Here is a 72,089-nt window from a genome sequence, read left to right as displayed (position 1 = left end):
ATGGCAACAAAAAGGCGTGGCTGTACTGTGTAAGTTCATAGCTAACTGTCCTATACGGGAAGAGCGGACATTTCCCGAGAGAGCTGCCTGTGTGCCAAACCTGTAGAAGGGAGTTTCAGCCCTCCCTTTATTGCGACAGTGATGAAAATATATATTTTTGCTTGTGTGACAAGTGCAGAAGATTGGAAAAAAAAAACTGACTGCAATACATCAAACTTAATCATCTCAGTCAGACATTTTCCCCCCTCCGAGTTGACTTTGGTGTGGGTGTCGCGCGAATATTGAGGTGGGGGCAAAGTCCGTGTTTGAGGTTTGGATCTCTCCGGTATATATTGGTTGTCTACCATTTTTGGTTGGAGGAGAAAAATAGAAAGAAAAACCAAACATTATTTTTGATTAATGTATCGAGGAAGCAGATGTAGGACTTCAAACAAAATGATGGGAGGAGGGGATGGACAAGACGAGGAGAATTATGAGAGGGAATTTTTCGGAGATGAACAGGTGAAAATAACGAAAAATGGATATAGGGAGAGGAAATAAACATATATAAAGATAGATAAGTATAGTGAGAGGGGGGGGGGGAGAGAAGTAGAGAGTGATTGAAACATATTGATTTCAGCAAGCCAAGGCAAATGTACAATCTAAATGGTACCGTTACAATGTATTGAAAGAGTAATCTTCATGTGCCAATCACGATAGGGTATACCATACATGACTGAGCGAATTCTCTCAGCCGTTAGATACGGATATCAGCAACTGGAGCATCTAAAACCAGTCGCCCATAGCACCCCATAGAAGAGATTGATAATCAGTGTAATGTAGAAAGTGATGTCTATATGTTTTTATCGAGAAAAAAAAAGTGAAATGAAAAAATTATGAATTGAATTGAATTGAATTGAATATTATGTAACATATACTAAAAAGGGAATTTAAAAGGAAACATTTATTCTTTCAAGTGATATTATATACCACGCTTTGCATAAGCTGTACTTGAACAGTACACGTTATCTTTATAATGTTTTTATATCAAAATTATGTTGCACAGGAAAGTAGTGATCATCATCCAATTTGCAAACGTGGTTGCGACCAATATCATAATTTTATAAAAGAAAAAGCAAACGGAACTTGAAGATCTTGTTCCGGGTCCGAACTTGATATTATCCCACATCATTATGTTCTAAACTAATTACTCTTTATCCCCAACTCTAGCAATCTTTAAATCAAGACACAAAACAAATTTATTATATTATTATTGTCAAGCACATCAGAAGCTTTAAAAGAGCAGAAGAATATTTTGTAGATAGGCCCTATATAGGTTTGGCAATTTATAATTTGATATTATCATTAGTGTAATTATTATCTTAATAATTTATTAATATTGATATCATTTTATCATTATTATCATGATTATTATCATTATCATTATCATCGTTACCATCATTATTATCATCATCATCATTGTTATAATCATCATAATCATCATCATCATTATCAGTTGTAGTATTATTATCATTAATATCCGGGAACATATTAAACGTAGAGTGGTGCTTTAATATAATGACTCTCTTAAACCTCCTCTTTCTTTCACTTGACTGATTAAGTCGTTTTCTATTGGGTTGACAGTCAAACGTGCGAAAGATATTGTATTCATGTAACTATGTAGCTATCATCTTCAACGAGCTTGTACATGGTTGGAATGTCAGATGAGGTAATTGGACGTCAACCAGAGCAAACCTTCGGCGAAACATCTTGAGAGAATATTGTGAAAGCAGCATCGTTTATGTTTTGTTTTGGTTTGCTTGGTTTGGGGTTTTTGGCGGGGCGGGGGGGGGGGGGGGGTAAACATTGCATACAACTCAGGGTCATCAAACTCATAGGGTGAGGGTTAAGGTATTGCTAGCACGCAGCACGCACTGCTCGTTTGCAGTCCGCTCATGCAGACGACGTTTCCGTGCCCAAAGACATTTCAGTCTTTTTTCTCTATTTCTTTTTTTGTTTGTTTCAAACGAAACGTGACTACAAATGACTTGAGTTTGCCAACAACCACTGCTTCATTGGTGATGCGGCACACGGCCGTTTCGCTACAAGTCATGAATACTGAAGCGAGGTGTCTCTGCCCACGGTTCCCACCGCTAAAGCCCGGAAAACTACAACCCCCACCACCCCCGTGACTGCCAACGAATATTTCATTCCCTGACGCGCCGAAATGCCATCAAATGGAAAGCGATTGCTCCAAATCCATCCCCGCGGTATTTTTCCAAAATCCCGCACTTCATCATTTATTTGCTAAAAGCAAAATTCCTCAATGCATTCCGCCGATCATGCCATGGAGGCCCCTTGCAGTTGCTACTTCGTCTTTCCTTTCTAAAATGGCGGAAAAGATGATAGTGTACTCATATATAACAACATGTTTCTGCTGTTTCTCTGTTGTCTTGTGATATGGATAACGGCCACAGGAAATGAAAACAAAAAATGTTTGTTTTTGTGTCTACCCATGTACACATGTTTGAAATGCCGAATAAATAGTAGTAGTGATAATGATGATACTGATAATAAAAAGAAATCAATGGTAATGCTAGACAATGAGAGCATGAATGAGGACGATGCCAATGTTACAAGTCAGAGATATTTTTAAATTATCCACATTTTCCCTTTTTGTTGGACATGTTAGACATGTTAGAGAGAGGAGGTGCTGTGGTGCGGTGGAAAAGACACCAGTTTCTGAGATCCCGAGTTCAAATCCTTACAACTGCATCCATCACTCTGATTCAAGATGTCCTCTTGGACCAAAGTGCAAAAAATAAATAAATAGAAAGAGATGGATGTCAGGCACATTGGTTTAATTATCAGAGTAGGGTATTTTAGATTAGCAGTACTACCAAACAAAAGGAGACCCCTACGTTAGAAAATACCACATGCTTGTTATCATCAATATCTTGACTATGGTTCTTATTATCAACATCATTATCATTATTGTTATAAAATCATCATCATTATCATTATTGTTACAAAATCATCATCCTCATTACTGCAGTATTCTTACCAGATGAAGCACTTTTTGCAACTGTTTGAGACAATAACTGTGATTAGTATTATCATCATTTCATCATTTAGATAAAAAGAAACAATCTTTACGATACAATACAAAACAATACAAGCAGCTAAACATTGATTGCATAAACCGTAAACTTAACGTGGCAGTAATATATATCTAAATTTGGAGATTGATATGTCAAAGTGAACAGTTTTTTCATAAAATCAATAATATTCTTAAAGGGGATGGCTAGTAACCGATCAGTGGGAATCAGTGCGAATGCTGAGGGATGATTGTTCCAATCCTTGTGTGAAATTCATTTGCTTCAGAACGGTCTCATATTCAAGTAATGTGCAAATTAATGCCCCCTCACTGACTAGGCACGCTAACCTGGAAACATTAAACTGCACATTACTTGAATATGAGACCATTCTGAAGCAAATCATTTTCACACAACAATAGATATATGATGTACTCTTAAATGAATCCCACAAGGATTGGAACAATCATCCTCCAGCATTCCCACTGATTCCCACTGATCAGTTACTAGCCATCCCCTTTAAGAAAGAAAATTCAATGATTGGCGATGTACTCTGCACTACGAAATATTTTATAGCATCCGTTCCGTCAGGCCATTTATCTTGGGGACCTATTCTATCATCACTTTGTTTGTAATCATGAAATCTATATGCAGTGTAGTTGTCATAAGTATACAACGATATTCATCGATAAAGTTTTGATCATAAACTTTCAAAACCTTAATCACATCTAAACCACTTGATTTTCCATGTAAATATTTGTTTTGGGGCAGAGGTAGATATTCAATGTATTTTTTCCAGAATTTTTATCGCTTTAAACGAAACGGTTTTATGAAGGCTAGACAGCAACATATTTAGTTTTAACTTATGCAATTTTAGCTCATTTCATGATAAAACAGCCTTCCTGATTCGCAATGTTAGGTCTTTTCGCGCGTGCCAATTTTAAACGAAATACTAAGTAGACTTCGACACCTTGCGCGCGATGGCGAAATATTTCAAGCTTAATCGCTTATGATGGTGGTCTCCTGCATTCAGTGATCTCTGTTGTTTACTGAAAAATACTGTATATCTTATTTTATGTTTCTGTGTATCTACATTGCTCAATGCAATCACCTATGTGTATCTATTTATATACTGTTATCGATTCATTTCACTGCACGTGTTATTCTTTGTCTTGTACTTTTTGAAGTTTGTATTCAAATTGCATCTGATTGAATGCAGAAATAAAAGCAAACAAACAAAACAAACAAATATCGCATGCGCGCTCGCAGAGCATATTGCCGCATTGCTGCATATTCAGTGATTTGTCCGCGCAGTTTGCTGGTGAAATGCTGCGCAAGCGTGTTCCTTTATGGGAGAGCTGGAAAAGGTTATGCGACCTGTAACTGATTGCCTCCAAAGGTAACGGTTAAGGACTCCCTAAAGGTGCTGGTGCGTCGTTAACGAATAATCGATAATACCAACATTCACTGGACAGCGGAACGACTATGCTTGATTTCTGCACCAAGGTGGGGACGGACAAGTTGAGTGTACTATACAGCAGCTGCCTGCTGAAGCTCAGATTCCGCCGTATAAATCTTTGTATGGCTTTATCTATTTTCCTTTTTAAAGGCTTATCTATTCTTTTTAAAGATAACAATAATCGTAATCACATTGAAGTCTAATTCTAAACTACCGAAACAAATCATTTATATTTCTTTTACTTTTTCAGAGAGCATGCACTTCTTAAATTGTGAAAGACACATTTTGAGATAAATATGGAAGCCAAGTCAAAACTGATAGCCTGACATTTTCTGTTCTCTCTCTCTCTCTCTCTCTCTCTCTCTCTCTGTTTGGGATTTGTTTACGTCTGTATAGAATAGTGCATATATTGCAAGGGTATTTCAGTTTTTCTCTTTGTTCGACGAAAAATTGTGCCCATTCAATATGTACGGCGCTATGATAACAAAGAACTAATAATCCAAAAGTTAATTTTAGATATTAAGTTGTTAAAACATTTGATGGTAAGCGAAAAGTGGGAATCACGTATTACTGCAAAACAAATTAACTGAAAAAGGGCTTGACGCGTCTTGCAAATACACACTCAGACGGATATATTGCGTATTGGTGTACAGGATTGGGCATAACGAAAGAAGAGATTATAGGTAGGTAGAAATATATATATAGGCCTATATATAGTTGAAAGAAATTGAACTGAGGCGGGACGTTGCTCTCGATCTTAGTCTCCCTTTTATTTGTCAAGCTTTCGGCCCGTCATTGGGCCTTCGTCAGGACCTACCAACAGAACGATTATTATATGAATAACCTGATGTGTCATATAATATATAATGCAATTTCACGTATTACCAATCTTTTAAATCATTTCCTTTATATACACAAATCAATCATTCAATTCAATACAAATATCCAATCTAACCTCAAATCATCATCAGAATAACATCATATGTCCATCGAGAGCAACGTCCCGCCTCAGTTCAATTTCTTTCAACTATATGCATCCAACAATGCGGCACCGCGTACGTTCGGGACCCAGGGAACTATTTCTCACATTATAGGCCTATATATATATATATATATATATATATATATACATATATGTATTATATATATATATATATATATATATATATATATATATATATATGGATAATATAAACAGCAGGATTAATAGATGATAGATAGATAGATAGATAGACGGATTGATAGATAAGTAGATAGGTAGATGGACGAATATATAGTATAGATAACTAGATAGACAGATAGATAGATGGTAGACGGAAAGATAGATAGACGAATAGATAGGTGGGTGGACATGAGAGATGAATGTATATACGCCGTGAGTGAGACACCAGTACACGTGAACACCAGCACATTCTCATAAGCGCTCGCGTCTGATCATGCTAGGGGAGAAGGAAGTGGTGATTTAGGTCTGCTGCCCTCCTCGTCATTAATATAATGAATGACCCGTGAAAAAATAATACCTCCCTGTGGTGGCATCAAGGAGTAATTGCACCAAGCACCCAGCAAACAAACAACACCGACTAAAACGAGAAAAGATAGAAAGATAAAGCGAGAAAAGGGTGACGAAGATATAACTATTACATGCACGCATGAATAGTGAGAGAAAGATAGAAAGAAAGGGAGGAGATAAGATTTAAAGAGGTAGATATATGTATACACACACACACACACACACACACACACACATATATATATATATATATATATATATATATATATATATTCTCTTTTTTGGTAGTGGAATTCTTGGACAAACTTAGTTCTTCGAATATAGAATTTTATTATGTCTTGATGAGCATAATCATCAGGCAATATATATATATATGCCTGTATAATTCGGTTGCTTTTCTCTCAATATTTGTCATCCGCGATCCTTATATTCCCTTGTTATAACAAGGGAGAATTAAGAAGAAACTTTGATGAACTGTTTGCTCTTACATCTCCATGGCAACGAGCCATTAATGACATGTTTACAAAGTTCTTACTTGTTAAGATGGCATTATTCTTTTATACTTGCGCAGTCCATTACGTAACAAGGTGTATGCGATCTCTATCATCAATTACGTGTTTCAGGAGCTGTTGACGCCACTGCTATATTGCAACTTTTTTATTTCGTGCGTTGTGTTCTCCCGCTACACTATACAGCTATAGCTATAAATTACATTGAACATTAATATAGGCACTTGCACGTAAATGCACTCAGACATAATGATTACACTCACACGGAAATACATTCAGACCTTTTTAGAGCTTTTGGAGGAAAACGCTCTCAAAAATCTTTGCAGGTTTTATATGAAATGTTTGTATATGTGTGTGTGTGTGTGTGTGTGTGTGTGTGTGTGTGTGTGTGTATGTGTATGTTTTGTTAGTGAGTATGTCGGTCTTTTTTCAATTTTGTTTTCTTCTCTCTGTCCCTGTCCCTGTCTCTGTCTGTCTGTCTGTCTATCTGAAATATGCCTGTTTGTCTCTCTCTCTCTTCTTTTTCTCTCTCTGCATTTTTTTCTGAGTCTATTTCTCCAAATGTATTCCCTATTAGACGAAAAGCGCAAAATGTGACAAAAATATCACATTCTCGAGAAGGGACTAGCTTACAGCCAGAAATAAAATGCATTAATCTAACACCTTATTCCTAGTGCCCAAGAGGCCATATCTTTACAGGTGGCATTTCGACATTCATGACCACTCGTCAATTTTCTCATCCAAGCTTCAACCAGAGGGGGGGGGGGGGGGGAATTAAAAAAAATCTTTTCACAGTAATAATTAGATTCGTTTGACATTATACGTGTGAGGCAAGAAGGATTCTTTATGTGGTTATCGCTGATTTCAAATTTGTGTGTTCGACGGAGTGATATAGATGCAATAATTATATTCCCCTGTAATGGAATGGTTAGGATTGAAGCAATGATAGATGTTGGTATATACATTCTAGACTATTATTGTTGTTACTATTATTATTCTTGTTATTATTATTATGATTATGATTATTAATATTATTATTATTATTATTATTATTATCATTATTATTATTATTGTTGTTGTTGTTGTTGTTGTTGTTGTTGTTGTTGTTGTTGTTGTTGTTATCAGTAGTAGTAGCAATATATAATTCTTTTTATATTTTGCCGAATGCTTGACTTCTTATTTTGGTATAACTATATAGAAATGGCATGATTTATGATATAATACGGTTTTATTCGAAATGACAATAAAAAGTGTTATGCGTAGTAACATCGTTTAAGTAGCACTCATTTCCTGCCATCCTCGTCGAGTTGTTGCTTAAAGATTGTGAAGATCTTCTGCATTTTGCTTCAAATCGATGAGTCACAAGTATAAGTATACAAAAAAATAATAGTAACAAAATCTTGCACTTTGAAGTATGGATGTGATATATACCGTGTTAATGTCGATGTTGATTAAGAATTGTATTCCATTGCAGTTTTATGTCATGTATTATGCTGTACAATTCCTTTGAATTATGCTCCATATCAAATTTCAAGATGCAGTCATAAAGTCTTTCCCCAGTAAACGATAAACCATTTACGCCGGATGTTTGTATGTGGAGGTCTATTTTTTTTTACGGTCATCACCTGACTAGACAACTTTAAGGATACAAGGATACAGGGTATTTTATTGTCTATTAAAATGATAAGAGAAATTCACCCTCCACTGACATAACAAGCAAACAAACAAACAAACAAAACAAAACAAATACAAACAAACAAAAAACAGCAAGGCTTGAACGGATTATTATAGCGCGTGCATTGACATTCTAACATACAAGAGCATGGGAAAGGATAATGACTATATGATATTATGGTGATTTTATGAAAAAAAAAAGCAAAATGGCATCGTACAGAGATCTTCCATACAGTGAATTGATATCGTCCAAAAAATGCGATAATCACTCTAACATCACAAGGTTGTATCTCTTCATTAAGCTGAGAGTTCACGGGGTAAACTTTGCATATTTATCACTTCATTGTCAGATTGTGCAATTACTTTTCAGGGATGAAGATGGTGATATTAATGATGGTGTTGATGATTAGAGTGATGAAAAGAATAATGATGATAATTGCTACTGCTGCTATAATCATGAAGGAATGAACCTGACGTTTTCGGTATTTGTTTTTCCTTTGCGCTTCGTTATTTCATCTGACTTGACGAAGAAGGACGAGGTCACTTATGCAAAGAAAAAGAGAGAGAAACAGGATATATGCATGCGCAAAGTGTCGAGTTTTTTTTTCTCCCCCACGATGCTGCCTAGATTAAATCAACCAAGTAAACTAAGGGTAATTCGCGTGTAATAACTGACCGAGAAATTTGCCTAAACCCTTATTGCCTGACCGTTCCGACCTCGGCTAGCTGAAAGGGTTTTGCCGACACAACGAGATTTTAGCTATTACGACGTCCCCCAATATAATATACCCAGCGTCAGCAGGAAACCTGTCTCCACACGACAGTTATATTCCTCTTTTTAACTTCAAGTGACAACACTGGGATGTAAACATTGTGCAATAAACCGTCAGTTTCACGGGCTTTGCTGGCATGACTTATTCCGATAATACCTTCTCCTGAAGGGGAGCCATTATCATTTGATAAAACTGATAAAGAGGGAGGAGTATGCAGTATGGTTGCACTTATTTCGGGCAATATTTCTTATGTTCTCCGACAATAAAGGCAACTATTTTTCAGAACATCATTCCTTTTATCTCGTATTGAATCAATCAGACAATTCCAACCCCCCACCAAAAAAAAGGCCAACAAGAAAAAAAAAAGAACAACAAAGAAGAAAAATTAGTAAAGATGTTAGGCACTAATAACATAGCTATTAATATATCTTCACAGTTCATAGATTCTCACAGTTTGTTTTGGAAAAGAAGGAATTTCTGTCTGCGCCAACATGATGCTTTATTCGAGAAAGAATATTAGAGTATAACGCTTTTCCTCCATTTTTCTTTTGAATTCCCCTCTCCTCTCTCGCCCCACCCCGCCTCCTTTTCAAAAGCTCTCTAGCCAGAGCTGATCTGTACTGCATGCGAAGCCTCTTCGCCTTCTTTCTTTCCACTTTCTCATTCATATCTTTAAAGCAATCTCAGACTTCGACTATGTTTATACCAGGATTATCCTGATTGATAGATATAAGACGGGGATGGTTCTTTGTATATATATATATACGTATATAGCCATTGACATTGTTTATCTTTATTCGGATATTTTCTCACGACCATCATCTTTACTCATCGTGTAATCATAGTGCAACTTCAATCTCTCTTAATAAGACAGGGGGGAAATTGAGCTCGATACTGCATGTTGTTTGCTGTTATCTCGTGTTTTTGTTTCCATTAAATTTTTTTTTTGGCCTGTATTCCATATTGGGAATGGCAATGCTCTTATGGTCATACAGCCCCCCCCCCCCCCCCCGCCCGACAAAGCTGCTGATATTGCATTTCCGAGAGAAAAGCTTTCAAGTGGTTTTGCAGTCTCTTTGCTTCGGCGTAGAATGGATCCCTCACATGGGGTCAACGAACGACTCATCATTTTAATCAAAACGCCCGACATACTACATTGATATGAAATAAAACCATGAAACCACAACTTAGAAGTGTGTCAAAGAATCGATATGCGTTCACCTTGAGCATTAGGAAAAAAAAGACCGGCAGACAATTATGAATAATAAATCGATCCGGGCTGGCTGGCACCAAGGACAAATGAAGCAATCAAATTGTTCACTAATTAAGTAAGAAAATGTTCACGATGTAGGGAAAACATGAAAACAGGTGCAGGTAACATGCATGTTATACGATACTTACATCCTTGTTTTATATTAGAATTTTTCCATGTAATCATTGTAATACTATAGCTACACACATACTAAGATGTCCCAATATATAAAGGTAAAACGTCACAGATATGCCACCATTGATAATAACGTCGTGTAAAATATTTTCTTCTGAACGTAGAATTCAAATTTTCAGCTGAATATAATCAAATTTGCCAAGAATGTTATATCTGTACACCACGCTTTACAAAGCTGCAAGAGGTACCAGTAATTACCATATTACCAAGCGAAGTACGTGGTGATGTATTAATAGCCAAAGTCAACAGATTGATAAGATACATATGATATTATTGTCGCTCCTGTACAGTGGACCGCAGACAGCAGCACTATGTGGCGCCAACTATGTGATGACGTCAGCTCCACGTCATCACGGATTGCGGCCTCGCTTGCGTGCCCACCAAAAAGACATGACCGTCTGCTGAAGCGATAAATGAGTCCATTGTGTCCACTTCCTTTGCTTTCCCTTCATCTTAACCCAAACTAGGGTCATAAGGGTAACTCCCATTTTTTTTTTTTTTTTTTGGATTATGTATGCGTCGCATGAATTCGAGAAGACCTACATGTTCCTCACAGGGAGAGGTGTATTCACCTGTCAATATGTGATATAACTCAACATACTGTAGTAAGTTACACACACAAACACACACACACACACACACACACACACACACACACACACACACACACACACACAGAGATCTTTTTCATCGCATTAAATGCAGACATTTTCCTTGGTGAAATTATCTTTGCTACTTGTTTAAGGAAACTCTGATTGGCACTTTTCTGTTAAAAAAGTGATGAAAAATAAAAATGATGAGACAGTCTACACATGCTATATCATTAGGTTGAAATGGGGATGTGGCTAAAGGACATTGTGTCATTGCATACTCAGGCTAGTATGACGAAGGTGTGTTTTTAATTGGTAAATGTGGCACGCAGGGAAATGGCTGTCAAGGCAATTGTCGTTTGAAGAACTCGGCCATGGACATATTTCTGAACGTCACGTTTTCTTCTGGCGCGCTTTTGGAAATGGCGCACGCTACTCGAGATCGACACATCATTCATGACGTGAATTCTGTCTTCAGGAAATTCTGGCCCTTTTGTTGGTGTTGTTTCGTCTCATGTTAACCTCTTGTTTTTCGAATATTTCCTTGGAGATATCCTAGTTAATCTTTTTTTTTTTCAGAGCGTTACTGCACTGCGGCAAACCACCTCCTTTGTACTGATAGCATATTGAAAAAGATGTGCGCAGGGATCTCTTAAATTTAGCTCTTTTTCAACTGTCAAGAATAAGCAGCATCGTTAAGATTGAAGTCATGATAAAAAAGGCACGAATGATATTTCTTTCTGTAGGCCCTACAGAAGGCAACGATTGTTTTTTCCTGTGGTGCTGTGAAAGGTTTTGTTTTGGGTTACTCTCCGACGATGCCATCATGCAAGCGCTGTCAAAATAGTAATGTGTACTGATGTCCTGCGTGCATGTATTAGCCAATACAAATGGCACGGTTGTTGTGTAGAAACAAAAACAAGAAAAGATCGAAAGCGTAAAATCAATGGGACAGGCAATGGCCATTGTTTTCGTTTTCAGATTCAGTTGTTAACAGCTGTTAAATAGAACACACAATGTACACTTTAAAAAAATGCAGCTAGGCCCGCGAAAGTGTGTGTGTGTGTGTGTGTGTGTGTGTGTGTGTGTGTGTGTGTGTGTTTGTGTGTGTTTTAATGTGTGTGTAGGGCAGGGGGCGGGGTCTGCGGGCCAATGGAAGAGCACAGTTTCCCTCAGGCCCCCTCGACCCCACTAACCCCAATCCCAACCCCAACCCCACCCCAACTCCACCTCAAGGTCAAACGGGAAGAATATCCATGCGGGACGCTCGGGGAGTCGTAAGTTTTGTTGTCATTTTTTTTATCATTATTTAGTTTTTACTTCTCCTTTTTTTAAAGCCAAAAGTGAGATGTGTGTGTGTGTGGGGGGGGGGGGGGGGGTGGCACCACACCGCCCGTACCCGTGGTTCCGTCCCCCTTAGTATTGTAGTAAACTGCGTTTACCAAACGTCGCAGTGTGGACGCAGCGATACATCACAACACGGCGGGAGTGTAAGAACAGTGCTTAGATTCTGATACGTTAGCACCAAGCCAATGTATGTCACGTGCGTACTGTATGCAGCAGGCCTTGCATCTTGATAAGGGAGATATAACCCCAAGACAGTTACACATAACGCTCTCCTTCCAGCAGAATGCACATATTGAGACAGTGTACTGAATGGAGGCTACGTTAGGTCGTTTCCGGTATAATTGACAGCGAAGATGTCAAGGTTAGCAGTATTCGGTTTGATCCTCATCATTACTTTAAGCTCGTTTCACTTCTGTTTGGGACTTAAGAAAAAAACAAAAACAAAACAAAGGTGGATTGGCGGGCAAGGTTAACAAGCAATGTGATAAACATTCCGAAGGATGGCACGCAGACGATGTCCGTGTATCAAATCAGGAACCCGCGATGATTTTTTTTTTTAGTGGGTGTGTGTGGTGGTGGTGGTGGTGGTGGTTGAGGGGGGGGGGGTAATTCGTGGATGGTGAGCCCCGGGAAAGTATTAATGGATTGTAATTGGTTGTTGCAATAGTGAGGACTTATAAAGGCGCAGATAGGACATCATTTTGTTTCTACATCAAAAATGTACGATGCCCTCTATGAAGAATGATGTACCTATAACTAAATAAAAAAGCAACACTGACTGATTACCGTTCCTGGCGGCAACACCAGCACCAATCTATCAGCATGCTTTGCCATGCAGTTAAAGTAAATGTGACGCAGATGCTCAAGCATTACAGCGGTTCGATCCAACTTTAATACTGCTCCGACTGTATAAACTTTGACGGGGAGGAACGGCATTCCTATCGTGTACTGATCTGTACTGATCAGATGCGGACGTGGCCGATACATTTTATACTCCGCGGAAGAAGGGGAAACTGGGTTGCGCATTATCACCGAAGTCACTCAGTTACTTTGACCGTCATCCGGTCCCGTGCACATTAGCCTGATTTCGCGGAGTCTCTATTTCTCGCCTCTGCTAACCCGTGCGTCTGCAGTAGATATGAATACAGTTTAACGAGCTGCTGGGGCGACGGACAACCGTGGCTATGGAACTGTAATCAAAAGAAAAAAAACACACTTCACGTCTCCTACACGAAACAAGAGATTGTATTCGTATACCCATGCTTGTGCAGCGCTGAACTCTAATTATACGCAGTGTGATAGCGATGCTCAAGAACTCATCTAAGCGAGCGAGCTGCATTGCGTTGACTTCGTGGGAATCGCAATGCATGCCGTTTAACGACCACTTCGTTTCACGCGCAGAAGTTGGAAGAATTTCCCATGAATATTGATGTGAAAAATAATACTTTTACTGTGGCACTCATCAATCTCTCCATGCATCTCCCTTCTTTCTTTCTCTCTCCCTCTCTCTCTGATCTCTTTCTATTCATCTCTCTTCTCTCTCTCTCTCTCTCCGCCTCTCTATCTCTCTCTCTATAAGTACACACATATAATAATAACTATTTCATTTTCTCTCTTTTCTGTTTATCTATTAATCTGTCCCTCCATCTTTTTATCTCTCTCCTCTTTCTCTCTCTTTATATAAATATACATTACATGAATTGTATATATAACTATTAATATTATATTTTCTCTCTCTTTTTTATCTATCTATCTATCTATCTATCTATCTATCTATCTATCTATCTATCTATCTATATATCTATCTATCTACCAACGTAACAGCCTGTCCTCTCAGAATTGCAATCATCCCATGTCTCTACGCAGTGCCGTGAATCTTCTATTAGCGTGCAGAAGATATAGGTCTAGTCCAAATATAGCATCTGCTAAAAGCTATATTACAATCCGTCCTTCATCCGTGGCCCACCCAACGTCTTTGATTATGGACGGCTCGCATATTGAATATATTCTCTCTCTATCCTCTCCTCTCCTTCTCTCTCTCCACGCTAAGAAAGCATCCACTGGTTGAGTCAGGAGTGTAGACTCCTGTATTGATGATTGGTCGGACGAGAGCGGCGAATCGCGGTTTTGCAGTCGAAAAGTAACATCAGACGTAGCTCTGTGGCAACTGCGGTAAAGCGTAAGGAAAGACAGGAGATATATCAACATGCTCTATACATGCTAGAACAACAACTACAACACCACTCTAGAATTTCATTTATTCGGAAGATGCCGCCTTGGAAATAGCGTTGACTTTCTTTTAAGACTAGCGTAGGCGCACAGGTATCACTTGTGTTAGATTGTTTTAAATGGTAATAGATTTAGGTCAGTCCACTCTGTGGAATTTGCGCTATTTTTTTTTTTCTGGGGATGGGGGAATTGTCTTCTTACGCTGCCGAGAAACAGATTCCCCTTTTATTTTTACTTCTACATGCATATATTGAAGGCCAAGAGAAAACAATGCACATACGTATATACGTATATACAGTGTATATATATATATATATATATATATATATATATATATATATATATATATATATATATATACATTGTGCAATAAGTTATTTTTATGGTCGAATTGTTGGGCTCTCCCTTGTTAATGCTTTGAAAATCAAAGACTTGAAAAAGGGGAGGTCAATGTGAAAATGCGAATACCTGTATGAATTTCAATTTCAATGTAATTTTTTATTTCATTTTTCGACAAACACATAAACATCACTTTTTTGGTAACAAAAAATAAGGTCCATAAAACTTAGAAGAAAAACATCAATTGAAAGCACGGGGAAAAAAATCAACATATTTATATATGATATCCGTGATTGAGTGTTGTATATTCGAAACAAAAACTCTTCCCCGAATATAAGCTCAAGTATGATATGTTCTCTATTCACTGCAATCTACCAGAAATAAACGCCAGTATAAGCGTCGATACATCGATACAGAAGCATGTTCTCTCTCCACTCCCACCACTATAAAATCCAAAGTTACTATGGTATCAAATGTGCCTTCGCGTGGTAGTATTAAATATAGCGAGCATGTTGGTACTACTTTATACTACGCAATTCCGAGAGTCATGTATGGACTGAACATGAAATATAATCTGCTCGTAATTCAAGTCTCCTCGCAGTAATCTCGTGGCGGCTATGCGTACGGAGAAGTACGAAGAGCAATAGAAAAAAAAAGAAAGAATGCATTTTGGAAATGCAACGACATAATGGTTTCCGTTAGGGTACTCTCAGGCTGGTCTGCTTATACACACTGCCTTTCGTAGTCCATTGACCGCATTCGAAGAGAATCCAAAGAAGAATAGCGGAGGCAGAGAGAGAAGGGGGGGGGGGGTGGATGGGGAGAGCGAACGCCCTTTGAATAAGAAATAAGGTGAGGAAAGTTAGATAAGGCAACGGAGAAATTTCCGGTATCTCCTTCGGCCGTCACCAGCCGGATGGTAGGGATACTCTAAATCCCCATGGACAGGTGGATCATATTCCAACTCATACATTTTGTCGGAGCAACAATAACAGAGAGAAGGCGGGAATACAGATTGTGAGAGTCCATAAGCTTATTTAGATTTTGTTAATGTTGTTGGTTTTTGTTTGTTTGTTTGTTTGTTTGTTTGTTTGTTTGTTTGTTTGTTTGTTTGCTTGTAGTTTTTGTGATTGATGTGATGATGATGACTATCGAAAAAGCCGGAGAAAGACGTCAGTTCCTACAAAGTCATTGTTGTCAGAAATGTGAATGCTCTCTTTAGTCGTCTCTTTCTCGCCCCCCTCTCTCTCCCTCTATATCTACATCTATATCTCCCTCTCTTTCTCTCTTTCCTCTCCCTACACTCTCTTTCCTTAACCCTTTATTCCACGAGCATTTTGTTGGACCCCGTTGTTGTTTTTTTTTATTGTGTTAATGCAACTTATTCATTATCGGTTTGCCAAACAGTCAAGCTTTGTGCTTATTCTTGGCAATCGTTCTGTATGGAAATTGAAATATAACGCATATGATTATTTGACAGAAATGTTTACATATATGACAAAAATTGTTGAAAACAACCTGTGTAATTTCATTTGTGCAATGTTAATTAAATGGAAGAAAATATTGATGCATTTGCAAAGGAAATACCATACAGAGAATAAATCGAATCAAATCACATCAAACCAAAGGAAATCAAATCACACACACACACACACACACACACACACACACACACACACACATATATATATATATATATATATATATATATATATATATATATATATATATATATTATATATATATACAAGCGTGTGCGTGCGTTTGTGCTTGGGTGAGCATGTGATTGTGTACTTATCAGATGATATAGGACGAAATGAGAGATAACGGGAATTACATAAACATACACACACATAGATGATTTACATAATACATATATTAGATAAAAAAGGAGAGTATTTGCACCGTTAGAATTTGAATGCTATGTCAGGGTTATAGGAGCATTTTAGATTTCCATAATTATATCAAAGTGTTAGTGAGAAGCTCTTATCACGCAAAACATTGATGTTCTTTTTTTTTCTTTGCGTGTATTTTTAGCATTCTTTTTGTAAGCGCAGCCGTCTTATCATTTATTTCAGCCATCGGAAAGAAAATCGCGAGACTTTTATCTTTCATGCATTTTAAGGACCTTGACACATGGAGATTCCTCAAGCTTAATTCTTTCTCCCGTCTTTCCAACTTTCCTCCAAACCAGGCTAACGCAATCACAGTCTTGCCGGAAGCAGCATTCCAACTCACACACATTATAGAAGCCGTGTATACACGATACAATGATAAGCATGCATTCTCTTCCTCTCATTGTGCGTCGTTCACCGTTCACTGTTCATTCTGTTGTTGGCGTTTGTCTGTTTGTATTTAAAAAGGGAAATTACACATGTTAGCATTCCGGAAAGCTAATACGGTCATTCATCCTTGTAACGACTTCAACTCGACGCAGTTTTCGCTGGGAATTACCATCAGAAAGGTCATTCCGCGAGATGGGCACCAGCTTCCGCCATGTTAACATCAGAGCTATTCCCTCGATAGTTTTCTTTTTATTTTCCGCGCGCTTGCCATGTCTGCTCGCCCCCCCCCCTCTCCCGCTACGCTCTAGGCCGAGTCAGTCCCATTTTCAATCTAAATGACCTCCCATTTCCTTGCATTCACGTGAAAAGCGCAACAATACAGGCATACATACCTATACGTTTGACCTTTCATAACAAACAAAAAAAAATATGTTCACAATTGGGGAGTGTTTCGTGCATTCCAACCGTAACTGTTATTTTAGCAGGTCCGGAAATGCCATGGGTGAACATTCCGATGAATAAAATCCATACCTCTATATCCTGCTCATCTGAGCGCCATGGAAGGGAGATGATTCCCATTCAACTGAGGAGGTCTTATTGACTTTGACTTTGCCCACGAATAAGTCTTTCTCCTTCATTTTGGTTTCCTTCGAAGAAAATGATGAGCTAAAATACAATAAGATGACGCACAAATTGACACTGTCACTTGAAGGCTATTACTCAATTACTTTGTTAGGTAAGCTCAAACTTCATCAACTGAATGTAATGACACTTCATTTCTTGTGAAACTTAAAACAAATAAAGGAGACCGCCCTCATGAGCGGAGTTTGAAAAGGTCTGGTGATCTCGGAAGCTCATGCAGAAGATTTACAAAATTTTCCACGTCAGAGCGAGAGAATGAGAGAAAGAAGAAGCATGTGTGCTTAGTCTTTTCTGTTATTTGAGATGTGTGTGTGTGTGTGTGTGTGTGTGTGTGTGTGTGTGTGTATTCAATGTTCGCACTGGTTTTTTTTTCTTGAGAATGGAGGCGGCGCTGTAGACTCTTTTCAGTCGTGAAACTTTTTTTTAATGCTGTTTTCATATTCGTAATGATGAGGTAATAAGGATTATTATTCTTTTTTGAGCTACTTCATGATTTTTAGGCTTATATTCCTTGTAACAGTCAGCACAGGGGGCTATCACAACACACCATCAAATAAAAAGTGCAGTGACACAAACACACGCATTCATTGATTTATGCATACATACACATATACACATATATACACACCAACATGCATTCACTCACGCACACACATATTACAGTTATGTCATAGGCATGTCGTAGTCATAGTCATGTCAGAGTCATGTCATAGTCTTGGTCAACATCATAGTCATTTCATAGTCGTAGGACTCATAGCATGTCAGTCTTAGTCGTGATCATAGTCATGTCGGGGTCATGTCATAGTCATGGTCAACGTCATAGTCATTTCATAGTCATAGCATGTCAGTCTTAGTCATGATCATAGTCATAGTTACAGTCATGTCATAATATGATGTGACTAATGACAGTAATATGGCTATTATAGTCAAGGTCATTTCATCCAGAGATATCTATTCACTTCCATTCAAGTAATACAAAGTGTACCATGCTCTGAAACATATACGTACACGCACATTTAGTCATGAATTATTATGTAATAAAGGATAGATACATACATATGCTCATATATATATATATATATATATATATAAACAAACAAGTCATGCCATCCAATTACGCCAGTAGTAGATAGACAAGCATAAGTCATAAAATACTCAGTGTGCACCTGGAAAAAAGCACTGCAATCGTCATACACAGAAATTAAATGCACACGCATGAAGTGCATATACGTAGTACATTTTTCCATGTACATACAATCATTTTTATATTCATGTGCACACAGTCATGGACACACACACACACACACACACACACACAAACACACACACACACACACACACACACAAACACACACACACACACAAACACACACGAACACGTTGTTTAGATCGTTTTCACACACACAAATCAGTGGCGGATCCAGGGGTTCGGGAGCGCATCGGGCGCGCGCACCCTCTTTATTTTTGGTTAAAACAAAAGAAATGAAAAGAATAAAACAGGGGGGTGCGTGCCCCCATTTAATTTTGCAAAGGCGCCTCCCCTTTACGTAATTCCTGGATCACAAACAAGACACTTTAACTGACATTCTCACACTATACAACTATCCACTGCCTATAGATGATCCTTTGCTTTTTCAAGGCCTGGTGATCCTACAAAACTGCGTCACAGTGAATCGACCTCTGTCTGTATACAGAACCACGTGATCGATCTATTTTACGAAGGCTGACACACACCGACCTATCATGAGACATTATGACCTTGCTTCCTCCTCCTACTTCCCCCCCCCACCCTCCATAGAAAGCGTGCTTCCATAATGGAGATTGAATTGATCAACTATAGTGATGAAATATGGAAATATGCAATGCAGCTTGCTAGCCATGATATTTTTTATCTTTTTTTTGTTTTGTTTAGGCGCTCTACAACCATGGTGTGTCTTTTAATGCATGGTGGTGAGTTTACAGTTTGTGCTATAGAACCTCTTTGAAGAATAACTTATTGTCTACATATTGAAAAGAAAGAAAATGAATGATGTACTAGTATATAACGATAAATCATATATGCAAATAAAGCAAAATTCGAGTGTCATAATCCAATATCGAAAACATTACCACGCGAGCAAGCTGAACGCTCCTAATGCTGCTTTCCGTGCATGTACCCCATTCTCATCGCTGGCTGCTATTTGAATATGACAATGCAAAGTGAATTTTGTCATAGGGTCGTTTCCAACCATTGCAGCACTTTTTTCTTTCCTTGCATCCCCATGATCCTGTAACTTAGATCACGAGTGACTATTTGCTGATAGTTTGTAATTATTTGAATTTATGAGTATAACGCAGTATTCACTCACACACAGAAGAGTCCTTGAACCTTACATCGCGGGAATATTTCGCAGGACTGCCAATATTGCAAATGTGCGGAAGATAAAACAATTTCCGTTCGTCTAAATATAGTCACTCAAATTACCAAATCTCACCATCCACTGCTTTTCGTGTGATCATATTACCTGATGGCCACTTTGAGGGTTGAACGAACTTAATCAGAGTGGTTAGCCGCCATTTCTCATTTGGCTAGACGCCTTAAGGCTGAACTCTACACCCGAAAGCCGCCAGTAAACCTATTAGCGTCTACTAACAAACCTTTCGGCATCGCTTTAGCTGCTGGACCGTCCTGGACTCCTGGCGTATGTCTACCGCACGTCGACGGAATGTGGGCCGGGAAAACGCGGGCATGTCAACTCGTGGTCTAGAGGACGTGGTGTTAATGCGCCCACATAATTCACTCTGAAATTAAGGGCCAAACATTACGGCTATAAGCTTACATTGTAAACGATATCACCCGGTGTCTTAATTCATTACTTGTGGTTCTGAAGGGGTCATATACGCCAAGAGTCCGGAGGTTCCTTTTGCACACTTCCGCTTTATAAAAGGGAATAGAGGAGATGAACGTACCGAAAGGTGGTTGCTGTTCGTTATCCGAAATTTGTCATTCCGAAACACATAATTCCGTATACCTATATACTACGTTCGTTAATCCCCCCACCCCAAAAAATAAAAATAAATAAATAAAAATAAAATGAAATAGGGTTCGTAAATGTATATCCGATCATTTTGCGGCGTTTATATGAAGGTTCGTTATTCCGAAAGTTCGTGCATCCGAAAACGCAGGTTCGCTATTCCGAAAGGTCGTTCATCAAAATTATGAAAAAAGGTGCGTCCTATAAAACGAATCTGTAACACCAATATATTGCACACACATGGGCTTAGAATATCTAAAGCGAGTTGATCTATATTTCCGCTGAGGACGTCTGATGAGGTGGGATGGGTGCGCAATGATAAATAAAAGAATTTTGAATTTTATTGGTGTAGGTCTATAGCTTATATATTGTGTTAAATGAAGCAACAATGAGCACTTGCTAATTCTTTCTTTTTTTTTCATATAATGGGACATAGGAAACAGTCTGCACATCAATTTATTTATCAAACATTTGACATAAGTGAATCACAGCTTATCAGCTACTCTCTAAAATCAGTATTCGGAATGACCACTGAATTATCGGGAAATGACAAGACTGCACTCGGTACACTTGGATACGGAGAGAAACAGAGAAGGAGAGGGAGAGGGAGTGGGGGAGTGTGTGTGTGTGTGTGTGTGCGCGCATGAGGTTTTGCGCTATCGATTAAAGGGGCATTCTAGACGATTTTCATAATTTCACATCATGGGGTACATAAATCAGCAGCTCCATGTATAGATTTGTGGAATTTATTGTGGTCCTTAAGCAGAGAAATCAATATTCTAAAAATTTCACTGAACAAGGATGATGACACAGGAGCCTCACGTTTCAGAAATGTAGCAACGTAATTAATTACAACACCACGTGCTCAAACAATTCACCAGAATTCATTCATGCTTTCCTCTTTTACTCTGCTTCCTTGAGCCCCCCATACTCATGCTTTCTAATAGTGAGGCTGCCATGTCATCATCCTTGTTCATTATGATTTGTTATAAATTTTGAAAACATTCGTATTTCTCATCCCAATCACTATAATGTTCTGTAACTCTGTACCCAGTATAACCAATTTATTGTTGTTCATATTGTGTAAAAGTCTGAAAATCATCCGGAGGTCTCCTTTAACTCGATTACTCTTCGTTTCTATTATACCCTTTCAAGTTAACCATAAGGACACTCATGGGCCTATATGATTTTTAGGCAACTGCCAAGACGTCATTTGACACAAGAACCAGCCTCAATGTGTCTAGCCTCACTCGGAATTGATTCAACATTCCGCCAGGTAGCAAAGTATGCGTCAGTCAAATCAAGAGAGACAGAGTGAGGCATCCTACACACACACACATACACACACACACACACACACACACACACACACACACACACACACACACACACTCAAATAGAGAGGGAGAGGGAAGTTGAATTGGGGAGGGAAGGGGGGGGGGGGGGGTAGATGGCCATGCACAACGTCTCAACACGGTGACACCAACACGTCCGTCTAAGGTTCAGACAAACATCTGCAGTTCCCCGCGCGCCGTTTCTTTTGACGGATCTGTGCCCGTTCAGTTGACGTGGGTGAGCGCTCATCGCATTACATGCTTTATCTTCAACTTCAAAGGAACCGCATCCTTTGCTTTAAAGATCATGTAAAGAACATGTGCCTAAGCTTCGTTAACACATTTGTATGAATTCAGGAACAATATACACACACATATCGTGTAAATATAAAATACATAAGGGAAAAAAAAACTAGATACGCTAATTTACTCTCATCTCGTAATGCAATTATCTTGCCATGTTCCCATACCAAGTAATTGCTTTTCCTTTTTAGTGAACCAGGGTACTGACTCAAAACAGACGCAGCATCCTATAGAAGCATGCCTTTGCGAATGTTTTCACTTTCCACTTTGAAACTAGATTATCGCCAAGACTGTCACCAGTTCTTTAAATAGTGTTGCTTAAACAATCATCTACAGACTTGCCTGGAGAACGGGGGATCTGTGACTAATATTTATCGAGTTGATAATTATACTGATACGTAAGGCAGAGATCCTGGCGAATAATCCAGGTATATTTTGCTTGCTCTACAGAATAAGGAAAATCGAAGAGAAAACATTGGTCACGTGCAAAAAAAGCGTCCTTCTAACAAGGCTTTTTTAAACTCATTGTCAGAAACGTGTGTGTGTGTGTGCGCGCGCGCGCGCGCGTGTGTGTGTGTGTGTGTGCAGTGGCGGATCCAGGGAGGACCGCAACCGGCTCACGCCCCCCTTTATTTTTTGTTGTTCAAAACAAAAGAAATAAAAAGAAAAAATGGGGAGAGGTGCGAGCTCCCCCCTTTAATTTTGTAAACGCGCCCCCTCTTTACGGAATTCCTGGATCCGCCCCTGGTGTGTGTGTGTGTGTGTGTGTGTGTGTGTGTGTGTGTGTGTGTGTTGGGGGGAGAAGGCTATATTAATCATATCTATATATTCCATCCTGTAATGACCCAATGCCAGGTGACTTGATTATCAAAGCGTATGCCCTTGTACAAATAAGTATCTATGACGAGCCACTTATGCATGTGCTTATAGGCTTAGTAAGTTGTTAAAGGCGCCGAGAGAGAGAGTTTATATACACAACAAAAGAAAATAAAAATGCTTATTTTTTCATCTTTTACACAATGTATAAATGAGAGTTTTAAAGCGCATCTGGTTCTCCACATGTTATTTTTTCATATTCATTATGTCAACCTGAAAAGTAGGCTATTCTTACTTTGCTTTGAATAACAACGACAACAACAACGACCAGTCATCCTATCGGTGACAGTGGGTGAGAGAGTGCAGTTGTCACGATCGATTATGACTAGTTATTACTTTTGAAAAGATACGTTTTTCTGTGGACCAAAAGTACAGCGCTGAAAGCATCGCGGCTTGGGCTCCTCTATACAAGTCACCATTACTGTTGGACAACAGGGTCTTATAGAAAGGCCGTAATAATATTGCGAAGACGTCAGAATGCTTTTAGAATTCATATTTTATGTTTTAAGCCAACTTCGAATAATTATACTTTGTAGGTTCCCTGTTCGAAGAAAGTAGTAACAGAAACTTTAAAAAGGCCTTCGCAGGTCAAGATAGCTACGACACTAAACTTGTGAGACTTTAAAAGTTTGTGTCGAATTTTGTTTTTGTTTTTACCATGAAATCTCTGGTATCGTTAATGCTGCCGTTTACATCTTGATAACATTTGCATTTTCATGTTGCCAACTGGTTGCTATATAGAGAATAGATGAATAAATTATATAATGTGTTGTTTGAAGGTTTGCATGGTGAAGTAAATGAGGAAGAAAGATTTGCGGTGACACCATGTGTATGTAGTCCTTAATCGGATCGCTGTTTGGCAGAAGAGCCTAGAAAGAGGAGAAACGAAGAGGGAAGCGACATATGGGGGTTGTGAGGAGGGCCTAAATTATATAAGTTTATAACAATTGATAGACTTACTTTTGTCCCATAAAAGATAGATGAATAGATAGAGAGAGGGAGAGGTAGATAGATAGATAGAGAGAGAGAGAGAAGAGAACATGACTGAAAAACTGCGTACTTTTTTGCCGTCTGGAGCTACTCGCTTGGAATGACCTTTAGTAATTTAGGAGAGAGGAGTGTGAGGACGATGATCGCCCCGAAGCTCTGGAAGTCAGTGATTATTTGATTGTGCATACTATGCTGAGATTCTTGCCCGCGGGTTTTGATTTTTTTTTTTCTGTGCGTTTGTTTTTTTTTTTTACTTATAAGGCAGAAAAAGCAATCTCTGGATCGGAGTAGAAAAATGCGCAGTCTTCTGCTTATATCGGTGAAACGTCTCACTTTCCCACGTTGTATATATATAGCGCCAGGTAATTCGCCATCCATACAGGTAAAACGGATTTGGGTCAAGCATCTGTTACCTGCCCGCGGTAGAGTGGTGGTAGGCTGTATGTGTCTGCGGGAATCGAAGCCCCGCGACAGGTGCCGGGCCCATCAATAAGGAATGTATGTAGGCAGGAAGCAGCCACTTAGCATACACGAAATGCGATAGGAACACCATCAATCTCCCCCGGGGACACTATGGCTCAAGTCATTCGCTGAATGCTGCTCCATACTCCACGCCATCCGTCACACGAAACCAGGAGTAATTACACATGCTAAAAATTGACATTTTTCTCATTATGATGCATCGGACTTAAAGTATTAAATATTTATGGTCTTCCCTAAAGCAGAAAGAAATATATGAAGATAAAAAAGAGAGAGAATGATAATTATGCTTTTATCGAGCAGATTTCTGGATGGATGCTCCTGAATCTTTAATCGTGCGGTATTTTCGCTTTTTTTTCTTTTTATGACAGTCCTTATCGTGTAATTAAGGATTTTATAATGATACTGCTATAAATATATTTCTATCTATATGGGAGTCACTCTGAAGTCCTCTTATCAGCTAATGTATCTGAATAAACTTCTCTTTTTCATTTCGGATCCCCCTGTTGCGGTCAGCTGTCTGAATCCTTTTCATCAATGCACACTATACCATCAATACCGCGTCACGTTCTAACCTCTCAGCAAACAATGCACTGCAAATTATTATGTGGATCTCTCGAGAGAATGGATCGACAGAAGAGGCTAAAGTTCAAGATCAAGCCAGCCTTATCCTCAGAGCCTCAGGCAAGATGTGCATTTTGATGTTCGCAAGTCAGGTCGAAAGGTAAATGTTTATAATTTGTGTAGAATGTGTGTGTGTGTGTGTGTGTGTGTGTGTGTGTGAGAATGTACGAGTGTGTTATTTGCACATCATTGTGTAAATATTGCGTAAACGACTGTGTGTATTTTAATTTCCTTGTAAATGAAAATGCGATCATACGTGTTGTATCTTCAGAAATCCCTTCATCGCTTATAAAAATAGCGGAAGTTTGGTGAAGAAATGAAATGTTGCATACTATACTGTAGATATGAATGGTAAGTGCTGGCGTTTCTTGCCATACCGCACCATTTTCAGCTTTTTGTACATCCTACATTACTAGATTGGTATGTTTAAGAGTATTCACCAGAAATGTCCTTGAAATTGGAAGGAAGAATTACAATTATACATTTTGCACTTGTGAGAGTGTTTTCATTCGTGTCTTTTTTTTTTCTTTCTTTCTGTCAAAAGAGGCCCGTTATCCACCAAAAAGGGAAGAAGGGTGTGTGTGTGAACACGCTCCCATTCCTAGTACTGGCTAAAGAAGAGGTGAAGCATACTGCTTAAATAACTCTTGGCAGACGACACTTCACACTCCCGCCAGAAGAAGCACTTCCGCGCGACCGACATTCGATGAACCAGCAATGCGATTCACGAGAAATTGCGAGAGCCCTTAAAGCACGCACCGACCGTGTTCGCATTTGCCCTCAAACTATAGAGCATCCTGCGCGGTACGCGTGTAAAAGGCTGAAGTGAAACAGTGACTAATGGCGCGTAGCTCGAGGCATGGAGCCCACTCTACTTCGGCTCACTGATCTGGCATTTGCATTAATCAGACGCGGCCAAGATGGGGGCACAAACATCCCCGAGAAGTTTCCCTTCGATAAAAATGTCTTGCATTTCACCTTCAATTTACTTGCCGATTCAATACAGAGAATGCGCGGGAGGATGTAAGCAATGAGATGAAATCACAAGGCGACGAGCAGGAAGAAAGTGACTGGGGTACAGTGCAGGCAGCAAATCGGGTGTTCTGTTGTGGTCATGAGATACATTTTACGGCTGGAACCCTTCGTGTTTCTTTGAAGATGCAGCGCCAAATTTTTATACGTGCCCCAAAACTCAAAGTTAAGCAGATTCAGAGGCTGGTCTTCTGAATTATCACCTTGAATTCATCAATGTTTCAACACGCGCAGATCGCACCATCGTATAGCTATTAAGTCGAGAGTTGGTTTTGTTCAAGAGAGCGTATAAACATAGATTGTAAATAGAACAAGATTTATCATTTTAGTCAGACCAGCTCTCATCTGTGTCTTTTACTACAAAAATTGGACATTTCCTGTGGTTTGGAATGTGTGGAAAAGACCAACAGAGAAGGTACTAACAAACATTTTCATTAGAATGCCACTCTATGATAAAAATGAAATAGAGTAATATCAAACAAACGTGATGGAAAGAGATTCAATTAAATCGGACAATAATTTTGGAAAATGATGGAATTCTAATGGTTGGCCTTGTTTCAGGAACCAGTGACATCATTGGCAAACATACAATTATGCAAATGAGACGACTAGACGGAATCTTTGCCTCAAAACAATTGTTTTTTTAAACCGTTTGGATGAAGCAAACCTTGTAATACCAGATACAACCTCATTGTCTGAAATTCGATATTGCTAAACAACAAATTTATGAACTCTATGACGGATAAGAATATAACACATCGGATTTACTCGGAATGATTTCAATGGAAAATAAAAACAAAATAAAAGCTTTGCAGAATATTTTGTTTGCAGGGTTACGGATGACTTAAGAGGCAGGTGCATCACCATAATTATTTCATCGAAAATCTCAGAGTGAACGATACCACAATTTCTAGGAAAAATCAAGACATGCAAACAATATTCATTTAACTCTGTACTATCTTACAGATTTTAATGGGTGTTTACTTTTCTGTTTATTTGATTTACGGTATTCACTGAACTCAGCTTGATCATGTATTTTAAATTGACAGATTTTAATGGGTCTTTTACCTTTCTGTTGATTTGATTTACCGTTTTCATTGAACTCAAATTGATCGAGCATTTCGAATTGACAGATTTTTATGGGTCTTTTACCTTTCTGTTTATTTGATTTATTGTTTTCATCGTACTCAAATTGATCAAGCATTTTAACTTGACAGAGAAATCAAGGGGGGGGGGGGGGGGTTGGGAGTCCAAGATTAAGAATGTGCCTGTATGCTTCCATTACCCAGCGCAGTTGGTCTTCAATCCAAATCCGACGCCGCAAAAATGGCGCTCTTTAAAGCGCTCTTTGAATCAGCACATTGCAATTCATACGACAACCCACCGGATTGAGCGGCGGTTGACAACTTACATAGTATAGTACCATTCTGATTGAAACGCTATGTCATTCTCGTACAATCCGTATATCCTTCATAATAAAACGACAAGACAATCTCGTTTCTAACGCTACGAAATACGTTACGGCCCTAATCAGACAATATCCTTGCCGTCCCATTCAAAGGCAGCGGAATGCAAAGCAAACTCTCCTTGAGAATCGTTTGCTTGTTTTGTGTGTGTGCGTGTGTGTGTGTGTGTGTGTGTGTGTGTGAGTGCGTGCGTGTGTGTGCATGTATAAATGTGGTTTGTGTGTGTTTGTATGTATGTTTGTGAGTGATGTGTATGTGTGCGAGCGTGTTTTATTATTTCTGTGTGTTGTGTGTGTTCTCTCTTAGATTGACAAATTCTATTTTCGGAAAAAAAAGCTCCAGCAACAATTACCTTTAAATTGGTGCTTGTACAGTTGTATTCACTTTCACTTTGATCATGTAAAGATTATGAAACAGGAAAGGGCGAATGAATGTATGAGTGTGTGTGTGTGTGTGTGTGTGTATGTGTGTGTCTGTATGTGGGGTTGATAGTCTATAGTCTGTATAATACGATTATGTGAAATCTATCCTTTAGAAATGATTTTTGTAACCAGGAATGTGTCATCACTTTAAAATTATTGACGATTGTACTTAAAGTTTCATTTGCTTGTTTCGTATTATGTACATTCAAGTCAATGCTTATAATTTGCCATGATTATGTGATGAATTAAATCAAACTAAGATTAGGCAAGAAAATAATGCAATTATAACAAATAGTAAGATGACGCATTATGAGCATTCATGTCCACCATCGCCGACATTGATTGTACCAGTGACTTTCTTAAAACAATAAACTATATAACAGCTTTTTAGAAATCTACCTTTGTTGAATTCTAATATAACATGTATTATACATTAACTCTATATTGTTTATACATTTCTTCATTACTCGAATAACTGATTTAAAACAGCTTTGAAGGATAGAAAAGCGAATGTATGTTTGTTATATTACGTATGTATATGTATGTAATATAGTTCCTTTTGAGTTAATAATTGGAGTTAAATACGTATGTTTATACGTACGTCTGTGTGTGAAATGTAAACGTGTGAATAAATTCAATCTATCATACACTATTCCTGGATATAGATTGAGAGAGATCTGAAATGGTTTGAGATGAATACCGAACATAATCATGATGCAGGAACTCATATTGCTCTTTCCCCCCTTTTCTTTACCATCATGCCGACATGCGAACATTATAAATATTTCCTAACCACATAATTTCATATTGCTCCATGACAACGCCAAATATGTCCACGACCAAACAGACAGCCACCAGACTAATTTTTCATAGATATGGCGACAGCAATCTTCTCATTTGTCAACTCAGTATCACGAGCAATCTTTTCGGAGTAACACTGCGTGTTTCATATCTATGGTAGATTTCCTTTGCGTGCAATGTACGTTTGTCAAAAAACAAGTGTGCCTTTTGTGCAAGTTCTGCTGTCAAAATTCGTTGCCGAATGTCACCATAGTATTTCCTGTTCTCTACTTTACTAGTAACCACACACACACACACACACACACAACGCACGCATACATACGCACGCACACATACGTGCACGGGGTAATCATGTGTAAATGTGCGTGCATGTGCGCAATAGGTTTGAGAGTACTACTAGTAACATCGGCATATAATGTACATTCACTTTATGAGTGTTTATGTATAGGCCTTTACATACACGCACACACTCACACACACACACACACACACATATATATATACATATATGTATAACTATTTAGTTGTGGTATGCAAAATGTCACATGTAGGCCTACATACATATTACATACAATCATAAATCACTACTAGTGGTTGTACAATCATAGTGTGATGCTTCTGTTTGTTTGTTTGCTTGTTTTTGTTTGTTTGTTTTTGTATACAGTTGCAGCATCAGGCGACGTCCACAGTGTGATAATGACAGCACAGGCATGCCTGCACAAATCTTTGAATGTTTAAAGGATGGTTTAAAGGATTTAAGGGATGATGCTGGTTTTTGTAATTTCTGCAGAAAACTTGCCGTGTGTGTAAACGCACACTGTATTTTGAATACACTGCATAAGGTCACAAGTAACGCGCAACGCAAAGTACGCCGAACGGAATTAATAACCCATGCGCACATCACGAACGCCAACCACATCCGACTACATAGCAACATCATCCCAAACAAGTTGTGCACACGTGCTCAAAACTGAGCTATGAGGCAGACAGGCCATCAATATTTTAGATGCAATTAACCGCCAGCAATCCATTTACAGGCTATTTAGCTCTACCCTCCCGGTACGAAGAGTGCCGCTTCTCTTCAGGAATGCAGAACACGAACCCACCTCACAGACGGTACGAATTCAAACCTTCCAGACAAAATGGGTATACAGCACTGCGCTATACCGCATACTGCGAAAATGGTTTTACGCGCTTCTGATCGACCTTTGAACATTGTGTGACGCAAGCCACCCATTCACTTCTTTTGCAGTCATAAATTGTAGATTAAACCTGATAACGAATGCACAGACCTCTGTCATCCTGCGGGACAGCTGATAAAAGATGCACGTACATGGTATAAAGCGCACAAGTGAAGAAGATACATGCATGGTAAAAAAAGAAACAACAACAAACTATTGAACGGCAATCGATAGAAAACGCGGAGACACGTGTAACGCACAAACTGTGATGCTTTTTAACAGAATGAAAGATGCAAGTAGAGTGTATAAAGCGCACAGGTGAAGTCAGAAAAGAAAAACAACAGCAAAGGAAGCATGTTGTGTCTATAGCCTGGCTGGGATTGGATAAAAATCGATAAAATCGATGCATGTGTCATGGATACTACAGATCAAAATGATAAACAGACGCAGCCCGGGGACCGAGGAGTGGGGGGAGAGGAACAACGGACAAATGCGCACACACTCACATACACATTCACACACACGCACACGTACACGCACACACACACAATTAAATACAAAGAAAACCCATGACCACCCCGAGATCCAAAGGGTGGGAGGGGGGACTTAGCATTGCCAATAACTTACGAGCACTACCCGTGACACTACACATCCCCGTCACACGTACACGCACTAAAATACATTCCACTGCCCTTGTCATATTCATACGCCTGCCAAAATGAATACATTCATAATGAATATGGTTTGGAATCAAGGAGCGAGGCAGGCATATATGATTAAAAAGTCAAAAGAGGAATGTTGGTGGGGATAAAGTTACTGCGATGATTTTAAACCCACGTGACTTTATTACAAATGACTCTTCCTATAGCCCGAGATGGAGCAGCCTTCATGGAGACTTGATTAATTTGCACATTAAGAATGTTGGTCCCGGGAGTTCTCTTTAACGAAATTGGTTCAAGTAATTCTACACTGTCGTTTTCAGCTAGCTCACTTGATAAAAAGGCCCAACGTGAGCTATTGCGATCATTAATCGTCCGGCGTACGTCGTGCGACGTGCGTAAACTTTTTACCTTTTCATCTTCTCCTTGAAAACCCGATGACGGGTTTTCACCAAACTTGGCAGATAGCATCCCGGTATAGGATAACATGATCTCAGTCTGTACAAAACTAATAATCAGCATCTCCACCCCCACCCTCATGCACAGAAACAGAAAAGTTGATAAAATTTCCATCGATCGAAACAGAGAAGGAGCACATTGCTCGTTTACGTTATATACCTACAAACAGCTCAATGCTGAACATGATACTACCACTACTGCTGTACTTCCCATACTTATAAACAACCTCCCATAATTATGCGCCGCCGGATGAAAGCCTTGTGACATTGTGTCGCTGACGGAACTACTTGACGTGTCTTATATAAAGTCCCAAGAAGTTTCCATCAGCCAAGCAGTGCAATTATGATATACCATTTTTCTTGGTCCCTTTCCTTCTCCCCGTCCCCCTTACCACATTGCTTACTGCATATTCCCTGTTCTGCATGGTGTTATTCCAATTAAAGAGCTTAATTATTGCCACAGCGGGACAGAAAAGAGTGGAATTTACAAGAATCTATTGCTGTGAATAATTAGGTTTCATGATTTTTGTGTGTGCGCCAATTGCTCCCATACAGTGAAATATCTGCACGCTAAGCCCGAAGCCAAACATAAGTTCTACCTATTGTGCAGCACGAACATAACAGTGACCATAATCCTAATCCTCACATCAAACTAAACCTAAAGCCCTAACAACTCTAATCCTAACCCTCAGTCCTTGGAGAAAATAAAACCGGAACAACTTTCGCAGGAGCAAATGTCGTATCACCGAATCATATAGTCTTCATTCAATAATGAAACGCCATTCAGTTTTTGGCTCTCATCACACTCTTTTGTAACTGCAGGATTATCTTCCTCCTACTTTTGCTCGTCTTTGTTTTGTGTATACGTTTCTGGTTTGTTTGTTTTTTTTTTTTTAAACAGAGAAACTTTTTTGTTTGTTATTGAAAAGAGAAACGATGGTCTGTTGTCTTTAAGAGACGAAGAATATTCCCCTGGTCGGTACACCATAAGTAAACCAAACATCGGCGTCTTGACAATTTGCACAAGTCGTCATCATCACACTGGTCATTATCCGGATTGAGGGCGTTGTAGGAATTTGCTCCCCCCCCCCCCCCCCCGAAAAAAAACCAGACGGAACAAATGACAAACAAACAAACAAATAAAAACTTAGAAGAAAAGATGTTATTCTACACCTTAAGCCATCACTTACTGACGGAAATTACAGAGTTCGGTTCATTAAGAAAGAAGTGACCCATTGCCTATAAACATCGACTTTCGGCACAATACAGCTATAATGCCAGTGCCGTTCTGATAGCCAGGGTGTTCTCCCTTTTTTAGAAGCATTATCTCATAGTACCATATACAGAGTTTCATACCTTACATCAAAATGACTTTCTAAGAGACCTCGTCGGCAGCTTGGCATCGCACTTATTGAAGCACGAAATGCTTACCACGTGGTACATTCCTCGTGAAGCATACTGGTGCCTGTGGCTAATGGTAAACACATGCCACCCTCCGCACTCTCTCGTGTTTGATCGAGGGGGTATAGCACATGCATCCTTGTTTTGATGCACGCAGTCATGTTATACATGAATGTGCACAATAATTGCGTGAAAGTCGATTTCATCGCTCGATAAACCCACTTTAGCATTTAGCATTTAGTTTGACATGTTCTGATTTCAAAATATCAGGGAAACGATCAATAAATCAAACAAACAAACAAACAAACAAACAAAGGTTTGATATTTAATGTTTAACAATTTTACGTTGCTTTATATCTCATATATAGACGGGATAAAAAGATGATTGACAAAGAAACATGCTTAGAAATAACTCGCTGTGCATTTTTGCGCTGCTCTATATAATACCTTATTATACCGAAAGGTATTATCGTCGCATACATTGACAAATCAAACTAAAAGTTATAAATCTTATCTATGAGACTCTCGAACGGGTTTGCAAAGGATGTATCGAGCTAGATAGCATTCTTCTTTTTTTTTAATCATAGAAACCAGAAGAGATCATCGACAGATTTTTGACAGTCTTCAAGTCGTCAACGTGATCATAATGCGAAGTTTGAGGTCCATGGCTTATGGCCTAAACTAATCACCAGTGATTTCATATGTCACGAAAAGACAACTGACATCCTTATGCCGCACAGGCGTCTGCAAGACGTAGGCTAGACTCCTCCCTGCCAGGCACTTAAAAACAAACGTCGTTCCGGGAGGACGCCATTCGAAAGCTAATCAGTCACGGTTTTCAGACTTCATTGACAGGAACGCTTTTTGACGAGGCCACACCAATCCAATAATGCGTCCCATGCACTATCATTGAGCAAAGGGTTTGATGGGAGACGTCTGCAAGATCGCCCCATATCGAACACAATGCACGGAAATTGGTAATATCTCGCCGTTGCACCAGACAGCAGATGTGTATAAACAGGTCAGTAGGTATACTGTTGGCTTTATGACAGGGAACATAGATTATTATGCATAATAATCACGCAAAGAAGCAGACTGCGAGACGAAATATATTTGTCCACAGTATGAAAACAAAGCGAATGCAATTCATGATAATGCATTTCTTCCCACCAACTTGCATCACCCTTTAGACATTCCTAAAGGCCCGGTCACATTGCCCAAAATTCGCGTAACCGCATGAATCATGTAAGAAATTCGAGCCTTACGCGATACATGCGCGATTTGCGCATTTTCATGAGTTTGTCTGACGCGGAACCTTCGTAGTTGTCCGCCGATGTGCGCCGGATCGGCGCTATACATGTACGCGCGATTCCAGGTTTTGAGCAGCTCAAAACTCGGCTTCGCGTAAAAGTTTACGCAGTATTGCGCTGTTTTACGAATTTTTTGCGTAGTTTTCGTAGTGCTTACGCGAAATATGCGCGAAATATGCGTGGAATGTCAGTGATCGTTCGCGAAAGTGTTGCCGCTATCGCGTTCATGTGTGAATCATGCGCGATTCATACGCAGTTCATTAGTGATAATGCGCAGATTGTCCGTGATTTTCCGTGGACCTCAGTCGTCGCGTACAACCATGAATTCGCCCTATTTGGGGCCTTTGCGCGCCTATGCGCTGAAAGTGCGTGGTTTGTTAGTGATTTTTGCGTGATCTTTCCGTAGTTCCTGCCCAATTCATCGGTGATTTTCATCGCGTACTTAATTAGCGAAAATTCTTGACGGACAAGCACGCAAAACCTGGGCAGTGTGACCGGGCCTTACTAAAGTTACGGCTGGATCTGACCTTCAATTTGGCATAATGGTAAACTTAATCTTGACCTTTACCAAAGTATACCGGTATCTTCCGTGAAATTATAGTTCTCTCTCTTTATTTTTACCCTTCCTATATACAGAATTACATTACCACTTGACATTCTCAGATGCCAAAGTTTCGTGATTTTGACCTGTCACCTTGAGGGATGTTTGCCCTAAATCCAATTACCTCATCTGCGCCTCATGTTAGCACACCTATACCTGGTATACCAACGAAATCCATTGACCGAGTTTTCTTACTTCGTGAGGACGAGATCTGAGATCGGATGGACAACCCGAATTACTACTGAAATGCATGGATCCGGCACCCTTCCGAGCGGAGACATAAAGACCCTTTGACCATTATGTGTTAGACTGGAATTATACCAAATTGCTGTGGGGAAGGAGCCAAACACACATACCAAGGGATCAGACCTAAGTAGGACCTGAAACTAAATGAACGCTTTCATGAAAAAAAAAATTGCCAGCAAACTTATTATTTAGCAAAAACCACGTGGCATATCAAAGGCCCTGTTTACCATATGGGAGCAGTCACTTTAAAAATAATCAAGATATCACTTTTGATGCCTATGTGTAGGTCAGTTGTATCACAAAACATCCTACCATATAAAACTTTTGCAATAAATCCTACAATATAGGAGATATTACTATTTTTCTTATCAAACCATAAATGTAGACGGTTTAGTCTGGAAACATTTTTTATTAGGACTATTGTTCACATTTTGTATATTCAACAATACTTAACATCGATTACGCTGGTTCAAATTCTTAACATTGATTGTTTCTATCCGTAACTCACATTTTAGAACTATTTTGAAACACTAATGGTGGGTTTTTGTTTCATCTGCAAATGGTAAATATGCCTTTAAAACACGAAAGTTCTTCCACCACCTCTAGCGTGCCCTTACACTCAATACACTGAAGAGATCATGCTTATCACGAGTATCTCCACAGGTTTTGAAGCGTGGCGTGAACATCGTGGGGTATAAAGTATTAAATGAGTCAATAATGTGCCTTGGCATTTTGTTTCAGAGCTGGTAATTTGATTGATATCCTCTAAAGCGGTATCCTAAAGCAATCACATGGTAATTGTCTATAAGGACTAGCCAATGCTTGCATTGACCTTGATAATAAACAGCAACGCTGAATAGATGCCAGTATGGGCCCTATTTGTCATGAATAATACCTATGTACCAATACTGACTTGTATATGAACCACACCCATAACTAAAGGATCAAGGGTTGCAGCGCCACTCCAATTTAATGACAGTCAGCCTCAACAGAGATCTCTTACAGAATGGGCTTGTGCACACACTCAGGCATAGACAGACAGACAGACAGATACACCCACCAACACACACACACACACATACACACACACACACACACGCACAGTCTAATCCATTTGATGTTAATCCAACAGTTGGTGAGAATTATGTTATCATTGTCACAGTAGATTGAAATCATTATATTGTATCACAATAATCATACTTTTACACACGTTTTTTTGTTTGTTTGGTTTTTTTTTCTTACACTGATATAGACCCTGTGTCTGGTGCGTGTGAGAGAAAAGGTACCTGCTTTAGATGGCCTGGTAGGGCAGAGAGAGGGAATTTGACTCTGTGTACATAAACCACTACAATGCCAGCTCCTATAGTTACGAAGTTACATGTATTACAATGACGTTGATGTTGACCTTTCTTTCACTGAAATATGTTGTAAGGCAATAATAATGCTGAACAATAGCAATGAAAAGGCACTGAATGGTATCATAACCAGTTGCTCCTAACATAATACTTCTATTCTTTTATGATTACATGCATGTATAAATGTAAACATTATAATTCATACATATACTGTATATATATATATATATATATATATATATATATATATATATATATATTCATGCACATCCAACTGTCCAATGCAATTGTGGATGATTGTGTGGCATCTTTCTACACAATCCAATGTGAAAATTTCCTCTGATGCTTATTGGGGGAAAAAAGGGGGGGGGGGGGCACGATACCCATTTGGAATACAATTGTATCACTCTCTCACACACAAAGGGTACAGAAAAAGGCCACACATCCACAAACCTGGGTACCCCACCAAGTGCCAAAAACAATATTTCAGTGGTTTGAGGCAGTAATCTCTATATAATTTATGTTCTTTTCTTTTTCAGATCTGTTCATTATAATGATGTTACATATGATAGATAAACACATCTCCTTGATTTGACCCCTTAGTTGTTCACACACATTATTCCCTGTTGGTTTCATTTTGGGGAATTTTTCAGTAGCCCCCTCATTGCTATAATCATAATCAAAACGGATTCTTAATCAAATTGGCAACATTTTCGGGTAATTAAAGTTCCTGTTACTGTCTGAAATGAAAAAAAAAAAATGTAAATTTGTGTTTTTTATTTTCTATTATCAGTGACAAGACTGAGGTGCCAATTCAGTGGTTTCCTATGGGGAAATGCACCCTACCAGCACTGCTTTTTAGCATTCCTCCCCATTTCCAGCATGTCCATATACTTAAAATATTCTGAAAATTTATATTCTATGTATTGTGATGTAATTTATGTATTCAATTTCTGTAAAACATTAATCTATGTATGTTTTCACAATTTCACAATGATAACTTCTGCAGCAAAAAATCCCCCAAAACTTGATGGGATACAAACAAAGAGTTTGATCGCAAAAACGTGCTAAGTACAATTTTGTATCTTTTTACAGCAAGTTCATGAGAGATAGAGCAAAATAAAACCTTTCCAATGATACCTCACTTGCTGCAAAACAAGGCATATTTTTGAGGTTATGATTAAAAACATACTGTATTTTCTTGTCATTTCCTTAGTCTTTTACAGGTTTTATTACAAATACCTAAAATTGACAAAAATGGAGTTAGCTTGTTTTGCGATAAAACTCTTCATATGTGTCTCTGATATAAAAATGCTTATTCAACTCAACTTTCGCAACATTCACAATCCAACTTTCCAGGTACAGATACTGAGCAAAGAAGTTCAATGTCGTTCATATTTCTTTTATTTTTTGTCTTCTTCTGTGGAGCACATGAAATGTGACTGAACTCGTCTTCTCACAAAAAGAAAAAAAAAAGCTGAAAGGAAGTATAAATTACTTTGGACGCAAAGATAAAAGCTATACACATTTGGCAGTCATGGAATTCCTATTGAATAGTTAGTCAAAGGCTTATGTTGGAATATCTAATTTCATCATGTACTGCAGCAGTTTCTCTGTGAATTAAATCAGACTCAGTTGAACAAGACAGCAAATACAAGATCTTTTTAAAAAATCAAACAAAAAATTCTGGGGAAAAATATTTGGAGAGGCTGGGACCATACATTGCTAATATCTCTTTTGTAACTTTCTTAACCCCTTGTGTGCCACAGTGTAAACTCCCTGTGTGATGTGCCACACTACTCTGAGACTCCAACGCATGAGTGCTTTTTGAAAAACTGTCTGCTGTTCAAAGCCATATACATGTAACCATATATATTTGTAGAAGCATTTATGCTAGAAATGTAGTCGGCAACTTTTAGAGGAAATTGCAAGTTTTGCTGTGATGTAAATTCTATGGCATAGCTATGGCTATCTCTCTTGCAAATGTTCAGTGTTAAAAAATATACATATAAATACAGGTTTATATATATATATATATATATATATATATATATATATATATATATATATATATATATATATCATCGCTGGGGTGACAAGACCTTGTATCTGAAATTTTGGTGAAAATGGCTCTTTTGGATTAATGGTCAAATAATGGGTGAAGTGATGTTCTGGCCAAATCCCAACTGTCTTACTCCAAAAATGAAGCCACCATGGCATGTCAAAGGAAAGGCTATCCCATTCACTATAGTGCTTTGGCCGCCATGTTTTTTGGCTCTCCTGAACATTTGACATTTTGTAGATAAGAGGTCTTGTCGCCCCAGCGACAATATATATAATGTATATATATATATATATATATATATATATATATATATATATATATATATATTTATATTTGTGTGTTTGTGGTCGTGCCGTTGAGCAAAATATGCAAAGTTGGCAAGCCATCGATCCAGTCAGATGCGTGAATGTGGCACACAAAGAGTTAATACTCATAGTTGACTGCAACTTTTTCTCTCTCTCTATCTCTTTTGATGTAAATGTTTGCAGCGCACTATAAATGCAGATATAATCTATAATTGAATGCACGCACTAAAACTTATTTCAAATTAAAAACACTGTTTTACAGCAGATAGGGTTAGAACTAATGTAAGCATCAAATTGAAATAATGACTCTATTTTTATGTCGCATAGATACACTGTCTTTTGGAAAAAAAAAAAAAAACCAACAACAATCAGTTAGTAACTGTTTTCATGACTTAGAAAACATTTCCTGAGACTCAAGTGACTAATGACAGCAGAAATTGTAGTCCTTCCAAATAAAGTAAAGTCAATATTTCCCGCAAAAACTTCTCTGGTCGATCATGTGGTCACACACAATGTCCGTCTTCTGTCTGAAAACAACATGCTCCTCCGTGGTTTTGAAGGATTGTGCAACCCTTGGATCCTTTAACTCAGTGTGCGCCACAGTGGAAACTCCCTGTGTGCCACATTATTCTTGGACTGCAATAGCTGAGTGCTTTTAGAAAACATTCTGTTTTTCAAAGCAATGTCACTTTTTTTATAGAAGCATATATACTATACATAAAATGCAATGCCGCAAAATGGTAAGAGACGACTGCAAGGGTTTTCTATGATGTAAACATGTGTGAGAAATGGAACTGTGCATGGTACTGTATGTTTTCGATGTACTGAGGCATAATGCGATTTATTGATCTCCGTGATCGCTTTTAGAGCGCAGTTTTGCATTTGAGCAAAATATGCGAAGTTGGCGAGGCATCTACAAAGTCGGGCGTGCGAATGTGGCACACAAGGAGTTCACCCCTAGGATTTACAAAGACCTTGATGTGACACTTGCAGTCATATTTTGTGTCTCTCAGGGTTGCACGGACAGACTGAGAGACAAATGAATGCAGACATGGAAAAAAAAAAACATGAACGGATAAAAGTGATGAAGGCATACAGTGTACACAAACACACTTTCGTATTAATGGTTCCTTTGTTAAACATGAAAGAAAGCTGAACATAAATGCACTCTGTTTAATGGTAATTTTACCCACTGTAAGAAGGGAGACATTGAGAGTGTTGCAGTTTTCGTATTATGATGTGCCCAGCCGACTACAGAGACATTTACAAATGAAGTAGAGACGTCTATGTTTCACTAAAGAATGAAAGAAAAAAACAAGCACCCTGTAAAAGCTTCTTCCCTTTCTGTCAGTCTCCTTTGAAGTGGCTAGCAAGGGATTATATTTCCATTCATCACACTTCACAGGCATGACACTTGGTAAGAGTAGGCTTTGTGCGAGGTGGGAGAGACTCATGCCATTCATTTGTAGTTTTGTTTGGTTTGGTCTGTCACTTCTTTTTAGTTGTCTCTCAATCCACGATTGTCTATGGGGTAGTTTCCAAACAAAAAGGCTTAAAAGTACAACATACATTTCAACGATAAGCATGACTGACTTCATTATGCTACTAATTCAAATCTCACAGCATCTGTCATATGATGTGGTGTATAGAATTGGGTCATCTGTAACTTCTAATTCATATGTTAAACTGAACATTATCTCTATGAGATTACAACTTCTCAAATTTCTTAATGTTCTGTCAGGAGGGAGAGAGATGCACAAATTCTATTTAACAATTTTCATACCCATCAACACATAGATTAAATGCACAGAAACCAAATGTCTCATACATGTAGGTATGGGAAGGTATATCTTGCAATTGATCTAGTACTTTAACAGAAGTCTGGTAGTGACTGGTCATGCATGGTTCTAACCTAGTTACCTGTATTTTTCCTTTCTTTACAATTCAGGTGCATGTCTGCATGCTGCTGCAAAGGAAAGTCCCCATATACAATATTACCATACATTGCTAACTCAAGGTCACCTGCACGACTGAATGAATACACTTCATTTATTTCATAATATGCATAGAAAATACATTGTCAATACAAAGTATTGGAACATTAATGTATGACATTATTGTTGCCAATTTCAGAACCTCATCAGCATACAATGTGTATCATGTACGTGCAGTGCATGGGCAAGGACGACAGTCCACATTTAAATGCTCCTGGGCATATAAAACCTTTAAAATGTGAAAAAGATGTTCAGAAAAAAAAAAAAGGTAGGGTAATTTAAGAGGGCAAGTTGTTTTTAATATTGAAAGACTCGGTCCTTCAACATACTCTATTTGTACGGATAAGAACATTGTTTCTACTACAGTACTAGTGGATGTCATTCTATTATGCTTATTGAAAATTCCCACCCCCACCCCCCCCCCCCCATAAAAAGAAGAACAAATCTGCTTTTGATGAATAGTCAGAGAGGATGTCCAACACAGCTGAGAATTGACAAATGCGTTTATTCATCAGGGTAAAAGAAATTTTGATTTATCAGGACTAGAAATCATTGGAATCAAGTGGCTTTTGTTCTTGTTGTCTTCAACAACCTTCATCTCTTCTCCACTCAGCTATCATTCATACCACCCTCCCCCCTCCCCACCACAAAGCCTGAGACAGCCAACTTTCTGCAACAGAGTGAATACTGATTTCATTGAAAGATATCCCACTACATCAAATGAGCACAACTCTCTGTACTCCCAGGGATGATTTGCCTCACTTACACGTGACTTGGTTCAGAACTGCCACTTGACCATAAAAGCCGTCAATTTGGTTGTAGAGACATAAAACACCACAAGAGTACTGAACTGAAGGAAGGAAGTACTGAACGGTTGAGTACAATTTCCAGGAAACATGCACTGCACATTTGGATACATTTTGGAAAGTCTATCTGGCAGTAGAAATATATGAAGGGGAAGAATGCGTGCCAGTTAAAAGACTGCCACCGCAAGTGCCCCTTGGTTCCCCGATTCCCATGCACACTGCAGCGTCCACCACCAATCAAATACAAATGGTGTAAACTATTGCATAATTACGCTGTTCATAAAGTCTTGACGAATATGTTCTCTTCCTGATGTATCAACATATATAACTTATATCTTCTAGATTATGTACACCTGATTCTGCAAAGAAAACAAAATGAATATACTTGGTCACAGCATCAGATAAAATGATGCTATAATATAGAGCACAGTTTTGAAGGTTTGTTGTTCTTGTTGCTGTCCTTGCTTTTCTTCCTGCTACTGGGGCGCGACGACTTCCCCTTGGTCTCCACGGGAGGAGGGACAGGGGGTTCCAGTCGTTTGCGCTGTATTCGGTGAAGGGCGATGCGATACGTGCCTGTAATGCTATTGCGCGAGTCCTGATCTCGTGTGGATTCCAATTGATCGTCGCTGATCCCGAGCGCCTTCAACTGGTCCAAGACGTCGAGCTCCTCGCTGCTGGCCGAGTCTCTCCGGAAGCACGGCGTCAGATGGTACGACGGATGCGGAGGAGGGAATTCCTGACCCTGTAGCCATGGCGATGCCTGGATCTGCTCAATGTTGTAGCGCTCTGTCGGGTTTCAGCTTCAGCACGTTTCGTATCAGCTGCTGGCACCCGCTCGACACATATGAGGGGATTGTGAAGTGGCCATCCAGGATGCACTTTTTCAGTTTTGCCACGGTATCGGCACGAAAGGGCATGACCCCCGTCACCATGAAGTACAGCATGATCCCCATGGCCCACGTGTCAACGGGCGCCCCGACGTAGTTCTCGTCCTTGAAAAGTTTCGGGCGCCGCATAAGGTGGTGATCCACAAAAGGTGTTGAGAGTGTCATTCATGGCACAGTACGTGCTGAAACCAAAGTCACCAACCTTCACAAGTCCATTAGCTGCATAGAATACATTTTCTGCCTTCAGGTCCCTGTGTATAATGTTCTTCGAGTGCTGAAATGAATGAGGGAACACACACAATAAAAACAGGCAATAAATATTTTGTGAGTGGAAACCTTGTGCCTATGGTAATATGGATAATTTAAAAACCTTGTGCCTATGGTAATATGGATAATTAGGTACATAAGCTGTTGTACATTGAACTTTGTTGGTAGTATCCAAACAATATCTGCTCATAGTCAGGGACAAAAAAAGAATGAATGACAAGCACTTCAAAGTGATATAATATGAATCCCAGTCAGTTTTGAAATGAAAAGCACATTACAGCATACGTGTATGTGTACATAGTGCTTAGTATTACATTAGAGGCCTCTTGTCAAAATCTCAGCGTTTGGTTATCCAAAAATATTGTGAGCACTGTATACAAATGTAGTATACATACTGTACACACAATGGATGAACATTTCCTCATCACAACATTGTGTAGTATATAAAAGTGGTGAATATGCCAGGTATGAAAATGATACAAACTCTTCTGTTACGAATGACATACACTTGATGGTCATTTTTTACCAAGGAGCTTCAAACACATTATAGTTGTGTTCGAAGCTCCTTGCTTTTACAAACTTAATACGAAGATGGGGATTGTAAGGAGGGGTGGCAGCTTTTAACTGAATATTATTTTTTCTTTTGTCATTAATTAGTGTTTGAGTGAAGAGAGATTAAATGTAAATGTACTGTACCTTGGTCACACAAATGCACAAATACATGCAGTTCCACTTCAATTTACAAGCTGACATTGACCTGGGAGAGTATTGATTTAAACTGGATTTGAAGTGACATCAATCGAGGTAGACTGCATATCACACACGTTACAGGGGAAATGGATTGAGAATGGATTGAGAATGCTTGGCCAAAGAAACTGTAGTTGACATCTATGTTCAAATTTTAAATTTCCTGCAGCAATTGCATGACCAGCTTGAGACAATAATAATCGAGCAATAACAGATCGCTAAGTGCTGATTTGGGTATTTCCATAGATGCAAGACTCAAAGAGAGCGTGTACAGTACCATTTGAAGAGTTCACTAGGCAGTACAACATGCTTTTATTGTACCCTATACCGATCACTCTCACTCTCACTCTTAAAATTGGGTGTGCTTTGAGTATCGTCACCTTCTAATTAAATTTGGAATTATAGCTCGTTAGCTTGGTAGGCGTCTTCATGCTATGGGGCGCTTATCAGAAATCTCCTAATTTATCTTTCATGTATCATCCAGTCTCGACAACAGAACAGCTAATGCAGCTGGTGCTAATTGGCAGGTGCCTGTGCGCCGATGAAGGCTAAAATGCATGTAATGTAATGCACAGTTTTCCAGGCACAAAAAATTTTATAGCTGTTCAAGCAACCTGGTGATATACATCATGGCTCTATGAGCTTCCTCTCGAGCCAAAGGGCGCAGAGAGCTTTAAGCAATATTCTGCGATGCTCATGATCTATAAACAATACTGTACATCACCACAATTCCTACTGTAACACAAACAAACATGAGAAGCAAGACGCCGAGTAACATCAGACTGGGCTACCCTATTGTACTTGTACGTCTTCTACTGTTACTTGACCTGACCTTTAAGGCATCAGCTCGCCCCATGCAGTGGACCACTGCCAGCGAGAGAGGACCCGGTCACAGCCAGGTTTGCACACCTCCGCAATCCTCTATCACTCAGGATCATATCATTCATACTTTATGTACTCTGTATTCCGTTCCCAGGGCTCTCATATTTTGGGCTTGCACAGTGTGCAGGGGAGATGGATTGAACAAATAGGTGTAGGAGAGAGAAGGGAACACATATATATTAAAAAGGAGAGAGAAAGAAGAAGAGAGTGGACTGTGGTGGTATATTATCTCAATTGTGTGAACAAGGCCAGCGCTTTAGTCCAGTACAATTCTCTATGCCGCAAATGTACACATGCATGCAAATAGGTAGGGCCTCGTCTCTCGCCCTCACAGTATCTTTAAAGCGAACACGGAGTCTCCCCACTGTCTCGATGTACATCAATCTTCTTCTACATCAATGTGAACAAAGTCAAGGAGTTATGGTCTAGTGGGTATGCATGCATGCCCGAGTGATTACAGGTTTAAATTTCACCTTCTCCTCATCATCATTTCGTGAGTGCAAGGAGGCGAGGTGAGTGGAAGACATCCTAGATCTTGGGTGAATCTACGCAGAAGATATCCATATGAGCTGATGAGTTTGAATGGGTTGTATTTAAACTTATCCTAAAACATGGGGGGGGGGGGAGGGGTTCAGGTTTTTTTTTAAATCATTAGGGTGCTGTAGCTTATTTTCCTGGTGCTAAAAAATCTCCACAAGGCAATGGGATACGGAAAGAAACGGGGAGCTGCCGAATCAAAACACCTGCCTGAAGAAGAAGTTCAAGAAGAAAAAAATATAATATATACCTGGTATTAAAGTGTAATTTTTTTATCCATTTCATCAGTATCTTTGCATTGAGTGTGATGTCATACATGTTTTTTTTTTTTTTTTAATATATATCATATTCTTGCCATTCTTGTGTTCCCTGTTTGTTCAGAATCTTTATTGTCTTGCTTTCTCCTCTCTCTTTCTTTGAACATGAAAGCATATATTGACATCTCCAGATGATGGTTACCTAGCTGGCAAACATCCTCCTATGTACATTGTAAAGTGTAATCTAGTTGCCTGTGAGCAAATCTTGGTTGCCCTAGGCTAGCAGACAGATTAGTGGGTGTGTAGCACCCTGATCATGTTTACACATGAACATAAATCTACAAATTTTAAAAGGTTGAGGACATGAAGGCTTTCCTGCTGTAGCATTGAAAGCCTTGGCCTATGAGTACATTGTATGACAGAAAGCAAAGGATTACAAGGGGTGCGGATAATTTGACGGTATAGTCTATGGTTTGTTTGTTTTTTCACAGCTTCATGATAGGTATGCAGCATGGAAGAGCTACAAAGTGCACAGCAAAGTGTTTCCTGTCAGCAGGTATTGGTGGACCACAAACGTATCAACTTCCTGCAGTCTGCGACACTTTGGCTTCTAGACTTGCGTCAATGCTCTCACCGTTTTTATTTTCTTTGACAAACAAATATTTTATCTGATGGGCTTGCTTTAACCCATTGAGGACGAGCTGATTTTGCAACAACACACATTTCCCATGTATACACACCTGCCCGAGTATACTCGGGACTGATTTTAAACTGGTTAAAGATGTGTTGGAAAGGGTGAGGAAATGACTAGAGCTACAGAGAGCTCATGAATACTGTTATTGGATGACAATAAATGGGATACCAGGGAATTTTGCATTAGGGTAAATACAGTATTGCACAAATTGAAGATAAGTGTAATATTCCCTGGCATTCCATGACTTAAAGGGATAGTACAGTATTGGTGGAGATGAAAATTGGGCTTTAACTTTTTTTCGAGATACCAAGAAAACACTTATGATATAGTACAGAGCATACCATTTTAAGAGGAATTCAAAGTTTATTTAATGAAAATCGGGTTTGGAATGACTGAAACATCCAAAAACAAAGTAAAACAAAGCGATCGTAATCGCTCTTTTTGGATATCTCAGCCATTTCAAAACCAATTTTCATCAAATAAACGTTGAATTCCTCATAGAATTACATGCTCTTTCATATTTCATAAGAGCATATATAATTGTTATCTACAGTGTGTTCATTAAAAAAAAGTACCGTATTAATAAACCGAAACTCAAAGGTCAGCTATATGTCAAGAAAAAAAAAACACAGTTTATTCTTGTGAAATGTTTACTAAAATACAAAGTGGCTCATCAGCTTTAATTTGACACCCTGCTTGCGTCATCATTGTCACGGATCACAGAGTTAGGGTCCTTTGAAGGTGAACGGAACACAAAGAGTACTGTAAAAATCTAAATCTGTTGGATAACACGGTCACTACAATGCCTCAAATCTAATCATCAAGTGCAAGATCATTACAACCCTACCACAGTTTGAAGTGAAGAAAACAGCTTTGCTCTCTGTGATTTTAACCCGTTGAGGACGCGTCCCGGGGAATACTCGGGCAGGTGTCTATGGGAAATGCGTGTTGTAGTAAAATCAGTCCGTCCTCAACGGGCTAATATGTCTTAAAAAGGAACTTGTTTTGAAGACTTGCACAAACGATCAGTGGGAGAGTAGAGAGGTAATAGTACCACCACCCCCTTTAACTTATTAGGGCGTGGTGATGACCAATGCTACTGTACATGAAAACATACATGTATACATGAAACTTTAAAATTAGATTTCTATCTTTGCCTGCTTTTGATGAAAAATTCTACCACTCTTGGGTAGGTTTGATTTTTGCTCATTCAATCTTCTGAAGTCACCTTGGACACAGTGGATTGGAATTGCATTTTAAAAGTGTCATTGTTTCTAGGAACAACCTGCAAGAGATTCATACAGCTGTACATACAATTCCTACACTACATACAGTTGTACTGAGGAACTGAGAAGGAACAACACAGAAAAGCGCACTGTCACTGCCTACATATTTACTCAGCACTCAAAATAGAACAAATTTTGTCTCAATGCCCATGATCGTGTCTACAGTGGAGAAGAGCCAAACTGACAGGACGGGGTGGGTAAAAATAACATCGAAGTTTGCTCTCACCATGTGAACGACAGCGGCAAGGACCTGAGCGTAGATGGGTTTGCACTCCGCCTCGGCAATCTTGCCCTCGTTGGAGATCTTGGTGAAGAGCTCGCCGCCGGGCGCGTACTCCATGACGAGGTGGAGCTTGGCGAGCGTCTCCACCACCTCGTAGAGGCGGATGATGTTGGGGTGGTGGAGGCGCTCCATGCAGCTGATCTCGCGGGACAGGAGACGCTGCGTCTTCTGGTCCAGCTTCGTCTTGTCGAGGATCTTTATTGCCACTTTTTCTGTGGAGTTTGGGGTTTTTAGGTACCAGGAGGATGAGAAGACAGAGACACCATTAAAGCCGAGTCAGTGTAGTTTATTCAGTACAATACGATGGCAGAAGGATATTCATATTTTTCAAACCTTAAAAAAGGTACAAAAGCCCAAACATAAATGTCAATTGAGTGAAAGCAGCAATAGAAGAACACATCAGTGACAGTTTGAGGAAAATTGGACAATTGATACAAGAGTTTTTGTAAGAAGTTTCTGTGCTGTCATCTCTGGATAAGAAGACCACAGTTCACGATGTCATTATTGGACAACGATACATAAAGAAAATATAAAAACAATTCCACAAAATTTCATTTACGCGCGATTCGCAAAAAACTACACTTGCTATTATGGTGTATGATAAATTTTGATGCATGACAGTTCATGTACAAACCCTGCCGTACAAAAACAAACAAACATGCATATTGAGGTCTTTATCATTGAATGCTTATTGACACTGACAGAGTTATACTGTCATACCATAGAGAGCTGCGCAAGCAAGTTTGTGAATACATTGATATAATACACACATGTCATACAATGTACATACATTCACAATACAAATCAGCCATTCTTTTCATGGACACATGTAATCAAGATCCACATATTATATTACAGTGTATGTGGAAATTCAAACCGTGTATGATAAATTTTGATGCATGACAGTTCATGTACAAACCCTGCCGTACAAAAACAAACAAACATGCATATTTAGGTCTTTATCATTGAATGCTTATTGACACTGACAGAGTTATACTGTCATACAATAGAGAGCTGCGCAAGCAAGTTTGTGAATACATTGATATAATACACACATGTCATACAATGTACATACATTCACAATACAAATCAGCCATTCTTTTCATGGACACATGTAATCAAGATCCACATATTATATTACAGTGTATGTGGAAATTCAAACCTTGAAAACAAACAAGCATGGATATCATGCAAAGTCCTTTCTGTAGTAAAGAATGACATTTTCCATCGTGACATTTGAATGGACTGTCAGTTTCAATAACTCATACACGCCAGTCATTGAATTACTTTCAACATGATAAATGGGGAGAAAATTAAGGAGGACTCCACCATCAAATTAACACACAGTGCCTAGATCTGTGCAACCACGGCCTTTTTCCAGTTCATACGTTAGTACTTGAATGCTTTGTATGCTCACCGCATCAACCAACTGTTGCCATGGGAGCAAAATGGATTATGACTTGTACAGTGAAGGTAATGCATACACATGTTTGTGGTGATATGATAGTCTCTCAAATTTGATTACCGGTTTTCCATTTCGCGTAATATGGGCAGGAGCTCTATAAGCTAACAATATAGGCCTTGCCCGACTCCTCACTACAACGGTACATTGGGGAAAATAATACAAGGCACCAATGCGCACACAGGGGATGTACATAAACAACATGCCGAACCGTTTGTCACATACGTACTGTACACTAGATGGGCTGATCATAAAAGGCCTACTTGCATTTGTGCTTGTGTGTGTGTGTGTGTGTGTGTGTGCGTGTGTGAGTGTAACAGGTGTCATAGGAAACCCTGTGTTTGATTCTATGAAAGATCTATTAACTGTAATACATGTATGGAACATGCAATGATGTATTCCAGTATTTGCTCATATTTTGCGATAAATCTGCATAAAATTGCACAATGTTTTGTTTTTGTTTATTCTCAGCATATCTTCTACACTTTGTATGTCTGCTTACTGCTGAGCTTGTAGCCACACACGCATGTGGAAAAAAAAAATCCCTGCACTACAATACTACACCATTTTTGTAAAAAAATGCTAGTTTCTACAGTGTACTGTAGGATTGGCCTGTAGACTAAAGAATGAAGTGACATTATGATCAAGCCATTCTGTTTTTTGTTTTGATTTCTTATTTTCTTGTCGTTTTAAAAAAAAAAAACTAAACATCTCTACACCACATGCTCATATTTCAGAACTTGTGCAGGACATAAAGGCAGGCCTACTGTATAAAAAGGTCCTGTGTAAAGGTACTGCAGTGATATTTTCAAGACGGTTTAATTTTCGCGAATTTCCATGAATCACTGTACAATATGTAAGACTGCAAATTTAATTACACGCGAAAATGCACCATGCGCTAGGGCAATAGTCCACTTATGAGAGTACTAGCCTCGGTGTGAATCCACGAAAACAACATAGCTCACAAAAATGTCTGCGGCTCCTCATTTGCAAAAATATCTGTTGCCGAAAATAAAAGCTATACAGTAAGTGCCAGAAAGGGGTCCACAGCATGAGACAGCATTGAAGTGTCAGACTGGCTGGATGAAACCATTTTTCTTTTGTGCAAGATTTGAGGAGAGTCAGATTATGAATGTTTCATGTATAACCTACTGTCATTTTCTTCTTCGTTTTTTGCCTCCACAAAAGGGAAACACACTGGAGGCAGAGACGATAGCTTTTAACCGGGTGAAAGACTAAACCCTTGGAGTGCTCTCACTCCAATACCATCCGTTCATCATTCCATAGTCCAGGTCGATGAAAGAAGGAACACAAACAGGGTATTGGTTACCGCTAATTCGGGCACAGGAGGGGGGCGTGGGGTTGTGAACGAAACCCTATGCAAGGGTCTTGCCATTCTTAATAGTCACGGCAGTGAGGTGTATACGTGCCCTGCTGCCAGTCACCAGGTGCAGCTTTCATCGAGTCATACAAGAAGCATAGAATGTATAATGTACTTCATGTACACCTTGAGAACATCCTGATCCAATCAAAGAATGTAGACATGACAAGGGTGATTCTCAGAGCTACAGTACATGTACATTGTACATATAACACAAATGCAGTATTACTGTCCTACTTCCTTTTCAATTATCATACCTCTGCAATTACACGTACATGTATATCTGTGGCTTTTAGTTTTAATACTATGTCCATTTATCAGCACATTCACTATGTACAAATGTACTGACATTCTGTAATCCTCACATGAGACAAGTGAATGTGTCTCAACAAAAATTTTCAATATTAGCACTTGTCCACCAGGAGTACACTGTCTATTGTGCTGTCCAGGCTTCCTGACTGCATGTTAGAGATGGTAAAAGACTCACTGCACGTGGTTTATGCAGGTGTTTTCCGCCTTTTACATCAATGGCAATTGGTTATTGATGTGAAGCAGTCTGGCACAGCCAAAAACTGTGTCATTACATGTAATACCAGCCAAGGTTGCAAAACCAGCAAACGAGACTTCATAAAGTGATTAATTCTATTAAAGACAGACATACTAAAAATTGATTTAATATACGTACATGAAGGCCTACACTATGATGCTACATGCAAAGTATTGTCTGCAATCTGATATCAAACTTCATCAGTTAGTATGCAAATATATGTCTATTCCTCTTCACAGGGATCCCTTTTCTCTTTTGTTTTGTTTTTGTTCAGCTTTTCGTAGTTTTATCATGCATCAAAAAAATGGTAACAAAGTCCAACAAAAAGAGAAATTTTTGCATGCCCCATGCATAAAACTTCACAAATTTTCCAGGACCTAAGCTTCACTAAAATTGTAAAATGCACAGGTTTTTTTTTTTTCTTAATGCACTGAATGACAGTTCAATGCAGTTGTACACTGTACAAGTAAAATTCAATTCAGTTTTGTTGAGTGTTTTATATCGACCAGTGCTCAGTGTGTGTTCAGCAAATCCCTGTATTACTAGTGCAAAGTATATGTGTTGTATTTTTTTATTTAAGCCAACAATTCATGAAAGTTTCATGCCACGAAAAAGGCTGTCGGCTCTAATTCATGACAGTTTCATGCCCCTAACATTTTGCAGTAGCACTTATATTCATTTTGGCAGTGCCTTGTCTTCAGTGTGCATGTGTTTGCACACACTTGTTTGTGTGTGTGGTTGTGTGTGTAAGCACTGACATACAAATGTCAAGGGAGGGGATGAGCATATGTTCACAAGTTTGTATTAAATACTACTGTACTTCAAACATTTAAACCATCTCTGGGAATTGCCATGATACAGGTGTACAATATGCTCACACACACTTTCCAAATACAGTATTTATTCTGGAAATTAAATGTGGCTCTTACTTGCCTATTTCCTGAAAAGATTTTTTTTTTCTCATGACTTATTCCAATGCTCTATATGATGTACATGTACGATTGTATCTTTGTCACTTCAGCTCACAATGTGGAGGAAAGCATTTTCTTCATGAATGCAAGCTTGAAAAGTCTGATTACAAATGATACCCAGAGTTACATTGTAAATCTGTTTACAAGCAATGCCAAAGAAACAAATTTATCACCCCACTGCTGAGCTCTCCCAAATCCCCAGAAGACCATAATCTACAAAATTATGCAATTTACACAGTGTATGCTTACACGTAATTAAACAAGATACTGAAAGAGTTAACACTGAGATCTGGCAGTCATGCTTTTGTAATTTATTCTTTATTAATATTTACCCATCTTTAAAAAATAAATTCTATTTGTTCAAAGCTACAATCATTTGACTGGATTACATACCAATTCATACCCTGTATACAGAGTGCGCAAGAACTTTTAGATTAAAATTACTTTGTAGTCTTCATTCTACTACATATTGTACATGTATGTTATAATATCATACTGCAACATCAGAATTAGGTCACAATTCTTTTTTTTTCCAGATTATGGCCTCTATTTGCAATTAAACTACAATACCACTCATGTTTGTTGATGTATTGTAGTATTTTCCCTGAATATTATGCAGGCTACTACTTGTATATTTTCCTGCACAACACATGAAACAATTGCTCTGAGACAAATCATTTAGCATCACACCATTGAGGATTTTCAGCATGAAAAAGCATGGTAACCTGGTTTACAAAAGCTAGCCTGATATACATGTAGAGTTTTTTTTAGGAGGTTGATTTAAAAAAGAAGAAGTCTCACATCACAGACTGAAGTGTTCATAAAACAAACACATAATTACGCACTTCATGTCCACAAGTCTATAAAATGAATGACAATGAATGCCTGACAAAACAAAGAAAAAGGAGCAAGTACAGTAATGTGAAACTGCTGTAGAGCAATGATCGTCAGCCATCCATCTAGGATACTTTTTATATCAAGGACGAAGCAACCCCACATTGTGTCTTGGGAAGCTACTGAACACCAGTCGCTGAGAGCCCGTCGGCATTAAAGCGCCTTCATGGCCAGGCAAGTTTCATATCCGAGCCAGATAAGTATCTCTCCTATCCTTGTATTCATAATGGAGGGAAGAGGAGCTTGTCTTCCTGTAACCACAGGACAGGAGGATTTTTTAGCATTCTTGCTGCAGTGCTCCAGGCATGAACTCATCTACCCTGTACCATGTGTGTCTGAGTGAGAGTGTGCATTCCAGTACAGTGTGCCTGTGTGCATGATGGTGTTCTGTTGTATGTGTGTGCGTGTGAGTGTGTGTGTGTCAAAGGGGGGTGGGGTGGTTTGGAAGAGATGGAAAAGTGGTTCATCTTCATCATGTAATATTCCCTTACATGTTAGCAATCAGAATAAGATGTGGTGTGACACTACAGTTCACTTCCATCAAGAGGGCCTGATACTCCCACGCATCCCATTCTTGATGGCAAAGGGGGGGGGGGGGGGGGGGGGGGGGGCACACTGTTCAATGCACTGTCTCCTGAGCATTAAACACATGATACTTGTGCACAGTTTCCCCAAACAGGAAATGCCAAAAGTGGGCGCCACATGCAATGCGTCGCCAGAATACAGCAGCCTCCATGCAATTATGAAGATTTCTGGCATTTGTGGCATGACATGTTTTGTTAAAGATACAGTACAATATCTGTACAGACTACGTACAGTATCTTTAATCTCCCACCTTGTGCATACAGTAGTAGAGGGAGTGTGGCCCCTCAGACGGTGAAGAGCTGTTGCAATTTCAAGATACAAATTGTGTGATCTGGTGCATATCAAATATATGACATTTTGCTTGTCCTAAGACTAAAAAAGAAACAACTTTTTTTTTTTCCTTAAAATGTGATGTGGTTGGAAATCTATGTTTTGCTTGTTTTGGGTTTTTCTTTCTTTTCTTTGATGTAGGAGAAAAAGCTTGTCAGACCTTTGAGCGTGAGAATGACACCTGAGACATGAGTCCCACACCTATTGACTGAGACTTCATACAAGTGTACGCCTGTGCTCAAGACTGATTTTAAACTGAAGTGTCCTAAGGAAAGCATTTTTACTACATGAATAATATTTTGACTTGAATAGAGTGCGTTCATGCTCAATTTGCTTATTCAAAATGCCATTCACGAGCCGTGGTACCGTTTATGCTCAATCTTTTTGAGTTCATGAAAGTGTTTGTGGTTGCTATGCATGTTGACATTTAAGCAGGCAAGTCAAATTGGGGCACACATTTTTCTCTGAAGTTCTGAATTGAGTGTGTGCATTGTTCATGATTCTATTGGCTATGTGTTTAGCACATGTGTATGTACAATGTAGGTCTAGTATCAATACATTCTTTTTCATCTTAATGTAATTTTGATTATTCACTAACTAGTTGTAGTACTACAGTGTGGGCTTCAGACAAAGACATGAAATACAAGTATTCATTTTGTTGACAACGCTGACGAAATAATAAATTGCATTGTAGCAAGCTGTAAAAAAATGCATAATTTATAATATGTCTCTGTTTGTACATTGTACGTACAGTTCAACCTACAGTGTAGGGAGCTCGAGCTAGTACATGAAAAGCACACATGCACAATATTTTATGTGCAAATACAATGTACTATCGTTACTGCAAACAATGTGCAATATTTGAAAGGGTACATGCTGGCCAGGCTGTGAGCATTTTCATGTGAATCAGAAAGGCGTTGAGATGACAAATTTTGTTTTTGTGTGTGATTTGAGTTTATGCTTCCCATATAATGTAAAGGTGGATAGAGAGAAATGCCAGAATCAGCATTTTGAAAAGCTGTTTGTATCAAGGTGAATAGGCAGGCAACACATTTTGACAAATTATGAAACACACAATGGGGCACTTGGACTAGTGTCATCAAACATCTAGCTCAAAATCCAATACCACAGGACATGTTGGCATTGATATACCGAGTGTACATTAATGTAACTACAATGTAATTTTCCCAAGTTGTATCCTGCCCTACCAAGTAACCACTATCTATTCTAAAAGCATTTGAGACATATGCCAATCTACGTGGCATAGTGTCATCGGCCCGAGCTCCTGCGATCCCGTAAATCTCTACAATGCATGGGGCACACAGCATTTGAGCGACCATCAAGCATTGTACAACCATCCCAAGTCAAACACCACCACACAGTTAGGCAGACCTTTTTTTGTGCGCAAAAACACATCCTCCACACAATCCCCGCTCCTCGGATAATGCTGCACGCAGCTAGGCTCTCGCAAATGGGGCAACTTGATTACGGGCGCCGTTATAGCATTGAGGAATCCTAGCCTGTAGATGGATATTGATCCAAGAGTATCGTCATCCTAGACGACTATTCTTTACATTACTACACTCCTTCCATTACATGCATGATGGAGCAAACCATTCTGCTGAGAACAAACAACCCTGTATTGATGTCAATGCAAACTGTTCTACACGGGAATAAGTAACTGCACAGTGCGTTTGATGTCCATCACCCAAGTGCTGTGAAATTCCCTCGTTATGAAAGAAAGAGTTGTGTTACATTACAACATACTTGGCAGCAAATCCTTCACCTACAGTATGCTACGCATGTCTTGTCATTTCTTTATATACATGCAGATGTTTTGACATTCCTGTTTTTCCCATCTTCTTCCTAAAGTTCCTTTTTTTACATTCTGTACTGTATTTTGTTGTTGTTGTTTTTTTAAGGTTTTACAATGTACTCTACAAATTTTCGTGTAATTCATAATGTCTAGGGATATCTGAACCTGGCCACAGAGTACAATGTACAATGTACAAGCATTTGAGGTTACAAATTTTGTGTAGAATGTATACAATGTATGTTCAATTTCTCTTTAAAGATGAAAAAAAAAGAGACTGCATTAAGGTGTCGAGTACCTTACATGAATTATCTGGAATGTTCCTTGCTTTTCAATTGAAAGACAAATTCATTACAGGTTGCCCATTCTACAGCAGCATGATACCATTTTAAGCCAATTGATATTTTTAAATGCCTAAATAACTGAAGCCTGCAACATCTTTTTGAAGCTACCAGTATTCATAAATTCTTAGCACTTACCCTTACCCCCAAAACAGGAACCACTTCAGCTAGAAATCTATCTGTACCTTGCAAGTCTACATGCAAAGTCTATCAAGTACACATTTCCTTAATAATAAAAATACTAAAATCACCCTTGCCTGATAAAAAGCTATAGGAAATACTCTTCCAATCTCTTTCATCAATTGCCCTTGCTGCCCATTGCTACAATGTGTACTGTACAGTCTGTGCTGTACAACATGTACATTATGTACGGTATGTGACTTAATACAGACTTGTACACCTATTGTAGAGGAAATACCGTAGACTTTGCAGTACCTATAAACTGGAAATTCACACAATTTGCAAGGACATCATCCACTTTCTGTTTCAAAATTCCTTGAAGAAATTGTGTGGTCTGCAAAAGCAGGGGAAGTAAAACCTGAATAAACACAGCTGTCCCTACTCCTGAACATCTTTAGTGCTCCTATTCAATGTTGTATCATAAAAAGGTAGAACTACGGGTACTGTACTGTGTGTGTAGTTAGTACTCTTGTACGCACAGTATATGTGTGTGTGTGTGTGTGTGTGGGGGGGGGGGGGGTACATACATGTAAATCCATGTGAATGTATGTGCCTGTAATTAAAGAAAGGGAAAATTAAACGACACACCAACAAATGAAAACTGCAATGATTGTTGCAATAAACTCAATTTAAAAATCAAAAGAGTCAAATGACAATGGGGAATGACAATAGTATAGCAGGAATATGAGATATTTTAAATTTCGAAGGGAATTGGTCAAGACATTTACAAAGCACACATGCATACAAGTAGGAAGTGTCTTTGCAATAATTCTATAAAAAAGAACATTCACCATTTACATGATGATTTATATGAACTGTTTATACTTTGGGCCTTTGCAGTACATGATGTACATACTGTCCTGAGTGTAAAAGTGTTTTTTCTTTAATTGTTTTTTTTTTTTTTCATATTAAAAGAATATGTATCATCCATGAAATATTGTGAAATGCATAGTAATTCCTAAGAGATGTTCAGGAGACTCGATGAGTCACGGTCAGAGCACTGAACCACTCAACATCTGCATGAATAATCATGTGCACACAGCAATGCAGGACAAGCAGAAAGCATAATGTGTGTGACTTCAACAAGTGCTTGTTGAAAGTATTCCTTGGAATGCTACACGAGTTTGGATGCTTTAAATACAATGCAGTGTACAATGTGGGCACACTGGTACCACCTCAGTTGTTCAAGAGCATTAGATATCTCACTATATTTCTTGAGCCACAAAGCTGGTAGAAAACTACACTGTAGGTGACAATTGTCACAGAAACAAATGTTGTTTTTACAAATTAGTAAAATTGTATTTTATAATTCAATCAGAGAGGATTACCAGTAACACAAATTTTTCACTTGGATAGCGTAACAGAGTTTACTGCTATATGTTGATGTGATCGCTTGAACACTTTTTTTCAACTCGAGTTCCTCTGAAGACATTTACTGTATACGCTATATATTTCGCGGGGGTTTTATTTTCGCGAATTTCGCGAGTCGGGAGCTATTCGCGAAATTAACAACACGCGAAAATATTACCTTCCAAAATGAATCCCTCGCCTTGATGATACGAACATTTCAGTACTAGTATACCATGTCACAGCTTACCGAACAGACCATACTGGCTAAGCTTGTTTACGCACGTCCACGTCTACTTACGAATACTGTAGAGAGCCAATCCATTATCGCAAGGGGACCACTCGTCAGAAATCTAGCGCGATGGACTTAACCACTTCAAAATTGTTGAATTCTAACTTACTAGTTCGCAGAGTTTGGCAAGTCTTTTTCATGCAGTGTATAACTAGTATCATTCTTATTTGCTAGTAAGTTGAAAATTCACACTTTCTTTGCCACTTCATATTTTCTCTGGTCCCCCAATCGTGAATTTAACCACTCGCGAAAATGTGTGACAGCGGCAATTCGCGAAAATTTATGTACGCGAAAATTATAGCGTATACAGTATACTTGTGTATACGTATTGTGTACCAGTACGTTGTTACAAACTCACATTACCGGTACACACTGAAAATAACTATTGGTATTATACCAGTAACTATTATGGGAAAGTAAAAGAAAGCATGTGTTCACCGGGTCATCCAATGTTGACAGATTACCAGGTATTGTTCTGGAACAGAAGTTTAGTGCAGGAATAAAATCTCATTTTGGGATTTATCTCTTGTACTATCATATGTCATTATTGACTTTAAGTGTTCACACATTTACAAATTTGTAATGCGCCTGGCATGGGGCCAAAGCGGAATCTCTTCTGACAAAAACAGAAATGCAGGGATTTTGTCCTTTAGAAATTCACTGTCGAAGCATATTCACCTCCCTGTGAAAAAAAAAAATGAGAGATGAGGTTATTGGAAACATGCGATGCCGTATGTTTAATCGCGCCACCATTGCCTGCATCCACCGGAATGTGGCTTCGGTATCGCAAAAGTTATATTGGATAAGGGACCACAGGGCCTAGGGGCTAAATGTCACAGCCATAATTGCTTTGGACGAGCCGTAATTACCCACTGATCACACATAATTGGATATGCTGAGATATATTGTACATGGCTGGCTGGGCAGGAAACAGGCGACCTTGAAAACACACCACGGTCAAGAACGTGATCTCTCTGACGTTCTTGACAACACACGTCTTTATTTGTGCATCTGTGTGTGTGTTATCTTTTATCTCCAGAGGTTTGAGGTGTGTGAGATTTGCTTTCTTTTATAATTCATTCCTATTTTCCATGTCACAATGTTTGGTTAAGTGTGAGAAGGAGAGACCAAATGTGATGGTGACAGAAGGCAGCTCCTTTGGGTAAAAGGCAATACAACTTGTGTACCGGTATGTTTTCTACTATAAAAAAAAGTAAAAAGAAAATATAAGAAATGCTTCATTTGCAAGTCAGAGTCTTGTTTGAAAGTCAGTGTCACATTCATTTGTACAGTATAAACAGGTAGTAAAAGGTTTTATTGACATGACATGGCACAATTTTACATCTCATGAGCTCGTACAGAAAAGTAAAAGTACAAGGTGCCTTTACCTTTTGTGAGTGCATGCAGCCCCATTCGGACCTGAGAGAAGTTCCCGCTGCCGAGCTCGTTTCTGATTCTGTAGAAGGCGATCCTCTTGCCGAGGGTCACCTCCTTCAGGGCCCGAGGGTCATTGTTCATCTCTTCCATGAGCTTCTGGTAGGCGGTCAGCCGCCTGGCGGGCGCCACATCGTTGATGAGCGCCGGCTCCGAGCTCGAGATGGACTGGTTGAGGCTGCTCTTGCGAGTTTGCTGGCTGGTGCCCCCGTCCGACTTCCGGGGGCTACTATGGACAGACCCTGACATGGTGGCTGCAGCAGGGTCAACCATCCATTACATCCAATCTTGTTCCTACTTGTAGCCTTTCACGTGCAAACCTGAAAAACAAGAAAACAATTTAAGCACATATTTTCCATTAAAACTGATCATGACATTGAAGCATAGCAAACACTGCCAACGTTTTATCACCAATTCTTATGCCTTGTTTCTGACAAACAGATAAAAAAAGAGCTTGAATCAACTGCTACAGTAGCTAACACATACATTGTATTCTTGGGAAGCTTTTGGCATGGGAGCGCAGTTTAAATAGGAAATACTGTATTCTGTGTGCTGACTGAACTTTCAATAGCAGCTGATGACACAAGGCCAAGGGAGTTTTGAGGCTGCAGCAAAGGCATAGAAGTACAGTTGCCATCTATCTTAGCATTTTGCAGGCCACAACATCAATAGTGAAACAGCATGAATACATCTTTATCATTTGATTTAAATGGTACAATGTAGTATGTCAGTGTCCATGCTTTAATCATAATATGGTGGTAATGGAGGGAAAAATTGCAATTGGCAAGATTAAGGTGGTGGAGATTTAATCCTCTTGAAGAATTGAAATGACTTCAAATGCATTCATTGTACAGCACTGGGTTGGTTCATCTGGAGAGACTTACACTATAAAACAGCAGACTACATGTATATCTGTACGATCAATAGAAAGTGACATCAGATCATACTGACACATCTCCCCTGCTTGTACCGGTACTAATATACATACATACACATTGTATGTACAGTATACTTCCCCTCCCCTTCTTGGCTTCAAGAAGCATTAATCATTATGCACTTGTCAATGTAATGACTCACCCCACTACCCCCGGACATGGGTGCGTCATTTCCTCGTTTGGTCCGTCAAATTTGTGACCCAGGTGTTCGTCATTTTACCAGCTTTGTCCGTCAAATTTTTGACCGAGGGTTGGCTATGGAAAACTGCACGCATTTTTGCACGCTACCGGTCGCGGATACACGTACCGCCAGTGAAATTACAGTGAGCGCTTTCCCGCGGCAAGTGGAAATTAAAGTCGGGAAGCGTTTTGGAATAAGAGGAAAAAATGCTTGCCAGAATCTGGCAAGCAAAGAATTTAAAAGCCACCCTTTCTCCTTACATTTTCCCTCCAACAAACCCATGAAATCATGCATACTCAATCTCAAACCAGGGACTGTTCAGCGGTGTAACAACTTAGTTCAATCTTTCCTGTCGAAACGGCAGCAGAAGATCTGCCTGCCGCATATGCTATTTTCTGCTCGCGGGATAGCCCGACCAGCTGGCCAGACGCGCGCGCGACGCTGTTAGCTGTGCGAATCTCTACGTACCGCGACTAGGCTGTAGTTACGCAGTACTCGAGCGGGAATATGAATGCCGTGGCGTGGTGTGTACCTACCTGCGCTGCAGCAGTATGCATCCACCCACCGCACTAGCAATGGCCGCGCACACACAGCGCATTCTGCACACATGTGATTGTCATGTATGGATTGCATGCACAGCATACATACTTGTACTACTGTTCGGAATATCCGTAGCAGCAGCGTGATGTACGGTGAATGACAATACGGTGCTTACATGGTAAGGGAAACTTGCCGAAACTTTTACAAATTATATGTACGAACCAAAAGAAAATGAAATTGCTTGAATAAAACGTATGCAAAAATCGTTTCAGTATTTACGGGGGTGCGTCAAATGTACCGAGGATGTCCGTCACAAAAGTGACCGAGGTGTGCGTCACTTTCAACGTGTTGTCCGTCAAAAAAGTGACTGTGGTGTTCGTCACTTGCAGCGTTATGTCCGTCAAAAAAGTGACTGTGGTGTCCGTCAAAAACCCCGTGTGGTCAGTCAAAAAATGACCATGACGCACCCATGTCCGGGGGTAGTGGGGTGCGTCATTACATTGACAAGTGCATTAGGGCTACTACAGGCATGCCTCCCTCAAGCCTTCAGTAAAAAGCAGAGCTCTTCAGATCTGCAATGCTACTCCTTCAATGTGCCTATCAGGCAAAAAAAAAAAAAAGTTGTACTGCACATGAAACAGCTGTTCCAAATACAGCCCACGGCGTCCAACCAAGAAGAGGCCTATCGAAGCATTAGTGTCACAAAGCGGATAGGCACATGCTTGTACCAGGGACAGGGTACACGCAGTATGGATGTGCGCTACAACCTTGTAGAAGCGTTGCTAATTATTATCATCGTTATAAAAGCTGCCTGATACCAAAACAGCACACTCATTTGCTCGTAAGCCAACAGGATCTTTTAACGCTTCATCAAAGGCATAATAATATCTCAAGGTCTCCTAGAGTAGTTGTAAGATCAAGGAGACGGTACTCAAAACCTACATTGTATGTATAAGACACACAATTGAGTTTTAATCACTGTCTGTGATCCCCATCATGCTACATGTAGTTAGCGTTTAAATACTACATTACTGGCTGTCAAACAACTAGCAGCACGTTTGACCATGAAACTCGACTATGACACTCAAAGAATTGCAGTGGTTATCTCTCGAAGTTCGACACAGAACTACAGTGCAGCAATCAATAGACAGTTTCATGATGCAGCAGAGTGTAATCTCCACCGCAGAAGAAATATGAGGCAAAGAGGAAAAATTTTCCTATCTTGTACAAATTTACACCCAATATCACCAAATCTCTCTTCTTCTTCTTCTTCTTCTTCTTCTTCTTTTCTTTTTTTTTTTTTTTTTTTTTTTTGGATGAAGACCTAGGCCTATGTAAAATCAAGCAGTAAAACAAACTTACCGGTACATGTCTTACAATGTACAACCGGTACATGTATGTCCTCAAGAAGTCATTCTGAGGCCTACAATATTAGACTGGATATAGAAATCGACACATTTGGGTTTAAAGGGGTCTATTCAGATTTAGTGACTTGTTATTAAAATTTAACATCATTACACTGTTCACCGTTTTCAATGCATTATTCATTTATTGAGCACATCACTGAAAAGTGATACTTCATACTTTGAATTCTGCTGCAAAAAGCAGCGCAGATCCCCTTGCAAAATAACATAAATTTATGATTCGATCAGTATAAAGTGCAAGGACTAAGGTGATTGTGGAGACTAACCATAACCAGGAAAATGAAGAAAGATCTAGAGTTCTACATTATAAGATGGCTAAGTAATTTCCAGCTTGCTGATTGGTCAAAGGGTACCACGTGATCATTCGCGAAAAGTGTCTATCTCTACACGCCCGTGGGATTTTCGCGCGCCCAAATTGTCCAATCCACGGTTGAAATTTTCGCTGTGTTCAAATTTTCGCGCATTTCGCGCAACCAGAAACTGGCGCGAAAATAAAAGCACGCGAATATTTTTGCTTGCCATATGTGCCTGTGCGTGATGTCTTGATTCCGCGGAATTAAAAACACGCAAAACTCTTCTAACCCGGCCAAACGCGAAAAATTAGTCACGCGAAAATATCCACTTTTACAGTATTCAACACAAGCTGGGATAATCTCGGAGAAAGCCTACTCTGGACCATTTTCCAACGGTAAGTACAATTTCAAAATCTTTGATATTTGATTTATTTCATTATTTCTTTCTCATACAAGGTATATTCACGTCGCGTTTGAAATTACTTTATAGCCATCTTACAAAAGGAATAACGCATTTTCCTGTCGTTGTTCAGCGATATGCAGTGCACTCGAGGTTTCTTCTTCGCATGCACACTCCACACTCGCCTCCGGCTCGTGTGGAGTGTGCATGCTCAGAAGAAACCTCTCGTGCACTGCATACTCGTTAAAACAACTCTGCGGAATGCGTTTAAATATGCCTATATTGTGTGCATTTACATACAATAGATCTATATATTTTGTTCAGTCTATAGAACCTTAATTATCAATGTCATATTGTTTGTAACAATCACATAGATCCCTAACGTTAGGTCTAACAATGTTACAAAGTTGCAAAGTGTACAATTGTACCGGTAGGTCATGTGCTGTGGTCTATGTTCCTTAAAAATGGGAACAGAGATAAGTTTGGCAGATCTTTAGGGACTAGAATCTAGTACTGGTAGTAGTAGACCTAGATGCTGAATGCTGTAATGGTTACAAGTTTCAACCACTATCTGGCACTAACGTTTCATAGTGTTCTAGTCAGAAATCAAAAGAATCCTACATGAAGACAACACTCAATTCACTTACTCAGTCCCACAGCACAGTGTTCCATGAATCAAGATCCAAGAAATGTCACAGAACATTACAAAATAAAATTCTCATCGAAAAGATGTCAAATCAAATGTGTAACGTTAGAAATCCGTGTGGAATGGGTAAACCGGTAAACCAATTATATTTCCAGTGGACTAGTAGGAGACCACGAATACATCCACAGATTCTGAGCAAGCACCACAATGTAGCTGTAACTTTAGACAGGTAGACATTAGGCTTCACATCCTTGTTCTTCGATGCACGTACCCGGCCCTGTTACTGGGGTACACAACACGAGAGTGGAGCCCAGGGTACCGCGCCAGAGATCACCCTAGCTTTACGTGTGTTGCTGCCATACACAAGCTCACTCCATTCAGAGGTCTCCAAGGCGACAGGGAGACGGGACAATACAATGTAAATACCCATTATAACACAGATTTAGACAGCTTCGAGTCCACAGTATTCTCTGATATACATACACAATTCTCTAAAATGAAGGTTTGGCTCACCGACACAAGTGCTCCATCCCAAAATGTGACATCTAGGAGCCGGTTACCACGGAAATTCCAGCATTTTGAGTGAAAGTGGATTCGTGGTGTTCACTACTCACACTCTCGATATCGCATGGACGTACTGTCCGCGTTACGTGCTGTGTAAACGTACGTACACACACGTACACACTATCTATGGAGTCGATTGCGCATAAGAGCCGAACACTCACCGAGTATAGCGCCATCTTTAGTTCGCATCTCTACACTGTCGTCCGCTTTCATAGATGCAGGCAGTTATCCTTGATTAAGGGGGTGTCATCATCACCTTATTGCCTACAAACTACTGTAAAACACTTTGATTTATCAAATAGATTAACTTTATGTATTCTGAGCTGTTTCAGTGGAAGCCCAAACAAAGAAATATATTAAAATACCACAATCATTCTAAGTTGTGTGGTACTGATGACTCTACTATGTACTATAAGATCTAGTACCACAAGCACATAATAAGAAAACAAATTGTATAGTTAAGGAGGGGGGGGGGGTGTTAGAGGAGGAAGTGGGGTAGAGGAGGGGGTAGGAGGTATAGGGGGAGAGATTTGACAGAATAGATCAACATAAACCAGCAGAGCTTGTATGGGATGGACATTTCCAATTGACTTGTGTGCATTGCGTGCATTCTCTACAGGGCTCACACGGGTATTATTTCCCAGAGAGACGTGTGTTAAAATTCAAAATTCAAAAAATTCTGTAAAATAGCTGGGAGAAATGAGGTGTTTCATCTTCTCTAACCTGAATAAGTAAGCTATACCCTTTCATCCATCAAATTCCCAAGGCGGGTTCTTCGGCTCAAACTCTGTCCAAGGGTCCGCAAAGCCACACTACGAGTTCTTTTCACTCAAAAAAAAATCACCTATTTTCTGTACATGCACCCAATGAAACATAGTCCCTTCAAATCCCATGAGAAAAGCTTTCATCTTCCAACCAAAATGCAGTTTATAGAGGACTTCATACTCAATATCTGCAGCTATTTAGTTTGGGGTTGTTTTTTTCTTTGCCAAACCGCATTTTTGATTTACTTTTCAATTTCAATTTCAATTTATTTTCATTTTTCTCGATGAAAAAATACATCAAATATAACAAAATTGAATGAAATACATCATATCCAGCTGGAGACATACATAAAATATTACAAATATATAAAACACATAGTGGTCGATCTATGAAGTTTGGAATCTGTGAATGAATGCTAAAGAAATATGAAGGAACCTATACTTAAAAGCGAGCTTGTTGAGCGTAGGTCCCAGTTAAAGTCGAGTTAAAGATTAAGACGGGGAGCACGGGTACAAAAATGACCGAAACATAGAGGAAAGCAAAAAATAAAAAGTGCAATTCTACAGTTATATAACGAATTCTTCTCTAATGCAGGATTTTCAATTACTTTTGTGAAGGGGTCTGGTACATTCCCTCTCGGTACTGTCTCGGTACTCCTCTCGGTACTGTCTCGCGTCTTACAGTGTATACACGTGTGGGTAATTGAATGTGTGTACGAACGTGTTGTCCTTGTCATATTTTCCCGGTACACGTGGTTCAGTGAACAGTGTCCGGGCACCAGCATTGGTATTCTATATTTTTGTTTCCCAACCGGTGTATCTCAAAATCATTACATGTATATTGTTATAGAATAGTATATCATTTACTCATTATTTATCTAGTGATCCACGTCGGACAAGCTTTACTTTTTAGTGGATCACTATTTTCCATAATCGAATTTATTTTCCGCTCGCCCACGAAGTATTTGTACAGTGTTTTTCCTAATTATTGTACATATAATGTTGTTCTATGGATAATTGTCTCGTATATGATATTACATGAATCTTTTGCAAACGTTTGAAAAATATTATTTCATCACATGTATACTTTGTACTATGTTTTTGATTTTCGATGATTGGAAATAAACTATGATTGATTGATTGATTGATTGATTGAAAAAAAAATTCATTTTATTTACAGGTGTGAGCCCTGCAGCAGGGCTAGTGTTTCCAAGTTTCAGTTCTTCATTCTCTCTCCTGCCTCTACTCAGTATTTTTGTCCCATAATGATAGTGATGCCTCATCTCCCACCTCTTCCCCTCTCTCTCGGAGAGAGGGCGTTGCTCGCTAGCTGCATGTCGGGCAAACTTGACTTCAATCTGCGCTTCACAGCGACACGTGCATGTTTATGAAGTCGCAGTTGCATGTACCACTTTGCCCTTTTTGGCTACATGAGTAACGAGTTGTGAGAATTTCCGTGTATAATAATGAAGCATAAACTGCGGAGGCCCGGGATTTCCTTAAAAAAAAAATAGTCAACAACAACAAAACGCAACTTTCCAAATATTGTAACATACTGTATGAAAATTGCAGTCACCTTAGGAACAATTAACTATTCAATGCTCGTTTTTTTTTCACACAGTGCATATTGACAATTCTTTCATTTTCGTTACTTCTGCAACAACTGCAATGTATTGATACTGTTAGTTTTTCCCATTACTGTTGTTTTCTTTGTACAAATTTACATGCATTGTTTCTGTCACTCGAGAAAGTGAGATTTATGTTTATATTACTTTATTTTGGAAAAACGAATAAATTCGAACTTGAACTTGAACTTGAACTATAGCAGGAGATTCTTTGATTCAAACATCCAACGAAATTCGGAAGGTACAACATTCCGAAGGTTCGTTCAGTTTTATTTTGAAAACGAAATAAGGTTCGTTGTTTCAAAAGTATTTACGTGAATCCGAAAATGGAATAGGTTTGCTGGTTCTAAAATGAAATAAGGTTCGTTATTCCCAAAATGAAATAAGATTCGTTATTCCGAAAAAAAAAAATGAAATAAACTTTGTTAGTGGCAAAACACGGTGTTTATCGATATATGATTTTTGATTCATCAGCCAGTAATGATTATGATCAATAACGTGTATCAACAAAATCTGCTCCTGCATGATTGTGAGAATCATGGAGAGAACAATTCCGTGACTCATCCAAGTCACGGGCTGCTCTAGCTGGCTGGCGAGCATTCACCCGTTATGGGCGAATGGGCGATACTCTCTAAAAAAAAAATCGAGTGAAAATATTCACTCTTAAAGGAGTGAATACAAAAACGAGCGAATTTAGAATGAAATTGGAGTGAATTTTGAGTGAAAATGTTCATTTTCACTCGTTTTAGAGTGACGTCAAGGATCACTCCAAAATCTTCGAGTGATCCCTGAGGTCACTCCAAAATGAGTGAAAATGAACATTTTCACTCAAAATTCACTCCAATTTCACTCTGAATTCACTCTTTTTTGTATTCACTCTTTTAAGAGTGAATATTTTCACTCGATTTTTTAGAGAGTATGTTGACCTGCCTTTGTTGTTTATGCGTCGAGTAATATTTGCCGGATCACCTATTATACTTGTATGTTTGTGAAAGTTTGCGTAGGGGTCTCCCAAGGGAAGGATTTTCATCCGATTATCATACACTGCTTCACGGACTCCTCTTTCAAACCATTCTGGTTTCCTTGTCGATGAGGCCTGCCAACACTCTTCGACAGAAACTGGTTAACCCAAAATACAAAATTCCAAAACACAAACGCCTCTATACGTATCTCATTCTTTAATATGTATTTCAGTTATAATCATAGGGTCTGTACATGGACTTTTATTCCTAGAGAAATTAAAGCGTTAAAAACCAACAATAATTTTATTTTTAATTACAAACAGTTTTTAATTGAAGATTGTTGAAATAACTAAATCAAGACATGCTATTCGTATTGTTATCATTCATCTTCGTATAGTTTCTTTAGTAACGTTTGCTTTAAATTGTCCTGTCTTGTCAACTTAACTAATATCTTATATCAACATGAATTCCATGAATATCTATATTCTGTTAAAGGTATGCATGTTAATTTATAACACATGGGTCAGATCAGGGAGGTGAGAGTGGTCAGATATTAACAAAGGGCTTTTTCCTCACTTGCTGTTTCCCCATCAATTGCATTGTCTTTGCTAATGCTCATATACCATCACATTATTTCATAATTACATTTTGTATATGATCTAAGAACTTGTTTATATTTCATTTTGAACCTTCTTTTGTATTGTATACTCTGTATATTTTGAATGATTGATAAAACTAAACTATCAACTGACACTAAAATTTACACAACATCGACCTGACAGCAATTAAGTGCTCATCAAAGCCTACTTTGTACCTTATTCGATAATATCAATAGAGAGAGAAATAATTATCTCGAGCTTGTTGATGCATTCAGTGCAAGATAATGAAGTGTTAGTCACGTTAATTGACGGACCTTTTTGATCACCTAGTCTACAAAAGTTCATTCTTTTTTCAACATGAACTCCATGAATTGTTACAAGTCAGACAAGATTAATATGCATCATGTCACTCTGAAAACGAGGGAAGTGCCAAACCAACCGAGCGGGGAAAAAAAAGGAATATAATTTGTAGAAAATACTAATGTGCATATAGGAAGGCTAATTACGAACTGACTTGTCCGCTATTATCGCGTACCGATCCGTATGCCAGTTTTGAATGAATTAGTTGCCAACACATAAACATGCACTCTGTCATGGTGGAAATTCATCAGAAAGTATTGATTCTATTGTAAGATTTCCATTCATATATTGTTCTTTTGTTAGGCAGATCAGCAGACAGCACAAAAGTGCTTTTGAGAATAATTGCTTCTTAGCTTGTCACCAACTACGTATCTTGATCATCATTAATTTCTCTATCATTAATAGAGCAATGTGCACTGCATTTTGATATGTGTCCCTGTTTGCTGTCTTGTCTTGTCTGTACAACTATGTCCGATTTAGATAGATGTAGAGCTATCAAAAAGCATTAATAGCCAGGCATTATACATGGATCATGACTCTCCCTTTCCCAGTGTATCATTTCGTTAACTGCACATCGTCAATCCATCTATTACACACACACACACACACACACACACACACACACACACACACACACACACACACACACACACACACACACACACACACACACACACACACACACACACACACATTATATTTAAGATACACGGCAAAAAAGAAAGAAAGAAAAGAAAGTAAACACTTTTCAAGTTCATGATATTCCTCATATAGATTATTTGGCTAAAAGTCAATGTATCATAATAAATACCATAATTATGAAAGGTAATTGGGGTCATCCCACTAGACCGACACCATACTATAGGTAAATACAGCCCACGAGTTCGACATTGAAAACAGGTCCATGAGTCATAGAGCCCATGAGTTCGACACTAGGCAAATAAAGCCCTCGAGTTCGACACCATACTATAGGTAAATACAGCCCACGAGTTCGACAGATAAACACGGGGGCATAATGTGTCGGTCTCGTGGGCCTTGTAATAAATAGCTCAGTGTCGAACTAATGGGCTGTATGACTCGTGAGCTGTATAACTCATGGGCTGTAATCCTATGACTTGTGAGCTGTATGACTCGTGGCCGATGTCAGTCTCGTGACATGCAATCTTGTAGGTCAATAAAAAGGGAAATTCTACGCATGAGTGAACACCTATGTTTTCTCTTCCAAGGCATAAGAGTAAAAATGGCAAAAAATGAACAAGTTTTCATTCATGCGCAAGTGCTCTTCCATGTAACAATAAGAACAAAAGACAAATTTAACACAAAAAAAGCATGAATTACATTGCAAACATAAGTCTATGATTTCTAATATCTTTCAAGCCCGAAAGATCGATAAAGGATAAAAATGATGGATCAAAATGAAGAATCTTCTGTCAAATCCAAATTCAAATGACATAAGAAAAGCAATATCAACAAAAATGGTAGGAATTTTTATTGGTTTCTCAAATAAGAATCAATTTTTCAATAAAATTAGAAGAATTAAACAAAGATATTCTGTTCATTTATCAACACTGTTTGAGTTGAAGTTTGAGTTGAAATAAAATTCTTATTTTCCCCCTTTGGTTTCCCACTTTGATATTATTTGACTTTATAAAGACTATAGAGAATGGAAACTTATTTTTGATATTCCATTCATGTCTCTCATTGTGTTACACTGGTCTTTTGTTATCATTGTCATCTTGAAGGGCATTTGCAAATGAAAGAGAACATGTCCATTTTTGCAATTTTCACTTTTGTGCCTTGGCGGACATAAACGAATGTGTTCACTCATGTGTAAAGTTTCCCCTTATATTGACCTACTAGGTTGATAACCAATTAAATCATCTTTAATATGGTATACAATACATTTATTTTTATGTTTACTTCCTTTTTCTGCCGAGTGTATATAAGCCTGTCTATAGCAGCCACCAAAGGAGATAAATAATGCAGACAGGTGGCCGCTAAGGCAAGTTTGACTGTATGATAATTATATATCTGTAATATATATATATACACATATATATACATATATATATATATATTACATATATATATATATATATATATATATATATATATATATATATATATATATATATGGGCCGTGACGCGACAAAAAGGCCCTTAGGGAATTTAATACCGAAAATGAGTTTTCACATCCACTTTGTAGAAGGAACTCTGACGTACTTAGATATGCAAACCTTTTTCTGAAATTCCAATCCTAAATGACCCCATTACGACATTCAAAAAAACATGTTTTGTCCAAATCCTGTCACTTTTTGATGCGTGTATGCATGTGCGCGCAGTTATCTAGTTGATTTTTTTTTTTTTTTGCGCGTATTGCTCTGTCAAACTTCCACGCCGTTTTCTGGCCTTTGCGCGCAGCGGCGCTAAGGGCCCTTTTCTCGCGTCAAGGCCCATATATGTATATATATATATATATATGAAGAGTTTGTTCGCAAAAACTGGTAAGTCCATATTTGCCAAATGGAGATATTTGCGATTAAAGGTCAAGAAAAATAAGGAGAATAATAAGAAAATATTTGCTTCTTTTGACCATAACTTCAAAAATGTACCTTTATATGTAGTGACCAATATATCATTTAAAAGGTATTCTTTTGCACTTTATGATAGAGACCGTACTTCAAAATCTTCAAAAATGGACTTATCGGTTTATGCGAACAAACTCTTCATATATATATATATATATATATTATCATTATTATTACTATTATTATTATTATTGTTGTTGTTGTTGTTATTATTATTATTGTTGATTGTTATTGTTATTATTATCATCATTATATATTACATACACTTTGTGAAGGATATCTTCCTAGAGAATTCAGGGAAGAAAAGAAGGTAGAGAAGGTAGGGTATAGAACAGCAACATTGACATTCACACAGGTACATGTCTAGAGATGCATGGGTGCTTTATTGTGACTCCAAGTTTCACGCTACCTAAACGTGGCGTGACCATCAGGCAATTGATGAAATAACATTTGATATCAGAATAGATTCAGTACCATGGCGCAATGTAGTGGGAAGCGCACACCATTTTTTATCCTTATCGATTGCTAGTCATATTTATGCAACGCATCTAATTTACATAGAGATCAGTGCAAAAAGATGGTGCACATGTTACTATGCAAGGTGATTGGAAAGGATGAGGTTCAGCAGGTTAAATGAACTAATACTAACACACTTTGAGGAAAATTGATATAAAATTCAGTTTGATACATATATATTCACGAATGTACTATCGATTTCTAATACATTGGAATGGGAAATGAAAACAATCCTCTGTGGACTTTTTTTTTTCAATGAATAATGATATTTACTGTTTAACATAATATATGACTATTGATAATGTAAGGCAATACAAGTTTTTCTCCAAAATTCCTTCATAGGCATAGGCATAGGTAATAACTTCATCGTGTTCACTTTAGGCATTCTACTTGTATTCTTTTTTTCCTCATTTCTGTCCTTCTTATCGTCATTCGTTCTTTCCAAGAACTGTAAGGAGCTGGAATTCCCTGTTGTCAGAAATTGTTTCAGCGCCATCTGTAGGATCATTCCATAACCGACTAATGGTTGATCACAGTGGCTAGTTATTTTCTTCAATTTTGTTATGTACTTGTACATACGTAAATATCTGTAAATAAACTGCATTATAATGTAAATAGCACAGTCTGCAAGAATCTTCAGCCTATTGAAGGAGGCAGACTTAATCTGAAGA

The 72,089-nt window shown here is 38.8% G+C and overlaps 1 protein-coding gene across 1 annotated transcript; it reads right to left on the bottom strand.

The window, feature by feature from the left end:
- Window positions 1-41,347: 41,347 nt before the first annotated feature.
- On the bottom strand, window positions 41,348-63,938 carry LOC139722936 (serine/threonine-protein kinase NIM1-like). The gene is given in 6 exon segments (XM_071634219.1): window positions 41,348-42,400; window positions 42,402-42,605; window positions 42,607-42,765; window positions 47,388-47,656; window positions 58,976-59,341; window positions 63,442-63,938. Coding segments are annotated over 5 exon segments (1,338 nt in total). The 5' UTR covers window positions 59,295-59,341; window positions 63,442-63,938; the 3' UTR covers window positions 41,348-42,013.
- Window positions 63,939-72,089: the final 8,151 nt, after the last annotated feature.

Source organism: Diadema antillarum, unplaced genomic scaffold (assembly GCF_040938485.1).
Source record: "Diadema antillarum isolate AM-2024a unplaced genomic scaffold, OU_Dant_1.0 scf00000178, whole genome shotgun sequence".
NCBI lineage: Eukaryota > Metazoa > Echinodermata > Echinoidea > Diadematoida > Diadematidae > Diadema > Diadema antillarum.
This window is presented reverse-complemented; position numbering and strand designations above follow the sequence as displayed.